Source organism: Sciurus vulgaris, assembly GCF_902686455.1.
Source record: "Sciurus vulgaris genome assembly, chromosome: 2".
NCBI lineage: Eukaryota > Metazoa > Chordata > Mammalia > Rodentia > Sciuridae > Sciurus > Sciurus vulgaris.
Genome location: NC_136462.1, coordinates 80,830,698 through 80,895,598, shown reverse-complemented (window position 1 = coordinate 80,895,598; position 64,901 = coordinate 80,830,698). Strand labels below are relative to the sequence as shown.

Genomic DNA, 64,901 nt, shown 5'->3' with positions numbered 1-64,901 from the left:
TGTAAAGAAGTGGAGACGTAAAATGAAGTAGGGCTAACTGAGAGTACGTCCCATTTCTGTCCCTTGGAAGAGATTCCCGGTTGACAAAACAACTGTCCGAAGCCTTCTGAATGGCTAACGTGGAATCGCTTCCCTGAAAATACAACCAGGCTTGGAAAAGAGACAAGTGTCCTGTTAGGGTGATAATGCTAGTACTATGTTATAAAGATGAGGGCCAGACAAATAGTAGCAGAGAAACAGGCTTCCCTCGTGTGAAACAGATCAGCTGTGTTCTGGAAAATATTATTGCTTTCCTTAGGGAGGTACCCTTGAGTCTCAGGTAACAACTGAGCTTTGGTTCAGAATTGGTGGCATTCTGTCTTCTCTATTAACTTGACACAGGAGGTACTGGAGTTCCCAGAGAGAGGGATCTTAACTCAGATCAAGTGGGGTTCTTGGCATACTTGATGGGAAAGAATTTCAGCGCAACCACTCAGAGACACAGGCAAAGGTTTATTTAGGGAAGCAGATGCACATTCAAAGGAGAATGTGGGCTGTCTCCAGAGTGAGAAGTTTGGGGAGCAAAACAAGGAAAACACATTCAAGGGAAAATGAAGGCCATCTGCAGAGGGAAAGACAGCAATCCCTTAGTGTGGGGTATTAATATTTATAGAGGAATGGTGGCCAGGATCGGTCTAGAGGTGAGTCAGTACGGTTACACGATTTTGTGCCAGTTTTCCCTGCACTTGTGTATTGCCCCATGTTACTTTGTACCGACAAGGTCATGTGTCAGTGGGGCTGGTAAAGGCTGTGGGCTGGGTTGCTCAGAAATTTGCAAAGGTTCATGACATTTCCTGCATTTCATTAGTTCATGGGCACTTCTCTTGGAGCTCTTCCTTTTTCTGTGTCCTCAAAGTCCTATCTCATACTTACCCTCCCACCTTCCTTCCTTAGAAACCTCCATTAAAATTCATCCAATCAGTTCATCATTCCCTTCAGTGGACTGCATTTTTATGCCCCCCACCCCCCCACTCCAAGTTTAAAGTTGAAACCTTAATCTCCATGTGATAGTATTTGGGTGGTGGGATCTTTGGAAAGCAATTAAGTCATAAGGGTGGGTCCCTCACAAATAGTACTAGTGGCCTCATAAGGACAGGCCAGAGAGGAAGCTTACTAGCTCTCTTTCTGCCAAATGAGGATACAATGAAAAGTCAACCATCTGCAACCTGGAAGATGGCTCTTGCCACACTGGCATCTGATCTCAGACTTCTAGCCTCCAGAACTATGAAAAATAAGTGTTTGCTATTTAAGCCATCCAGTCTATGGTAATTTGTTAGAGCAACCCATACTGAATCACTCCCCTTTATAATAAATATATAAAATTATTCCTATATTATTTTAAAATACAATTCATAAATAATATAATACATTCACAACCCAATTTTAAGAGTTAACAAAATGTGGGACTGGAGGTATAGTTCAGTGGTAAATTGTGCACTTAGCATGTGCAAGTCCCTGGGTTTGACCACCCAGAACCAAAATAATGATGATTAACAATAACAATAATGAAAAGTCCTAAAGAGATATACAGGAATATCAGAAGAAAGGTGATTTGTAAATAAATAGTACATATTTAGATATATAAATGTTTGGGCATAGTATTTAAGAGTGTTCAAATGTGGTAGTCAGATGCTTACATACTGTATAGAATTACCTTGAAAGTAAATACCACAAACGCAGAATGATATAAACATGCTATAATGGCGATACAATTGGATCCTAAATGTCCCCCAATGACTCATATGTGTGGTCACCAGTCTGTGGTGCTACCTGGGAGTTGATGGGACCTTTAGGATATAGGACCTAGTAGGTCACAGGGGCATTCCCTCTCAGGGGATACTGACACCCCAGCCCCTCCTCTCACTCTTTTCCAGCTGTCATGAGGTGATTAGTTTCCTTTGCTATGTGCTCCCCACCGTGATGTACTGCTATGCGACATGCCCAAAGGCAACAGGATGAAATTGCTATGGCCTGAAATCTCTGAAACCATAAGCCAAAATAAATCTTTCCCCCTTATAAGTTGATTATTTCAGGTATTTTGTCACAGCAGTGGAAAACTGACTAACACAAATGGTGATTCACATACCATGAACGGAGTTACTAATGTAGCATGGTTTTCCAAAATAATGAATAACTTTTGGCAGATTATTGAACCAGAAAATGCATGATCATCTCATGATTTTTAGGTTAATTGCATTCCTGAAAGTTTAATATCTATTAAAGCTATGCATAAAATGTCTTGAGTTTATATTTAAAATAAAGTTAAATCCAAATTACAATGAATTTCTACAACATGAATGACTGGATAGTCATTCCAGTTGGAGATGCAGGAATGTTCCCATTGTATGGGAGTATGCTGCACAATTGCTAAATGTCTAGCAATCTCAAGTCCTACTCATCAAATGCCAAAAATAATCTTAATTGTGAAAGTCAACAAATATGCCCAACTTTGCAATCCCACCCACATCAAGAACCACCATTGATTTTTTATGTCAGCGTCTGCATAAAAGGGATGCGAAGAAACTTCTTTGACCCTTCTACCATGTTAGGATGCATCAAGGTGCCATCTGGGAAGTAGAGAGCGAAGCCTCACCAGACTCTTGATCTTGAACTTTCCAGGCTCCAGAATTGTAAGCAATAAATTTCTGTTGTTTACAAATTAAAAGAAGGAGGAGAAGGAGGAGGAGGAGGAGAAGGAGGAGGAGGAGGAGGAGGAGGAGGAGGAGGAGGAGGAGAAGGAGGAGGAGGAGGAGGAGGAGGAGAAGGAGGAGGGGAAGAAGGGGAAGAGGAGGAAGCGGAAGAGGAGGAGGAGGAGGAGGAAGCGGAAGAGGGGGAGGAGGAGGAAGAGGAGGAGGAAGAGGAAGAGGAAGAAGAAGAAGAAGAAGAAGAAGAAGAAGAAGAAGAAGAAGAAGAAGAAGAAGAAGAAGAAGAAGAAGAAGAAGAAGAAGAAGAAGAAGAGGAGGAGGAGGAGGAAGAAGAAGAAGAGCTGGCACATGCCTAAAATCCCAGTTACCAAGGAAGCTAAGGCAAGAGGATCACGATTTCAAGGCTAGCCTAGGCAACTTAGTGTGACCCTGTCTCAAAAAGAAAAAGAATTGGAGGGCGACGTGCTCTGGGGGTAATTACGGTTTTGTGCGCCTGGGGTCGTTGGAATTGGGTGCCGGTAGCAGCGAGGGGAGAAGCCCTGGTTCACAGATCACAGCCTCCATGTCCATCTTCACCCCTAGCAATAAATAACGTGGCAGAGGTTGGCATGAAGCGTGCTGGCAAGCGCTTGGAGATAGCCTGCTACAACAACAAGGGGAAAAGACCTTGATGAAGTCCTACAAACCCACTGGGTTTGTAAATGTTTCTGAAGGTCAGGTTGCAAAGAACAAAGATCTCATCAGTGCATTTGGAACAGATAACCTAACAAATCTATAAGCAGATTTTGACTAAAGGAGAGGTTCAGGTATTAGATAAAGAAAGGAACACACAGCTGGAGCAGATGTTTAGGAATATTGCTACCATTGTGGCAGACAAATGTGTCAGCCCAGAAACAAAGAGACCATACAATGTTATCCTTATTGAGAGAGCCATGAAGGACATCCACTACTCAGTCAAACCCAACAAGAGTACAAAACAACAGACTTTGGAAGCAGTAAAGCAGCTGAAGGAGAAAATGAAGATTGAATGTGCTCACAACAGTCTTCGGGTTCATTCTACCAGTGAAGGAAGGAAAGAAGCTGAAGGACAAGCTCAAGCCATTGATTAAGGTTATAGAAAAGAAAGACTACAGCCTGCTGCTAGAAATTATGTGTCTGAATGACGCAGGGTGTTTCTGAGAAATTGATAAGCTAACGAAAGTAAACAAAAGGCAGTTTCTTTGGAAGTAGTCAATTTGAAAGATGTGGAAGAAGGAGATGAGAAATTTGCAGGACATCCATCAGTCTCTTCTGCTATAAAACACTAAAGCAGATGTTTTTGTTTCTGATGGCACTGTTTTATTTCTGTGATTTGCCAAAAAAAAAAAAAAAACTTGCTAAATTTGACTTTTCTGTCTTGTTAATGTGCACATAAAAAGACTTTTCCTACATGAATGTGGGAATGATTTTGTTTTAATTTTAAATTGGTGTTCTAAGCCAAAATGAAAACTCAGAGGTACCAAGTCCAGAGGTCATTTTGCTGCTGTCTCACGCCTTTATAGCTTTCCAAAATGAAACCTACTTGATACAACTCTTATGGCTAAAAAGTAAAATTTTGTACATCATATAAGTAAGATTATTTGGGGAATATGTCTTTATGACAAAAAGACATATTTTCTACTGGAAAAGAAAACTTGTCTTGTTTCTACATAATAACATCTCTAGGGCTAACTATCGTGTCAGTAAAGCTTGGAAGGTGACTTCCGGATTATCTGAAAATAGGTATGTGATGACTTAGGACTAAATAATTGTCATTGAACATGCTACTGTAACTTGGATTATTCTTGGTAAAACATAAAGTCATTTATTTCTAATTCTTAAAGTTGTAATACATATTAATACAGCTAAAATTTTATGTAATCAATAAAACTAACATTATTTTTATTAAAAAAAAAGAATCAGAGATGTAGCTGACTGATAGAACATGTGCCTAGCATGTGTGAGGCCCTGGATTCAAATCCCAGCATCACGAAAACATAAATAAATAAGTAAATCTTTTAAAAGGGCCAGGAAGGTAGTTCAGTGGTAAAGTATTCCTGGCTCAATCTCCAGTATTGAAAAAAAAAAAAAGGTGGGCAGTGGGCGGAGGGTGTGGGGTGTGACAGAGCATTCATTGTCTGTCTGTAGAGAAAGAAGGGTCACCATGAGATCTGGGAAACATGAAAAAAGAGACTGATCAGGGTGACTTGAGTGGAGCAGAGGCATATCAAGGAACAGGAATAAGAAGCAGGACCCACCTAGGACATTTCTTCTTTTAGGGGGTTGTGCAGGGGCAGTGCTGGTAATTGAACATAGGGTCTCAAGGCTAAGCAGTCATTCTGTGACTGAGCTACAACCCCAGCCCTTAGTTTGAAGATCTTAATTGTCTTTATTTGTGATTGTAGAATTGAGCAACACTTTCTTTCATAGAATGAAGTGAGTGTTCCTGTGGGTTGAGCAGAAGAGTTTGATTTTATCTGCAGAAAATCTTTTGTTTCTAAAGAAAGCAGAAACAAAAGAACAAAAAGCAGATTGGTCATTTCAAAGTTACTTTCCTCTAAACAGTGGGACAGGGAGGCAAAATCATATCAGGATATTTCAGGCTACTTCTTTTGTGTAAGGATTAAAGCAGAGAAATCGTCATTATCCTGCTAATTGAAACTGGCCTGTTGGGAACTTTGACACGTATTTTTCCAATCCTGATTTCTCAGACAATCATATAAACAGCTTAGTTATGGCTTGGTGATATGAAACTTTCATGTGAGTGACTCCATTTTTATCTGTAGCCTGTTCTGTTGGGGCCTAGTATAGAAGGTTAGTCCAAAATGATGGCCTCTCATAGTTTTTATTTAACAAGTTTAATAAGGAATGCACTTGCCACACCTGAATAGGATATATATAGATTAAAAATTTGAACCAATTCCCAGAGATTCTGTTCCAGTCAGACAGTGACTGATCCCTAAAGAATAGTTCACCTGGGTTTTGCGGGGAGCCAGATAAACTATCTTTGATTGAAACAGAGAAAAATCTTTCAACTTATAAGATGTCCACAAAGTTCAAATTCAGCTTTTCTTTCCCATGGACAGTGCCAATATTTGCTGTTTTGGGAGTTCTGTTTTCCTAAACTAGTCACTCCCTTGAATCAAAGCAATGTTTCTTCAGATTACAATCATTGATCAAATCAGGAGTTTTGCCAATCAAGAAACAATTCCAAAGCCAAGGAAACATTCCGCCATTTCCCACTGAATTGAATTCATTTAATTCTCACAGAATTATCTTATTTTCCTTATTTTTCAAGTTCTTAGAGGATCACTTACTTGTTCCTCCATATATGACCTACACCCCTAATTGCAGATCAGTGGTATTGAGATGCAATTGCCAACAGATGAGTGCAGTATCCAGAATGATGTTTCTGGGACCCAGGAGTGCTATCTCTTCAGTCTTTAGAGGCTCCTTAGGGAAGGGTCCCATGACCTATTAAAATTACTTCCGATCAGTTTTATGCACATTCATTGTCAAGCATCTGCTAAATACCTATCAAGTGCAGAAGATAGTACTAATACCTTTGTAAAATGTGTAAATGATGCCTTCTTTTCAAGGATCCATGGTCCCCAAGACAGACACATGAAGAAGTCACAGAAACACATGGGAGATAATGAGAAGTGCTATATTAGACTGAGGACCAGACTATAGGTGGTATATGGTTGTGGGGAGGAATCTCAAGACACTTCCTGGAGAAGACAAACTTGGAAATGGGAATAGCAGGCCTCTGATAAGAAGCTGAGAAAGGGGTGAGTCAGTGGGAAGTGGAAACATTGTTGGTTTTACCTTTCCCCCCTCCTTTTTGAATAACTACCATCTGATTCAGAGTATGTTTCTCTTTAATCAAATATGGGGATACAGAAAAGGAAAGGTAGACTGAGTCTCAAGAGAAGTTCTCATGACCCATGACTTTGCCTGCAAAAATTTAACATCAGGGCAATTCACAAGCACAAGAAAAGCTTGCATAAAATCATATAACTCTGCATTGATTCCACCTCTAGTTCAGTCCTAGTATTCATTCCTCTATAAATATTAACACCCCACACCAAGGGGTTGCTGTCTTTCCCTCTGGAGATGGCCTACATTCTCTCTTGAATGTGCCTGCTTCTCTAAACAACCCTTTGTCTGTGTCTCTCACTGGGCATGCTGAAATTCTTTTCCATCAAGTATACCAAGAACTCCATTGTCCTGAGTTGGGAACTCCTTGAGAGACATCCTTTCTTCAGAGACATCTCTTCTGTGACATCACCACCATCAACTTTAAAGCATCACAGAATTTGTGATATGTAGACAAGCACTTACTTGATAGCTCTTAGCACCCCGGATAAGCCCTTCTGGACCACCTGAAAGCAGCAGACACCAATCAGCAGATTACAAGAACCTCGGGATCATCTCCCTTCTGATTCCTCTGACAAAAATAAGCCTGCTTTTGGTCTCTGGACTGTTAACTTCTAACATAATCTTTCTTCATTTTCTTTTAAGGGACATTCCCCACTGACTAGACTCCTTTATCAGGTGTGGTAAATGAAAGGCAACCACATATTCTTTGCTTCTCCCTTTCACTGAGAAGTGAAGTCAGATTCCTTACTTCTTCAATCTGGGCTGACCTACTGACTTGCTTGACCAACATAACATGGCAGAAGTGACATTCCAGGACTTCAGGTTATATCCAAGTAAACTTCCACCTTCTACCCACTACTCTGAAATAGTTCCTTGGGAAGCCCTGAGTTGCCAAGAAGTCCAATTGCCTTGGGACTGTGATGTTAAAGATGTCACATACAGGTGCTTCTGTTAAGCCTCACCTGAGTTCAGTTTTCCAGCCACCCCCACCAAGACCCCAGACATGGGAACAAAGCTGTCTTGAGCCCTCTAGATCAGTCCACCTACCAGATGAAAGTCATCGTGTCATTTTTTTTGTCAGTGACACTTGAAATAGAAGTATTATCTGTGGTACACTGCCTAAATTTAGTGAAACAAATGACATAAAACTGTGAGATACACATCTGACTCCCTTTATCCATGGTTTCACTTTTCACGGTTTCGGTAACCCATGGTCAATAGTGGTCAGAAAATATCAGATAGATAATTTTAGAAACAAACAATTCATAACTTTTGTTACAGTCTATTGTTCTGTTTCAATATTAGTTATTAATCTCTTACTGTGCCTAATTTATAAATTAAACTGTACTTATTTCCTTATTTATTTGGCACTGGGGATTGAACCCAGGAGTGCTTTACCACTGAGATACGTCCCAGTTGTTTTTTACTTATTGGTTTTTGCTAGTTCCCAAAGCTGGCCTTGAACCTGTGATTCTCCTGCCTCAGCCTCCTTAGTTGCTGGAATTATAGGCATGCACCACCATGCCTGGCTATAAATTAAATTTTATTATAGGTATGTGTATATAAGAAAAACCATGGTATACATAGAATTTGGTCTGTCTGAGGTACCACACATTCACTGGTGGTCCTGGAATGTACAACCCACAGATTAGGGAGGACTATTGAAATAAAATGATTGTTTCAAGTCATTAAATTTAATTTTTTTGGTACTGGGGATTGAACCCAGGGACACTTTACCACTGAACTTCATCCCCAGTCCTTTTTGGTTTTTATTTTGAGACAGTCTTGCAAAGTTGCTTAGGCTGAACTTGAATTTGTGGTACTCCCGTCTCAGCCCCCTGAGTCATTGTGATTTACAGGCATGTGCCACCATACCCAGCTTAAGTCATTAAATTTTGAGCATTGGTACAGTTCAGGTAAGTGTCTCCCAAAGGCTAATGTGTTAAAGATATGGTCACCAGCCTGTGACACTACTGGGATATGGTAGTGTAATTGATTTTGACCCCAAACTGGAACCTGTTTTCCTCTCAGAATTGTGAAACCAGTAATCAGACCAAGTATCCATTAAGCAGTGGAGGAAGTTTTATTTATTTACTTTAAAAAAATTTTGGGGGGTACTGAAGATTGAACCCAGGGATGATTTACCACTAAATCACACCCCTAGCTCTTTTTTATTTTTTATTTTGAGACGGAGTCTCATTAAGTTGCTTAGGGTCTCACTAAATTATTGAGGCTAGCCTTAAACCTACAATCCTCCTTCTTCAGCCTCCAGAGTCACTGGGATTACAGGCATGCACCACCACACCCAGCTAAGGAAGGTCTATTTTTAACCAAGAATAAGAGAAACGAGGAAGGAGAAAGAGTCACAGATCACCTTCTCAACCCATTAGGGGTTAGGACATTCTAAATATTCTAAATACAGAGTAATATAAATGAGGGGAAGGACTGAGGATGTGGTTCAGTGGTGGAGAACTTGCCTGGCATGTGTGAGGCCATGGGTTCATCCCCAGTACTACACCAAAAATAACAACACGCCCCCCAAAAAAACAAAACACCTTGGTTGAGTGGATAGGCTAATGAAGGAGAGGAATTTTCATGTCTTTTCTGAAAACAGGTGAAGTTTTTTTGGGAATTCAGGCATTGCCTCTTTTTGATGCTTTTATGGTTCTTTCTGGGCATCATATGGCAATTATCAACTGTCATGGCATGGGGTGGCCGGGGGCGGTGGTGAGAGGAGTCTCATTTAGCATGCAGATGGATTATAATAGAATTGGAGGTTGTCTGGTGGTCATGCTGGCAGCTGCATAGATCCAACTGGTTTAAGGTAGCAGCACACCTAAAGAGGAACTACTGGCCTCCAGGCACCCCGTCCTCAAACGTAAGCAAGATTAGTAAGGCAGGACAAGATTGGCGCAGGGTAACCGTAGAACTTTTAAGAGGTGAGACTTAGTGAGAGGAAGTTGGGTCACCGGGGGGCGGGGTGTGCCCTTGAAGGAGATGTTGGGTCACTCCTCTTCCTTTCTCTCTTTTGCCTCCCTGCTGCCATGAGGTGAGCAGGTTAAGTAGCAGGTAGACATGAGCAGTGGAAACATGGAATTTAATGGGTTAATTTTGTAGACTGGCCTACGTGCTAACTCTCACCCTTTCTTTGCAGCAGTTCACACAAGGCCATTCTGACCCACCTGTGATTTTAAAAGATTGCAATGTGTTGCAACCTTTGAGTAACAAGCTCGTTACTTTCAGGGTTGTAAATAATTCTTAGGGATGAGGAATGCAGATCCAAAAATTCCTCCACTGATAGCAAACAAACAAAAAAACTGGAAAAACCAAGTTACCTGATCTGGCTAGACCGGAATGAAAGAGGGCCTTTGTGACCTTTACACAAACCAAAATGATCAAGAGCTGCTATAGTAGAAACATGCACAGTAGGGACTTTAAAAATCTGACTTTAAAAAAGTCGTACTATCAGTCAAAAGTTAAAAGGTAGTGCTTGGGCAGAATTGTCCAGAAACCTCCCCTCCTACCCCAGTAAAATTGAGCTCACAAAGAAGTGAGGAGTCACTCTCCTAAGAGAGTGGACCCGCTCTCTCCTTTGAGTGTCTTTCCCGCTTTTTTCTCTTCTAATAAACTTTGCTGTACTTATAGTAAGTCTTATGTCTTGCTTGAACTTCTCTCATGCAGGAGCATAAGAGCTGAGAATATAGTGGAGTCTCTGGTAAGATCTTACCTCAGGTATCATCCTATCTCCATTTTCAAGTGGCTTCCTATACCACATTATCACATGTTCCCACATGATGTACTGCCTCACCACAGGCCCTAGAGCCATGGGATTAAGTGACCAAGAACTGAAACCTCTGCAACCATAATCCAAAACAAACCTTTTGTCCTTATGAGGTTATTTACCTCAAGTTTCTATCTTTGTGTGTGTGTGTGTGTGTGTGTGTGTGTGTGTGTGTGTCTCGGTGCTGGGGATTAAACCCAGGGCCTTGAGCAAGTGTTCTACCACTATGCTATCCCCTGGTCTTTCTTAAAAAATTTCATTTTGACACAGGCACTGGTTAAATTGCCAGGCTCGGATTTGCGATCTTGCTGCCTTAGCCCCCAAATAGCTGTGATTACAGGTGTGTACCACAATGCCCACATAACTCATTTATTTGTTACAGGGACTGAGGATATAACTCAGTAACAGACGCTTGCCTAGCCTTCAGGAAGCCTGTGTTCCATCCCCAGTCCCACAAAAATAGAAATACAGAGAGAACAATCAGTTATTTGTTATGGAAATAAAAAGCTGACCAGTGCAGGCTGAAATAGATAAACAGAGCACTAGGCCTGCCAAGTGTAAGGCTAGTTTACATCAGGTTGCTCTGTGGTCATCCCACTCTGAAACCTTTATAATCACCTGTCAAAGGACAAATTACAACAGTTTAAAGATCTTAATTGGATTTATTTGTAATTCTGGAATTGGGGCAACACTTCATCCATAAAATAGAATATTCCAATAGGCAGTACTGGAGTTGAAATCAGAGCTTCGAACATGTTAGGCAAACATTTGTTTGTTTGTTTGTATGCTTATTTTTGGTTTTGTACTGGGGATAGAATCCAGAGGTGCTTTACCACTCTTACATCCCCAGCCCTATTTTATTTTTTATTTTGAGACAGGGTCTCACTAAGTTACTTAGGGCCTTGCTAAATTGCTGAGGCTGGCCTCAAATCTGCCTCAGCCTTCTGAGTCACTGGGCTTCCAGGCATACACCACCATGCCCCACCAGGAGGTTAGTCATATATACAGAAAATGGCTAACAAAAGCAGAAACAAAGAACAAAACGCAGATTGGTCATTTCAAAATTTTTTTCCTGCAAGGCAGGGGCTGGAAGACAGAACCATAGAAAAACAACTGATTGATTAGCACCAGATTACTTCAGGCTACCTTTTTTGGTGTAAGGATTAAAGCAGAGATCACTTCATTATCATGCCGGTTGAAACCGGCCAGTTTGGGAAATCTGGTTGTTATTTTGCTCTCCTGATTTCTTGAAAGCCAGATGACAACTTAGTTTCAGTCTGATAACATGAAACCTTAGTATGAGTGGCTTCATTTTAATTTTTAGTCTGGTCTGTCCCAGGCTAGTGCAGGAACTCAATCCAAAACAATGGCCTTCTGTAACTTTTTAACACCTCTAATGCCTAACACATTGGGCAGAAGTTACATTTAGTGGAATTGCTCATCTTGGGTGATAGATTAACTGTGGTACATGCTAATCCTTGTGGACTACCTCGACAAGGAGACTTATGTCCACGGTGTTTGTTATGTTCCCTCATCATTCATCCAACAAATATTTATTAGTTGGTATTTTCAAATTACTCAACATCCAAACCATGCCCTGAAATATACACAGTAATGTCACATTTCGCTAATAGCTGTACAGATCTAGAGTTGGGGTGAGCAAATCCAGGGAAACATTGTGGTGATCCATAAAGCTCAGCGGTTCTTCCCCTCCTCATGTAATCAGGGAAATGGTTATGTTTCTTGAGCTACAGAGGTACTAGAAGTGGTCTTGTTATAAGGCAATGAACAAATTTAACACATTATTCCCATATATACTTCTGCCTTTTGCATAAAAATTTAATAATCAACTTCCATACCATCATGGGACAGTTGTTTAGAAGATATACACACTAAACCCTTGCTGTCTAAACCGCAGTCAGTAAGTAACTTTAGGACTTGCTCTTTGCATTTTAACAAACACACATTTGAACAAGATAAAAAGTCAATGCCTATTTTGAGTAGCAATATTCTTTTTATTTATTTAGTGATGGGGATTGAACCCAGGACCTCATATATGCTATATACACTGAACCACTGAGCTACATCCTACCCTGAGTGCCAATATTCTAGATTTGTAGCCACAATAAAAACTTCCCCAGCTTAACCATAAAATCTGTTATGACCAGGCACTCTAGCTAGTCTCATTACCAGAACTTCGACCCCTACCTTCTCTTTCTTACGCGCACTCGAAGCTGTGGTTACACCTGCTGGAACTGTGCAGCCAGCTACATAATGAAGGATTGACATTGCTACTTTAGCTTTTGACAAATCCATGAAAAGAAAAAATGAAACCATCTGGTCTAGAGAGGAAAGACTAGAACACATATTACAATCAGATAATCCTTGAGCACTGTCTCTTGGGAGAACCTGGGAAGAGGAGTTCCATGCCATTCACTGACAATCCTAGAGATTGAGCAGAACCCAGACAATCCTACCTGCAGCTTGCCAGCCACATTTTAGCACTGATTATATTGCATGTACATTGGCTATAGGAGGAGTGAAATAACACAAAATGAGGGAAGTTTTGGGATAGGAGAGAACAGTCCACAAAGAGAGGTACTTGATGGAGAAGTACTTACTGCTTCTGGATTGGTTGGGGTTAACTGTCCAGAAAGTTCATATGCAAATATGGTAAGGGGTCCCTGGTGGTCTGCCATGAAGGCATTTAAGTCCAAAGCAGTCTTTTTGTTGGTTTAACTGTTAACTGTTAACTGATCAACTAACTTAGCTCTTAACTTCCCAAGCTCTTCCTCTCTTCATCCTTCCATCCTCTGACTCTTGTAATTTTAAGGATGGTGGTGTTGTTTTTCAGTGCTGGGGATGGAACCCAGGGCTTCATGCATGCCAGGCAAGCTCTCCACCACTGAGCTATAGTCCCAAGTATATTAAATTACATTTATGACATCTTAAACTTTTTCTTTAATCAGGTCTATCAGGAGAGGTCTGGAATACTTGTTATTGTGTTGGAATAATTCAAGATATGAGTGGAGACAATATAGTATATACTAAAACATGGTTATTTAAACATGCACTATGGAGTTCAACAGATCTGTGTTTAAATCCATCTCTGTTATTTATTAACATTGTGACTAAGGCTATAAAAGAAAATATGGTTAGGGGCTGGGGTATAGCTCAGAGATAGAGTGCATGCTTAGCATGTGCGTGGTCCTGAGTTTGATCCCCAGCACTGTATATGGAAAAGAAAAAAAGGTCTACAATCTCATGAACCCTTGGTGGGATTAGAGGCTGATTTATCTTTTTGGTAGGGTCTCACTAAGTTTCTGAGAGCTGGCCTCAAACTTGTGATCCTCCTGCTTCAGCCTCCTGAGTCACAAGTAAGTGTGCACTACCATGCCCCTCTGGAGGCTGGTCCTTGAGTCTGCAGTACGCAAAGCATGCTAATGTGGCAAAGATGCAAGGGTCCTTCTTTTAAAATCTCACCTGGTATATAATTCTCATAACAATACTTTTCCCAACATATCCTAATAAATAAAACAAACTGTTGGAAGGAAGCCCATTAATCTCTTGGTCTGCTTGAGCTTCCTTGAAATTTACAGTTACTATATATTATAGAAATTGGATGTTAGATTCCTCAAGACCATATCTCTAAGCCTCCAGTGCCACTTTTACTGGCTACTTGCTCCTACTTGTAGAGTTCAAATTTGAATTTCGCGAATAAAGACTGCCGCCCAGTGGAGATGGATCTGCATTAGAGAAATGGCAGAACAGAGAAAGCAGGCTCTCAAGTCCTTTTATCAGAGTTTAAACACCTACTCAACATTTACAGACTCTGAGGCTTCATGTGAGCTACTTAAGCCCTCTCATCTTAACTGTAAAATGAGGATAATAACAATACCCCTTTATGGGTCATGTCGGCATCAGTTATAAAAGCTGGGGAAGTAGCTCAGTTGCAGAGCACTTGCCCTACAGGCCTAAGTTCCCGAGTTTGATCCCCAGAACAACAAAAAGAAAAAAACTCAAACAAAAATAATTTAATCACTGTAAAACCTTTATTTAAACCTGGGTTTAAGTACAAATCACAAAGAAAATGTTTACAGAAGTTCACCCAACTCTTAGTTTCTCATCACCTCCAGTGTTCTGCCTCTTTTTTTTTCTTCAATTTCTTTTATTTTATATATCCTACTTGCCCTTCCTCATTTTCAACTATATTCCTTGTCTGTCTTTCTTTGTGGTACTGGGGATTGAATGGAGGGGTGCTTTCACTGAGTTATATCCCCAGTTATTTTAAAATATTAATCTATTATTATTATTATTATTATTATACCCCATGCTTAACCACTAAGTCACATTCGCAGGCTTTTTTACATTTTATTTTAAGACAGGGTCTCACTAAGTGGCTGAGGCTGGCCTAGAACTTAAAATCCTCCTGTCTCAGATTCCTGAGTTGCTGAGATTACAGGTGTGCGCAATCACACCTGGCTCGACTATCTTAAACAGAGATAGAGGGGAGAAAAAAAAAAAAAAAAAAAAAAACTTTAGTAAAATAATGAAATCACAAAAATAAATAAATGAATGAATAAACGCATGTTAAGAACTTCTGGGGATAGAATGAAGAAAGGTGCAAAGGAGCATGAAGATCTTAAACAATGATAATAGAAGACTGACCTACACAAGAACTGATTTTTCTTTGCCCTGAGCTATCCAGGAGGCAGAAATGAAAACACCGGAGAGGAAAGATTTAGGGGACCTGTGGAGGGAGGGAATATACGATTAAGTGAAAGGAACTGTTTTCAAAAAGGCTCCAGAGAAGAGGGTAAGCTAGAAACAGCAGAATTCTCTGAAGAATCTCTGGAATACCCACTTGCCCTTTGCTGTGGAGAAACAGGGCACAGAAGATCCTCCTTTCTTCACTTTTCTGTCTAAGATGCATTCCCCCTTCTCTATAATTTCTTTATTATTTTATTTCATTTCTTTGCAGTGCTGGGGATCAAACCTGGGACACTGTGCGTGCTAGGCAAGCACTCTACACCTGAGCTACACCCCCATCCTCAAATGGCAAGTTTCTAGGCAGCCTTCAAGATTCAGTTCGGCCAGGCACAGCGGCACACACCTATAATTCCAGACACTCCAGTGACTTGGGAGGCTGAGGCAGGAGGATTGCAAATTTGAGGTCAGCTTCAGCAACTTAACAAGTTCCTAAGCAATTTAGCAAGATTCTGTCTCAAAATAAAAACTGAAATAAAATAAAAAGGGCTGGGGGTGGAGCTTAATGGTAAAGCACCCTTAGGTTAAATGCCTAGTATAAAGAAAAAAATTCTATTTCAGACTACACCTATTTGGTGATGCCTTCCTTAATGGAAGCTTCTCTGAACAGAGCTCACACCTTGACCCTCTGGACTCTCACAGGACTTCGCTCAGACTTCCACGTCCACTATGACACTCATATTGGTTTACAAGTCTGTCCTATGATCAGGAGCTCTCTGAGTTATGTATCCTTGGTGTCTCATACAGTGCCTGGCATATAATAGGCAATTAATAACTGTGTGAGGGAGAAGGGAAAAAGAGGTCAAAAAGGAAAAGCAGGGCGGAGGAAGGGAGAAAGGAAACATCTGACTCAACCCTCCCTGAAATAAACTTAAAACAACTTGGGGCGGGAATTAAGGAGAAAAGGTTTTTCTATCTTGTCTGCCTTTCACTCTTCTTTCCACCATTTCCTCTCACGCCACAACTGTCCATTTGTACTCTGGTCCCTCACTTCACTCAAAGGGAAAGAAAGAAGCCAGACAGGCTTGGAATTTCTTTCATTCCATCCCTTCAGACCTCATCTCTTTTCCACTGTAGGCACCTCCTCCTGGGCCTCTGCCTCCTTCATCTCCCTGCACCACACACAATACTCCTATCTCATCACCTGGAGAGCTCATCAGGCATCTAGGTCACCTATGCTGTCCAGGTCCTGATTGGAGCTTCTGCCTCTTATGGAAACCAAAGGCTCTCAAGGAAAGCCTATAGTCTCTGGGCTGGGAAACACTAAACCTGGCTTATAGAAATTACCTGAGAAAGAATATCGTGAAGAGGGTTTAGGCATCCCAGGAATGGGACCGTAGAAAGGAGCAAGTGCTAGTAAAGAGAAGAGCTGAACAGTTCCTCCCACACTCCTCAAGCTCATGGATGACCTTTCCACATTTTTTTCCTTGATCCATGGATTAGAATCACTTTTCTAACTATCCTCCATGTATGTTTCCTGTGCTTTGCTACTGGAGTTTTTGTTTTGATTTGTTTTTGCTTTGCTTTATTTTGAGATAGGGTCTTGTTAAGTTGCACAGACTAGTCTCAAATTTAGGATTCTCCTACCTCAGCCTCCCAAGTAGCTGGGACTACAGGTGTGTGCCACTGCACCCAACCTGAATCTTTTCTTTTTCCTTTGGTGCTAGGGATGGAACCCAAGGCCTCGTGCATGCTAAGCAGGTGATATACCACTGAGCTACACCCAAGTCCCTATGGGAGCTTCTTAATGCTTCCCAACCAGATGCACTTCCCCCACTAAGAACCCCTAAGCCTTGTGGAATTGCTCCTGGGTTGTCTATCTTAATCAAGCATTCAGCTGCCTGACCTTCCCCAACACCCTTTCCTCAGTGGAGAGCATATATACAAAAGCAGTTTATGAGCTGTAAAACACAGTGAAAATAAATACTATCAAGAAGCCTTCTCTGCCTCTCCTGGTAACCTCTGTCCTTTTCTTAAGATATTTCTTATCCCTTCCTCCCCCCATACACTGCTGTTCCCCCTTCACCCGGCAGGTTTGGTTTGGTGCTGGGTGGGAACCAAAGCTATGTGCCGCACAGTGGGGAGTGTCAGGAGGCAGGCAGGCATCTCAGCCCGAGGCCTTGGCAGAGTTCCCAGGCAGAGCCACCGGCCCAGGCCAGGACAGTAGGCGTGGATAAGGTGGGAAAGGGCATAAGTACGGTGGCTGTAGCCTCCTAGCACCAGGAGCTCCCCCTGCAGCACAGCACCTGCAGCACCCACATGTGGGGAGGGCAGGGGTGCCAGGCGAGTCCAGCTATCAGTCCTTGGCTCATAGGCCTCAAAGCTCAGCAAGTCCCCAGTCTCACCCAGTCCACCTGCCACATACAGTCGTCCACCCAGAGCAGCCATGACATGGCCAGCCCGGGGTACTCCCATTGGGCTCAAAAATGTCCCTGGTTTCTCAAGTTTGGGGTCATAGTTCAGCAAAGAGGCCAGGTATTGACCAGTCCCATTACAGCCACCGCTCACATACAATCGGTCCTCCAAGATGGCAGCTGCATGGGCAAAGCAAGGTGCTGGAAGTGCAGGTGCTGGCCTAAGGGAGAGCAGGACACAAGATCAGGCAACCAGCATCTTCAGCTCTGCTCACACAGCAAATCTAATTTCTCCCTGATGGTCCCTGCCTGCTTACCTCCAGATATTGAGTTCAGGGTTATAGGTTTCCACTGAGTCGAGAGCAACACCATCATATCGTCCACCCAGGGCATAAAGTTGTCCATCCAATGCCACCAGGGGGAAAAAACTTCGAGCCTGGCACAAAGGTGCCACCTCTTCCCAGTCCTCTTGACTGGGGTCCCACCTGGGTACAGTGGGACAAGAGATGGAAAGAATGACTCTGGGAGCCTGTAGGTAGTTGGGTAAGCAATTTCTCTCACCTGCCCACCTTGGGACCTGCCACACCCTGCCCACTCTTAGAGGATCATACCTGAGAGTTGAAGCCAGAGTGTTGGAGTGACTGTAGAAATCCTGTCCCCCACACACATAGAGTTCACTTCCTGCCAAGCTTGCAGCCCCATGCCGGAAGCGCCCTGGGGCAGGTAGGGCTGGCAGCCGCCCCCACTCCACAGTTCGTACCAGTCCCATGCCACAGCGGAAGGCCCGGGCCCACCACACTTTTCGAGATGGCTGTCTTCGGGCCATATCAGGTCTGAGCTCGTCCCCACCAATCACCACCAGCGCCCGGTCGGGCTCCCTCCACCTCTCTTGACCTGGAACATCAGCCTCTACCAACAACTGATAGAGAAGGTCTGGAGGCAGGGGTGGGGGCAGCCCAGCTGCCCGCACCTTCCTCAGCTCTCTGGTAGACATGCGGCCAAAGCGGACACATTGCAGCAGGGCCTTGGCCTCTGACTCCTGGGTCTCGGGGTTGGCAGCTAGCCAACACCGAGCAGCCACAAAGGCCTCGAACTCTTCTTGCACATGGAGCTCATCGCTATCTAGGAGCTCAGCCAGGAAGGCAGCTGGTAAAGAAGGGAAAGCAGGGCACAAAGCCACAGCAGGCAGGTGGGTGAGGAGGTAGTGCCGGGCTTTGCTCCAGAGCCTCTCCAACCCGGGGGCTTCAGCCATGGGGAACAGGGCCAGGCATCGGGCAGGGCTGAGGTCTCGTGCCAAGGCTCTCTGACACAAAGCCAGACAAGAAGAGCTTTGGTACTGCAGAGCAGCCTGGGCAGCTCTCAGCAGTCCTAGCCATCTTGCCCGCACAATTCCAGAGTAGGCAAAAGAGACGAGGAGTCGCAGGTCTTGGCTAGAGATGGTACGCAGAGACACCTCCGTGCCCTGGGATTCCCTCATCCCACTCAGGAGCATAGCCCCAAAGAACTCACTGCCACAGGCCAGGGCTGCTCGGTGCACTGCAGGAAAGAAGAAGCAGAGGAAGACCCAGAGTGTTGCAAGGCACAATCCTGAGTTAGCACCCCAACACTGGGCCAACCACCCAAGGCCACAGGCCAAATTATGGCATGCACTGGAATACCGCAGAATGCCTGTTAAAATGCAGCTTTCAGGGCCTACCCTCAGGGATTCTGATTTAGTATATCTGGTCAGATTTATTTAGGAAAGCAGATACGTTTTCAAGGGAGAATGCAGGATATCTCAAGGAGACACAACTTTTGAAGAAAAGTAAGAAATACACATTCAATGGAAGATGCAAGCCATCTCCAGAGGGAGAGACAGACAAGAATTTGTATTTTAACATACACACGCCTGTAATTCCAGCTACTCAGGAAGCTGGGACAGGAAAATCATAAGTCCGTGGCCAGTCTCAGTAACTTAGCAAGACCCTGTCTCAAAATAAGAAAGTAAAAAGGTCTAGGGGTGTACCTCAGTGACAGAGCACCCCTGGGTTCAATCCCCAGTACAAACACACACACACACACACACACACGCACACACACACAGTTTTTGAGCACCCTACATGATTCTCATGCTTAGTGTGCCCTCAAGATGCTTTAGTTTTTTGGTTCCAGGTGAGTTAGAAAACAAGTCTTGATGGATCAAGTTATGAAGATGTCATAGACAGTATTTGCTATAAGGGGCCACAAAATAAACTGAATAGACCAAAGTGCAACTTAAATAAGTCTCTCTATAGTCACAGAATAAAGTTCTTTTCTTTTCAACTGCAAGAGTCACTGCCATCATCGATTCTATTAGATTTTGCTGGAAAAGTGGTACCAACTCAAGAATGGCTATAATTCAACCCCATCTGATTGCCATCTTTTCTTGCCTAACATTTAATGCTTAAGATTTTCCAGGGGTCCCAACTTTCCTCTGTACTGTCCTCTCCTTACCTTGTTATAGGCCATGAAATCACAATAATTGGAATATCAGTCTTCAAAATCATCTAATTCATTTACTCTTTTTAACAAAAGAAAACTGAGGGGCTTGGATTGTAGCTCAGTGGTAGAGCATGTGAAGTGCTTGGTTTGATCCTTAGCACCACATAAATAAACAAAGATATTATGTCCATCTACGACTAAAATCAAACAAATTTTTTTTTAAAAAAAGGAAACTGAGTCCTAGAGAAAGAATGTGATTTATTTTCTGTTTCCATGCAGTGGCTGGCTGGGTAGATTATCCACTGTCACTGATGTTAACCTGCAACAAACAAGCTTGTGTACTAGTACTTTGGTTATCAGCATAGCCTTCATGATTATGAAACTGTCCTATTAACAAACATTGTCAAATTAGACCTCATGGACTTCCTAAAGTAACTCAGTTTGAGGTTCTCAGCTTTACCTATTGAGTATTGCGGCCAAAATATTTAACCTGAATCTCATTAAGTCTTTAGCTCTAAAGTCAAGTTTGTAAGAAATTGAGAAACTAAAGTAACTAACAAAATAAAGCCACAGGGGAAAAACAATAAAAATCCAGGAAATAGAACATCTTATAGGATAACTAATCTTGCTTCTTCAATACACTAAGTCATAAAAATTTGGAGAGAACATTCAGCTAGATTAAAAGAAATTTAAGAGATGTAAAACTAAATACAGCATAATCCTGGATTTAATAAACTAGCTCTAAAACACATTTTTAGGACCTGGGAAAATATAAATGTGAACTAGATGATATTAAAGAATAATTGTTAATTTTGTTGGGCATGATAAAGATATTGTGGATATATGAAAAACAGCCTTGTTTTATGTGTGCTGGGGAATTGAACCTGGGTGTAGAACATGCTAGGCAATACTCTACCAGTGAGCCACATCTCAGCCCAAATGTCCTATTTTTTTTAAAGACACACACCCAACTATTTATGAAGGACATGTCATAAACTTCCTTTAAACTTTAGAAAAAATAAAGAGATGAAATGAATATAGTAAGGTGTTATTTGCTAAGTCTGGTGAAGAGTATTTGAGTTTTCATCTTAATATTCTCTTTGCTTTTCCATATGCTTGAGATGCTTTATAATAAAAAGGGGAAAGGCTGCTGGAAGTCCTCTCTGGCAAGTCACAGAGGGTCAAACTCTTAGTGATGTTTATGAGCTCCATGCCGTTTTGACCCAATGTGGCATATGTGCCTGTCTCAGAGGGCAACTGATGTTGATATAGTTTTCCATTGTCTTTTTAAGCAGTAGGTAAGGTCCTAGCACTTCCCAAGAACATCAGTGATAGCTTTTATATATTGTCAGAGAAAATCTACATTCTAAGCCATTTCAGCTTCCATATCCTCAATCAACCAGTAGCTCAGAGCCAACTATGGAAGGGCTTATAACCACTTGTATTTGTCACTGCCCCCCTAACATTTTAAGTGACGTTTTCCTAGACAGTGATATGAATATATTTAAATTTCAAACCCTCGTGAAATTTTTATAATCATGAAATTTTAAAGCCCCCTTTGATTGAGTGCTATCAGAAATGATAATAAAGGCTTTTGGGATAGTTTTCCTTCTGGGAGTTCCAGAAACACTTCAGTTCCCATTACTCTACCGAGCAGTAACCATGTGACTTTGGATATGTCTTGGGGTCTGATTTCTTTGTCAGTAAAGTACAAGAGCTAAACTAGATCATTTCTAAACTAATTCCTTGTAACTTTGAACTTATGTGCCACATCCATTTTCCAAGTCGTATGTATCTTGGTATAATTGCAGAGGAGGTAATGCAAGGCCTAGTGGAAGCCGACTGAACTAGTAAGTGTGGGCTTGTATTCTTGTTCTCATCAGTTAAGAACTCTGAATTTAATGTTCCTTATCTGCACCTAGGGACAGTGGTATCTATCTCACTAGCTTTCAGAGAGAATTAAAAAAAATGTCAAGTGTAAAAATTCCTGGTACTGTGTACCTTAGTATTAGCAGAATCTGAATAATATCAATTTATTCTACCCTACTTAGCTTTCCTGGTGCACTTAAATTCCAAGTGCTATGGCTTGGTGACCTTAAGATTGTGGAAAAAACAGTACCAGACCTTGTTCATTAACTGAAAAACCCATAAGTCTGCCACTTGTCAAGCACACTTTGGACATACTGTGTTATCTACCCAGTCCCTCTGCCTTTTCCTGTGTACTGAAGAGAAGATGCCAAGAAGGGCCTCTAGTTAATCTGTTTGAGTCAGTCACTTTCTGCTTGTTCTACTGCCACGAATTGTACCTTTAGATCTAGCCAGCTGGCTGAAAATTCCTTGTTACTGAGCAAGAAAAAACCCAGAGCCTGAAGGGTCATTTCACATCTGTCGGAGTGCCTAGGAAAAACAACTCTACTGCGCATGCGCAGTTCTTGATGACGCTGGCTGAGCACCAGGAGTCACCCTAGAGAAATTCTGACGGCAGTACCAAAACCGCTACGGTGGAGTTCAAACCACCTGCTGCTTGCACACCATTCCTGTGGCATATGCACCTGCAGTCATATAATGCCCCACAGGCCCTCACCCCGCAGCCGGTAGCCGTCTGCCTCCAGTTCCAGGTCACATCCGACGCCCTCTCGGTATAGAAGCTCTATGCTGCGCAGATTCTCCCTCAGCTCCTCGGCCTGGCTGAGCTTCTTTTCTTCTTCCCCGGAGTTTCCTGGCTCCTCGCATTTGCGCTGTGCCGCGGCCTTCACCCGGGGCGCCCCCAAGGCCTCGGCCGCAGCCAGCACATCCCCCAGTGAGGCGGGGCCCAGCACCCCCTCATAGGCAAAGGTCAGCACGGCCTCCCAGCCTCCCGGGGCCACATCGAGGCTGAAGCCTGACCGCGACCCACCGCCACTTAGCAGCCGGTCTCGGAAGAGGCTGCTGACTGCGGCCAAGATCACCCGATGCAGCCCATACACCCGCCCCGCGACTGTCACCTCTTCGTCTAATAAGAGCCTCTGTTCCCGCAGCCTCTGTGCTTCTGCGAAGAACTGGCTCGGGTGCTCCTCACTACGCAGTCCCTCGGGCTCGGCTGTGTCTCCTTCATCCTCCTCCTGTTCCTCCTCCTCAAGGGAAAAAGCCAGAGAGGGAAGGTACCCTGGGACCAGGGATCTGGGGCCAGGCTCTTCCAGAGGAAAGGAAAGTAAATCGGGATCCTCATCTGGGGAAGAAGGCCAGGAGGTTCTTTCAGTGGGCAAAGGAAGTCCAAGACCGTCCTTCTGGAGGGAAAGGGAGACGCGCTGCTGGTCGGAGGGATGTTGTGCCGTGTCCATGAGGCTCATGGCCTAGGTTTGCTGGATTGCTTCAGGTGAGCAGGCAAGAGAGAAAGTCATCTTAGTTGTATCCAGAGAGGCCAGAGGAACCATGTCTCCCGCTCATGGAACCGTCAGTCCCTCCCCTTGTCCCAACCTCCCACCCCCACCCTAAGGTCTAGAGTAGTGGGCTAACCACTGCCAAATATGGGGTTCACCCAGTGTAAGGAGCATGCAAGAAATGTAAAGATCCAGTTCCAGGGACCCAACCCCTCCCATCTTGCCCCCATCCTTTTAGTCCCTATTTGGAGACACCAGCCTTCTACTTGCTCTCTCACTTGAGCATTCTCTCTCCTTGGGACTGCTGTGTGCAGAGGGAACTCACCCTTATCCCAGTCAGTAGCCCCACCTGGCTAATTTTAGCTGGTGCAAGAGGGCTGAAGGCTGGGCTCTCCGTGCCCAAACTCTGACACCCAATCTCCTTGGTTCTGTCCTGGTATGACTCCCCCACTCTTCCACCTGTAAGTCACTAGGGGGTGCTGAGTGAGCGGAATTTGGAAGCCAAGGAGCATGTGGGTATCTGGAAGAGTGAGTCAAGTCAGAAGGGCTGTGTCTTCCCAGTGCGTTGTGGGGCAAGGAGGCTGAAGAGTCTGGACTACACTGAGTTGGACAAGAAGAGTGTTTTGAGTTAGTCCTGGGCTTTGACTGTTGATTCTTCAGTGCATGATAAAGTCGGGACCCTGGAGCGAACAATACTGATGTGAAATGCAAACAGCCTGACCCTGTCTGCACAGGGTTAGTGAAAGGGTTAGTGAAATGACAGAGGTCAGGGTTACATGACCTAGGAGACTCACCTGGGCAGAGCTTCTTCTGTATTCCAAGGTGAAATCCTGAAACCTAACACTGTGTCTTTGGAAGACTCTAACCTGGGCCACTGGGATGAGGACAAGACAAGGGGAATGTGTGGTGGACCAGTGTCTTGTGTTGGGTACACACAGGTATTCTCAGTGTTTGAGGTGGGACAGCAATAGCTACTCCCTTCTTTCTCACCCTGAGACTGAGTGCTTGGTTGAAGCCCCTAAAATGGGACATTCACTTTGCAAGGCAATTCTGGGTATCATCCTGGGGAAAGATTTTAGGAAGAGGGCAGCAATATACTTCCCCTTCCCTTTCCAGGGGAGGAAGGATGGGCCAATAAAAAGGGCAGATGCCCTGGCCTATAAAAGTCTGGTCTAGCCTGGATAGGTTGACCAGAGAAGCAGATTTATCAAGGGAATGAGACGATTCAGGTGAGTGAGCTCTTATGGGGTGGAGTGGGAAGGTGATTTTATCAGCACTGAATCCCCTCCAACTTCTGGAGTTGTTTCTGTTTCCCCATTTACAGCTCAGGCTACCCTGGTAACCAGAGGTAGCATTCCCTGGGTAAGCCTAGTCCTCAGGCCACACTCTCCAAAATGGTTTGACTGAGATGCAGCTCTTGGTAACCTAAGCTATGAAAGGGAAGATAATGACAAGTTTCTGTACCCTTTTCCCCAGATCAGACATTTCAGACTATCACATGGCTTTCCCTCAGCAAAACAATGTGGCCAACATCTTAAGTCATCATCAGTAAATGGAGGAAATACCTTTCAGAGACATACCTCTAGCTGACCTCTGCTTGCCACCTGCCTCCAAGGACAGGGACTTTGGACCCAACTATGAGTGGTATGAGAATTCCACAGTCCCAGGACAGCTGTGCCACAACCAATAATTCCTGGAGGTTCTGTGTGGCAGTGCCATGGTAAGAAAGACCCATGCCCCACAGGGAACTCTCAAAGGTAGGAAAAAAATCTGCCATCTGGGCTACCACTCACCTTCCATTAAAGCCTGGGACTGCCCTCCTCCCAAAAGTCCTTCAGGTCCTGTCACCATCCTCCTAGTTACAGGCACACTATTGTGGGGTCATGGCATTTCGGTCTGCCTAAACAATCTCAGCCAGGGGATAGCATGACTTCCACCTTTGCAGAAGAGCCCTGCACCAAACCACTCTCAAGAAGATGATCCAGAGAATTCCCTGGCCAGAACAGGCAAGGTTCCAGAACACATTGGCTGAGTCATGAGGGTCATGTTAAGACTGGAGCTCAAGATTCCCAAAGTAGGGGACGTAGGTAGATGAAAGACTTTGTTCCACAGAGCATGGAGGATACTTCTGAGGAAGGGAGAAGGGGGTTGGAGAATTAGTGTGCACTGGAACACCATCCGCCCTCACCCTCTGCTCCACAGATGTGCTACATGCTCAACATCTCTATCTGTGGCTGCCTTGGATGAGTGCTCAGGAAGGCATAGGTATGAGCTCAGAACTCTCTTGGGTAGTAGGAAGGGATCTGGGGAACAAGGCCTGAATGAATTAATTCTCATCCCCATCCAGGGCTCACAAGGCTCATAATCCTGCTCTTAGCCTCAGTCACTACAATTACCACTCTGTCCATCTCAGCCATCTCAATCAATGGTAAAGTGAAGGCTGGTGAGCCTGTTGTGACTATTACCTCTCAGAGTCCCCAGTCCTGTCAGGAATCCCTGAGATCACAGACCAGCTCTTCTTTTCTCTTCTCCTAGGTGGCACATATTTCCTCATCTCCAATAGCCTGGGTAAGCTTGGCAGTTCCATGGGGACCATCTTTACCTCTGCCAACACCATAGCTGTAGCCAGACACACTGTGGGCTTTGGGTAGTGCTGATCCCTTACCGCTTTATACATCTTCCTCAAGTTTGTTGATGTTGGAAGGTCTTGTCCTGTACCATGACTCCAGCTTGGGCAAATGTTTCAAATCACATCAACTCAGTCAATAAAGACTCTGTGATGTGTGTATTCTGCCTTTCCAGAAACATGGGGTACAACTGCTGAACATAGATCCAGAAGATGAGCTACTGGTGGTTGGTGTGGTGACCATGAATATTCTTCTGAGAGTGACACCGGCTTGTGTGCAATGGGAATCTAAGGCAGGTGCCAGAGAACTGTGGTGTGGTGAGGAGGCTGAGGAAATGGTGGTGAGAACTGGGTGCTAGGAGGGGCTAAGGAGCAATGGGGGAAGATATGGGATTGCATGTGGGGGCAAAAGCAACCGCAGTCAGAATAGGCCAAGCTAATATGGGGGAAGGAGCTGGTGAAGCAGATTCCCATGGACAGAGACCTGAAATTGGATGGTTTTGCTGGGAGAGACTCCATACCACAGCTCCTCAAGGGAAAAGAAAAAAGGCCTTATTCTGAGGATCTGTCAGGATGAGCATCAGACAAGCCTAGGGGTAGGGGAAGGACGGTAGATAAGATACTGTTCCCAGATAATTACAATTTTAAGATCCACTCCTGTGACATGGGGAGGGATAGTTTGCAGAAGAAATGAAGAGAAAGAAGAAAGAAAGAAAGAGAGAGAGAGACACAGAGAGAGAGAGAGAGAGAGAGAGAGAGAGAGAGAGAAAGGAAAGGAAGGAAGGAAGAGGAAAGAAAGAAAGAAAGAAAGAAAGAAAGAAAGAAAGAAAGAAAGAAAGAAAGAAAGAAAGAAAGAAAGAAAGAAAGAAAGAAAGAAAGAAAGGAAGGAAGGTAGGTGCCCATGTGGCCAGAACTCCTTTCTGGGAAGAGGTTGGTGGGAAAGAGAACTACAGGGTTGAGAGGAGCTTTAAGCTGGGATGTAGAAAGTGAGGAGGGGGAATAAATATCCCTCTCCTTCCATTCACACTTCTCCTGCCTTTCTTTTGTCAGGTCCAAATTATCTTCTTCCTGATCCTCCTCTCATTCATTAGCTACCTCCTAGAAACACTCCTCTGCTGGGACCCTGGTTAACAAGCCACTGGCTTCTTTGGGTAGCAGCGTGAGACAGTGGGAAGGTGGCTGAGAAATTTATTAAAGGGAATGAATTCTGGGCTCCCCTTGGAGCCCAGAAAAGTCTCAGATAAGAACCTTTGACTTCCAATTCTTTTTGTCACTTGCAAGTTGATAATCAGCCCAGTCAGAGTCATCTAAATCCTTAGATGGGCTAGTTTACAAAAGTGCCTCCTTTCCAGCCTAACCTAAGTCACTGACTCTAAACTGGGAGTAATAAGGATCCTAGTTGAGTGGAGTGGGGTCAGTAACTATCTCTCCTTGCTGCTCTTTCAAATAGGAAATATTTTCTTGGCAAATATGGTCCTACAATGGCATGGTTCAGAGGGCAGTTTTTCTTGTCATTTTTCTATATTCTTCCCGTCAGCTCCTAGAGTACTGGCTGGGGCCAGTACCTCTGGGAACCTCAAGGTGAGAAGGCTATCCAGGATTGGGGCACATTCCTTGTCATCCTTCTCTTCTATCCATGAATGGTCTAACTTTTGTAGGACCCTGCTACGATTATCCACAAGAGACTACTTCTTGCCATTTTGTGGACTGTACTATCCAATCTGGGCTTCTGTCACCATTAGTACAGCCTCCTACCTGTACAGAATGACCTAGAGCTGTGGTTTCTGCCTTCCCAGGGGACTAGGGTATAAGTGATTATGCACTCATCACACACATTAAAAGTAGTATACAGCTGGGCATTATGGCACAGGCCTGTGATCCCAGAAACTCAGGAGGCTGAAGCAGGAGAATCACAAATTTGAGACCAGTATCAGCAACTTAGGGAGATCTTGTCTCAAAATAATAAAAGAGCTGGAAAGATAGCTCAGTGGTAGAGTACCCTTGGGCATTACCATTACTGACCTACAAAGAAAAGAAAAGTGTACAGGCAGGTAACTCCCTGTCCCAACCCTTACCTCTTTCCCCATCACTTTGGTAGTGAATTATATGATGTTTTTTGATTATTAAATTTGCCCCCTCTACCCCTATGCAAATACTTCCATTCCCCCTTTTTATATTGGAGGTATCTGCCTAACCAGACCTACAGGTTAGGGGTAGAGTTTTCTTCCAATAAAGGAATGTCTAATCTCATCTCATTTTTCAAGCTTCTGTATGATTTGAGATGCTTCAGGAAGTAGGACTGACATGGGTGTGTGGAATAGGAGCTGCCTGGGGCTGGAGTGCCCACATGGCCAGGATTTCAGCAGTTGTCAACAGCAAGGTCCTGCCTCTCCCAGCACAGTGGCACATGCCTGTAATTCCAGTGGCTCAGAAGGCTAAGGCAGGAGAATCACAAGTTTAAAGCCAATCTCAGCTCTTTAACAGGGCCCTAAGTAACTCAGCGAGACCTTGTCTCTAAATAAAATATAAGAAAGGGCTGGGGATTTGGCTCAGTGGTTAAGTGCCCCAGTTCAATCCCTGGTACCCCCACCAAAACAATGAAGTCTTCAGCAATGAGGAAGGTGAGCAGATAGCTCCACAGAGGCTCCTGGTCCTTGCCATAGCTTTTCCCAAAAATGGCAACGACTAGGTATAGTTTATCCTGGAACAGCATGGACCCTGGGGAGGGTTGCAGGTAGAAGAATAAAAGCCCCGTACTCTAAAGAGGCAGGTGGGTAGAACCACAGGGAAGAGTTGAAGGAGCCTAGGAGTCTTTCTTTTTTTTGGGGGGGGGGTGCTGGGAACCGAACCCAGGGCCTTGTGCTTACAAGGCAAGCACTCTACTGACTGAGCTATCTCCCCAGTCCCCAGGAGTCTTAATAGGAAGGAATCATGTGTGCTAAGGCTCCTGGGAATGTGGGAAGGGAAAGGACAGTAGAGAGGCGCATAGAAGACTGGCTCCCTTTTCATACTTTGCCTTGATTTACAGGCAGACTTCGAATTTTGCTGTTTGAACTTGGATCATCTCTAGAACACCAGCCAGCCACTATCACCTCCATTTTCCTAAGTCACCATTTAACTCCTACGTACTGAGAAATGAGCCCACTTTTGCTCTTCTTCCCCACAAAATTATACTCTTGGGACGGACCCATCTATTACATTTTCTCCTTTCTCCGCTAAACCTCTTACCAAGATACCAACTAACCTGAAAGACTGTGGGGGCTGAAACAAAGCAGGAAAGGGCAGAGGACAGAGTGGCACTGAGGATTCCAGCTGACATTAGGAGGTTGAAGGCAGACACCATGCTCATGGCCTGAGAAAAAGGGCATAAAATCCATGCATTTCCTTTTTTTTTTTTTTTTGGTACTGGGGATTGAACCTTGGAGTGCTTAACCTCTGAACCACATCACCAGCCCTTTTTGTTTGTTTGTTTGTTTTGTTTTTTTATTTTGAGACAAGTTCTCACTGAGTTGCTTAGGGCCTCACCAAGTTGCTGAGGCTGGCTTTGAATTTGTGATCCTTCTGCCATAGCTTCCTGAGTTGCTGGGATTACAGCAGTATGCCACTGCACCCCACTCTAGGCTGCATTCTTTTTTGGGGGGGTTGGGGGGGTGGCGGTACCAGAATTGAACTCAGGGGCACTCAACCATTGAGCCACATCCTCAGCCCTGTTTTGTAGTTAATTTAGAGACAGGGTCTCACTAAGTTGCTTAGTACCTCCTTATTTGCTGTAGTTAGCTTTGAACTTGCAATCCTCCTGCCTCAGCCTTCCAAGTTGCTGGGATTACAGGCATGCACCACTATGCCTGGCTAGGCTTCATTCTTATTGGCAAGTGCTCCCCTCCTTGTAACCTGCTCCCAACTCCACTCTAGGCACTATTAATCACCTTTTCTCTCATGCCTTCCACAGACCTACCTCTAGCTTCTAGGGCCTAACTCTTAAGCCTCTTTTCTATTTCTCTAGTCATCAAAATAGATGAAACTGTCTCTTAACTTGGTGGTGGGTATTGGTATGTGTATGAGAGGGAATGAGGAATTGAGAACAGGGGAAGGGAAGCTGGAAGACGATGTCCCTGACTCTCTAGATCTCAATCCCATGACACTAACTTGGAGGCTGACCCCTGACCTTTCATCACTCCCAAAGCCTAGCTGAATGCCATTGCCCCCATCATCTCCAACTGTTTCCTCTGATCCTAGGCCCTTACCAACTTCAGCTGTTTTCAACCTCCCTTACTCAGTCACATGGTGAATATGGACAGGTGTTGGGGTCAGGTCCAGAGCTGGCAGGACTGATGAGCTAGGAGAGAATCCTCGGGTGTAAGAGTGGTGCTGTGGCTGGAGCAAGGGCTGGTGCCCTTCCTTCCACTGGTACAGTCCCTGGCTCTCTCTCCTGGACTCTGTGCTCTGCCTGCTCATCATGTTCCTCCTTACTTAGTGGGCCACACTCATTGTCATGCCTGCTTGTCCTTCTGCCACTGCTCCATGTGTTCTACAAGGAACCTGGTAAATGACTGGGCAAGTGGTAAGTGAGGAAGGGAGCTGACCCCCATAAGAAGGCCAGAGCTGTCACCAGCAAGTCTCCATTTCTGCTTCTACCTGCCGAAGTGATGCCTTACCTCTGATCCTTGTTTACCACTCCTTCCTCTGTGCAGACACAAACTGGAGCTCTTCAGTCCAGGTGGGCACCTATCACATGGAATTGTCCTATTCAGTGAACCTGACCAATGTTCAGGGCCATCTTAAGAACTTCTGGTAAGGGAATCTCTAGGGCAGTAGTTGAAAACTAACAGCCCGTGGATTGGATCTTGTCTGAAAATAAGATTTGTTCAGATTGCACAGCATTTACAATTTTTAAAGTATATTGCCAACATTTAAGATCCAGGCCAGATAATTCTGGACCTCCAACCCACATGACATACTTTGCTGGAACTGAGTAATTGTTGTCCCCGGAGACAAGGCACATACTTTTCAGTTTGCCACAGTTTCTACTTAATCCACTTTATTTTTTATTATATGACTGCTTCCTGTAGACTTTTGAGTTCCTAATTGCTGCTCTAGACATAAAGGAAATCAGTTCTCTAAAATCTGAGCAGGATAGGAGAAGAAAAGGAAGGAAACAGAACTCTAGAGGAGTAAAGGGGAGACGGAAGAGTTGAGTTCCCTGAAGAGAGGGTGATTCCACCACAAGGCAGAAGCCACAGGAGTGAATTCCCAGTTTCCCTCATCATTCTATGAGATGGAGAAGCATCTCTAACACTCTTCTTTTGCCCTAAAATTCTAAAATCCCTCAATGGGTGGGGAAGAGTCAAGCATTGTTCACAACATTATACTCTCCTTCCTTTCCATAGGCCACAGTGCCTGGGGCTAACCCATCCCCGGTGAATGTCTAGCATTGGTAAATTATGTGAGAACGTTCAACAAGAATATGAGTCCAAGGGGCTGGGGTTGTGGCTTAGTGGTAGAGTGCCTGCCTAGCATGTGTGATCGATCCTCAGCACTGCATACAAATAAATGAGTAAAATAAAGGTCCATTAAAAAAAAAAGAATATGAGTCCTATGATCTGTGGGAATGTGGTCTCTGTAGATTAGAGAAGCAAAAAAGGGGTGGAAAGAATGTCAGGTGAGTGAGCACAGAGAACATAAGAACAGTGAGAGGAAAGCAAAAGGGTACTTTAGAGGCAGTACAATCCTGACCACATTTCTATCTCCCCTTCTTAGAAGCCCCAAGCCATTCAAGAGTCTGAGAATCATGTCAACTGGCTGAATGTCTTCATTCCTGCTATACAGTCATATCCACCCCCAAGATTCATTCTGGGACCAGAGCCTCATGCAAGTCAGCCAGACAAACTGGTTCATTTTTTGTCCTTCCTTTCCCTATTTATCCCCCTTCTTTCCTCACTGCCCCTCCAGGTCTCAGGTAGACTGAAGTCCAACTTTCTGGTCTTGGGATGTAAGCATAATTGACGGAAGATGCCTGTATCTGCTGTGGAGGACTATGTAGGCATTCTACTGTAAGTGTGGGATGGAGAAGCAGAAGATGGGCATAGAAAGGATCAGGAATGAGAATGAAAAGACATGTAATCACGATGAGCCCCACTTCCTCCAGCTTCCCAGCAGTGCCTACATCCCCAGGAAAGGGACACCCACTTCAGCTCTTTCTCTTGTATCTGCTTTTATTTCACACACCTCCCCTATCAAAAGTGATACCTTTGACTACAACTATGTCATCTGTCTCTTAAGGGTGCTGGGAGGGTTAAGTTTACTGCCCAATATCAATCTCAAGGTGAGTTCCAAGAGATGGGCCTAAGAGAAAGATTAGGTGTGTGAGGCATAGAAACTGGCTCTCAAAAGCAGTCTGAGAGGACCAGGTGCAGTGGCACATACCTGTAATCCCAGCAACCTGGGAGGCAGGAGGCTTGCAAGTTCAAAGCCCGCCTCAGTAACTTAGTGAGTCCTTATCTCAAAATTTAAAAAGAGCTGGGGATATGGCTCAGTGGTTAAGCACCCTTGGTTTCCATCCCTGGTACAAAAACAAAAACAAAACAAAAAAACAAAAACGAAAAAAACAGTCTGGGAGGCAACTGAACCTATCTCAAGTTAATAAGACTGAAGAGAATTGGGAACCAGAATGTGAAAATGTGAAAGACATGAATTTTGCTTTGAAAAGCAACTAAACTGGTATGTTTAGTTCCCCTGAAACTTAAGAAGATGGGGAAAGTTTTAAAGGTTATCTAAATTAAGATGGGAGACATTTGGATCAAGAGATACAAAGTAGCAGGATAAACTGGAGTGGGGGTATCACCCAATTCTAGACCAGGGTTTCTGACAAAGTTCTGATCTAATAATACCACACATTTTATATTTGGGGTGTCCTCACTGAATGGGTGGGTTGAAGGAAAAATACCAAAAGATAATTTTCCTTTTTATTTTACCCCAAACTTTCCCAGTAAATTCAGGATGTTTGGATGTCATAGGAATAGACACTCAACAGGAACCCCTCCTAAAACAGGTTCTGCTTAGGGAAAACAAGAGTTGAAGAGTGGGGAAGAAAAGCAGGCACCTAGAAAAATAAATAGAAAAGAGAATGTCCTTCTGCCATGTGACATTTCTTTGGGAATAGCAACAATTCTAGCAAGGGAAGTATGATACTGAGTTAGAAGCACTTGTATAGCTGGATAAGAAAGTATTTTCATTCTTCTCCTCTCTTTGGGGGCAGCATCCCTATACCAGTAGCCTCAAACTACATTCTAGTTCAAGCAGGGTCAGTAGACAGAGGATGTGTCCTGGCTTAATGAGAGGAGGAGAGGGAGGTAGCTCCTGAAAAAGCACCAACTCCTCTCCAAGTTCCAGAGAACAGGAAAGGGAAGGTAGTTATTTAGAAAGAGGAGGAGGTGAACAAAAGCAAAAGAAAGCAGAAAGGACTAGAAAATAAACTCTGCATGGACAAAGTATACAATGCCCTCCTCCCACCTCTGAAGACTTCATGCTTTACTGTCTCTCAGCTTCAAGAAAAGGGGCATGCCTTAAATCCTAGAGCCTTGGGAGGCTGAGGCAGGAGGATCGCAAGTTCAAGGCCAGCCTCAGCAATTTAGCAAGGCTCTAAGCAACTTGGTGAGACCTTGTCTCAAAATAAAAAGTAAAAAGGGATTAGGGAATGTGACTCAGTGGTAAAACACTTCTCGGTTCAATCCCCAGGTATATATATACATTCATATTTACATACATACATAAGCAGGAGGGTGGCTCATCTCCTCTCTGATCTTCACAGGGCTGACTGATGGTCCCCTCTCTACTGACATACAAGAAGAAAATAGACTCAGTGTCCTTTAAGACTCTGTGAGCGGCCCCCTGAGCAAATGGAGAAGAAATGCAAATTGTGAGCTGAACTCAGAAACCCAAAGTTATGGCCAGGGACTTAAAGTGCCAAAGATAGCAAGAGGAGGGAAGAGTATTAGGATACTTGCTATGGATGAAAGTACAGGTAAGTATTGGGAAACTGTGCAAAATATCCTGTTCCTTAGCTAGGAATAAGAGTTCAGTGGTAGAGTGCCTGCTTAGCATGCACAAGAACCAGCACCTGAAAAAAAAGTAAAATTCCAGTTCCTGTCTTATCTTTGTCTAGGATATGTTCCTTCCTCAGCACTTGGGTTTGATCCCCAACACCTAAAAAATAAATAAAAGTCTAGCTCCTATCTTGACTTTGCCTAGGATATGTTCCTCAGAAAATCCCGACACATGGCTTCCAACATGTGTTGATACTGCCTGAGCTCACAGGCAAATCATAAAAAAAAAAAAAAAAAAGGTCATCATTGAGCTCCCTGCCCTGAATACTTCTCTTCCCCTCTTCCTCCTTTATGCCAAGAGCCTAAAGAAACAAGTGTCAGGTCAGACAAGTTATAACTTAATTGAATATGTTATAAGCAAGAAGGGAAGAGGGAGGAGCTGAAATCTGATGAAAGAGGACTATGCTGAGGATATGGCTGTGAGGAAACAGGACCATCAGTTTCCATGTGGATATGAATGGGTTTATGGTCACCAGTTTGGAAGAAATACAAGATTAGACAGTAAAATAGAGAAAAACCAAAGTGAAAAATCCTGTTGTTTCTAAATTCCCTAGGACAAGAAATTTGAGATGATAAATACTCTCTACTCCTTGCTGTATATGAGATTTCCTTTCTCTGCTGCCAAGTCATTTGAAAACTTAGTGACCTTACATCAGCTGCAGGCGTTACCACCAAAGGGGGACCTGAACCTATCTCTCTCAATACTACTTCAGGTTATATCTCAAAGCACGAACTGCAGAAGAATCAAACGAAGGTACACATGAACAGGGCCACAAGGGGGGGCCATTGTCCCACAGTGGAACCTGACAATGGCAGCCCTCCTTGTCCTTTGCTCATTCTTCCTAACCAAGTAGTTGGAGTGGAATATGTGTTCTCATGAAGTACTATGGACTATTCCCCAAATGCTACCCTCATAGTCATGTGAGTCTGGGAAAATTTCAAACTACAGGGGCAAAGATTCTAGGGACTGGTCTATTCCAAAGGCTGAACATACCGAGGGACAGGCTTCATTGCTCACACTGCCTTTTGTACCAGGAGCCTACCTGTGATTTCTTGGATAGCTAGTCCTGGGGGTCTAATACATGACCTGGCTGGAGATGCTATCCAGGGGTCTGGCATCCCCCATTAACTTCTTTCATGGAAACCAGCAAGACACTCTATCCTAAAAATCTCAAGAGAAGAACTGAGCCGGGAAGAGGACTCCCCAATTTTGGGCTCAAGGTGTAATGATTTGTTTCTTTTCCTTCCCTTCCTCCTTCCTTCTCCCCTCCTTTCGTGGTGCTGGGCATAGAACCCAGGGCTTCACGCATACCAGGCAAATGTTCTACCACTGAGCTACACCCCCAGCCTGATTTTATAGCTTCTTGGCTTCACAAATTGGAAAGAATTGAATGATATTGGCCAAATCATATTGTTATATTTTATGCATGTACAACTATATAACAAATCCCATCATTATGTGCAACTATAATGCACCAATAAAAAATTGGAAAGAACTCCTTAAGTAAACAATGTGAACTGGGGCTACAGTGCTGAAGAAGCTTCTCCTTTCAAGATCCATTCCACCTCATAAAATTAATAAAATTGGAAATACCTGAGGCCAATGTGTAGTAATGCAGCTGATGCACATTTATAAAGTTGACTTCCCATGCCTACAGAGATCACTCCTGTTCTTTTTTTTTTTTGTGGTGCTGGGGATCGAACCCAGGGGCCTTGTGTTTGCAAGGCAAGCACTTCACCGACTGAGCTATCTCCCCAGCCCCGCTCCTGTTCTTAAAGACGTTCAAGAAGACTTTAACTTCTATTTGTATTTCACTATTTTCCACCCCAGAGTTTCTGATTTAAATCTCTATTTCTTAATGCATTTTCAACCATATCTATTCCTTGTAAATGAAAAAGTACAGCCACTTTCTATCTAGATAGTAATTTACTTTCTCCAAGCTCATATGATTCTTTTTATCTTCTTTGTTTTGCAGTACTGGGGATTGAACCCTGGGCCTCACACATGCTGGGCAAGCACTTTCACACTGAGTTAAATTCCCAGTCCTTTTATCTCTTGGCCCATCTTTTGTAGTCCTCTGATCAACCCTTTGGTTTACTTTCCCATCAACTTATTCATTCAGCAAAATGAATAGCACTATGTGGTAGACCATATTCTAAGAGCTGGGAGATACAGCAATAAATAAAACAAGATTAAAATATTCCACAGCATTCCCAGTAGGGAACAGACAGACAGACACACACACACACACACACATACACACATAAAATGATTAAGATGGACATATTAGCCCATGCGTGCAATCCCAGTGACTCGGGAGGCTAAGGTAGGTGAATTTCAAGTTCAAAGTCAGCTTGGGCAATTTAATGAGACACCTTATCTCAACATAAATACAAAAAAGGCTGGGGCATGTAACCACAGGGTTCAATGCCCCACACCACAAAAAAGTAAAAAAAAAAGAGCCACATACAGTGGTAAACACTTGTAATCCCAGCAACTCAGGAGGCAGAGACAGGAGAACCATATATTCAAAGCCAGCCTGTCTCAGCAACTTAGGAAAGCCTTGCCTTAAAATAAAAAATAAAAAGGGCTGGGGATGTACCTCAGTGATAAAGTACCCCTGGGTTCAATCCCAAGTCCAAAAAGAAAGAAAGGAAAAAATGATTGTATAGAATGAAGAAAAGTAAAACAGGGAAGTGGGTTAGGAAGTGCTGAAGGAGAGCAATTTTAAGGAGGGTTGTTGGGAAGCTTTCACTGAAAAAAAAAAAAAAGCTAAGCAGACTTAAAGAATGTGATGAAGTGACCTTTATCTGGGAAGAATTTCTGGCAAGTGTGAAGGTCTTAAGAGTCAGCACACCTGTAGTGCCTAATGTACAACAAAAAAGACAGTGTTCCTGAGACAGAACATGGACTTGAGTAGCAGAAATCAAACTGGTAAGAAGGGAAGGGCAAGACAGCCATAAAGAGTCTTGCAGGCCTTCAAAAGGACTATTTTTTTCTTTTTCTTTTTTATTCTTACTTTTTGATTAGGACTGTTCCTCCTGATAAAGGAAAACACAAGAGGCTTTGCGCCTAACAGTGACATTGTCTAGCTTCCATGTTAACACTAGTCACACTGGCTACTGTGTTGAAAACTGTCTGTGGGCAATATCAGCTACTACAATAATCTTGAAGATTCAAGATTAATAATTCTGGCTTGGTTTATGGTGACAGAAGTAGAAATGAGGGTTAATGGGACTCTGGATATATTCTGAAGGTAATGCTAAGTGGATACAATGACTTGGAGATGAAAAAATGTGTCAAAGACAATATCAAGATGCTTTGACATGAACAAATAGAAGGATGGAGTTGCCATTAGCTGGGAAAAGGAAGACTGCAGGAAAAAATTGGCAGAGATGTTTACTTTTGAAATGTTAAATTTGAAATGCACACGAAGTGTCCAAGTGGAGATGCCAACGGACAACCAGATATATTCAGAAGAGAATTCCTCACTGAAACTACAAAACTGGGACTCACCCACATCAAAATGGTTTTAATGCACAAGATTGGATAAAATCAGAGCAGGTACTGTGAAAATAGAGCAGTCTGAGTATTGCATTCTGCAAAGTCAGCAGAATATGGCAAGAAACCAGCAAATGACATGGGGTGGTCAGCTAGGAAGCAAAGAATGGTCTAAAGCCAGGCACAGAAAATATTTCAAAGTAGTGTCAAATGCCACTGTTATTCTGTAAGATGAAGCAGACGCATGATTAGATTTAGCTATGACCAAGTCATCAGAAACCATGGTAAGAATAGTGCTGATACAAATTTAATAGGGAATTTCTGGAGAAGTAAAGAACACTCTTGCTGTGAAGTGGAATGGAAAAAGTGGAAGCAGAAGAGGAAATGGGGACAAGAGGGCATTCTCTGCAGAGTGAGAAGACTCAGGGGTGAAAGGGAAGTAACCAACAACAGAGAAGGGACAATTGCAAAACGTGCTCAAAAACTAGATAAGAGCTACTGCACAAGTCTATGGACAGGATCATGGAGTGTTTATAGCAGGGTTTCTCAACCCTGACACAAGCAATATTTTAGCACAAAGCTTCCTGTGCATTGTAGTATACCTGGCTTTTCTCCAGTAGCATCACCTCCTAGTTTTGACAACCAAATGTCCTATGAGGAACAAAATCAAGCATGGTTGAGAACCACTTGTTTATAACAGGAGTGAAAGCAAAGTATATGAGTACAGATGCTGGAAGGTGGTTAGATGTGGTGGTGGGAGCTTGTAAATATGCTCCTGTTACTTCTATTTTCTCACTGAAATAGGAACAAGTCCAGAGTGAGGCTATGGAAGGAGATGTTAGTTACGAGGGTCAGAAGGTATGCAAGTTATCAGAGAAGATGGCAAGTAAAACACCTAGGGAGATGGAATATGGCTGGATAAATAAAGAACCCACTTTAGTTTCCAGGTGATAAACTTAAGACCTGCAGCATGGCTGTTTTTTGCCCACCCTTTCAGCTGCATGGATCTAGATATAAAGTAGGTGATGAGTAAGAAAAAATAAAGTAATAGCAAAGGAGAGGAAGTTTATTCAATACTTACTACTGGAATTTAGCTTGAGAAGAGAAATGAAGATGTGGGGAATTGAGACAGTAGAAAGGAAATAAGACCAAAGGATTGTAGGTCCTGGTGAAGGGATGACTGCTGGATTCAGAATACTACAGGGAAAGATCTGGAAAGACAGGAGGTAATGGTATGAGAATGGGATGTTTGAGATAAGACATACAGAAGAGATATCATCAGTCTCGATTATGACTAGAGGAGGGATGACCTACATGCATACTGAAGTCATCAAGATTTTGACAAGAATGGTGTAGTGTGGTATAGTCTAAATGCTTCAAAGTGGTATTGGGTATGATGAAAAATGGTCCAAAAATAGTATGAGAAAGGAAGACACCTGAACCACCTCCAGGCTCAGTGGTACAATGAGTGCAGAAGAGAAATCAGCAGCACTACAATGGCAGTAGGAGACGCAGAGTCCTCACAAGAAATCAAGTCTTAAAAATGAAAAGAACTAGGGCTGTAGCTCAGTAATAGACCACCTCAGGCTTCAATTAGCGTTAAGGGTAGGGTGTGGCGGTCAGGGGTTGGGATGTGGGCCAGGTCTCAAAGCAAGAACGTAAAAGGAACAGAAGAGACTGGATATACGAACGTTTATAGAACATTTGTAAATGAGTGACTGTTAGTTCCAGAGAGCACAGAAGAGTTTCAGAAATTGGATGAGGGAGACAGATGGGACAAAAAAAATAAATAAATAAAAAGAGGGCAGAGAGATACAAGATTACTAGGGTGTTAAACATTAGGTGACCAAGATGGGATTAGTTCTGGTGGTTGTAGAAGAGAGAGGGGTCTATCTTGGCCCCCTTCAGGTCTGCCAGCGGAAGTGCGAGTAGATGAGAAAGTGTGAAGGAGAGGTAGTTTAACTCTTGATTTATAAATTAGACCTACAAATTAGACCAGGCCATTTTGAGGCAAAGTCCTGAGTTCCTACTCAAAGAAATTAAATGAAATGACTATAAGGCAGTCAGCACAGGGCCTAATACTAAAGTACTCTTACTTGTGATAATATTATTATTATTAAGAGGATGTTATGATAGTACCTATGATTTCCCCTCTTGCTTTGCTCTTGAGTGGTAGCCTCTAAGGCCAGCTGCAGTCAGCTAGGGTGCTACTCTGACCCTTGCATCCTTATCCACTGACCCCATCAGTAAGAATTTATCCAGTGTTAACTCTACATTGGTCCTAACAACACAAACCAAGACCAACATACAAAAACAAAAACGCTTTATTGCTGAGTCATCTGGAGGTTCCATATGGGACACCAAACCTCACATGTGAGTCCATAGGAAGGATAGGGAAGAGCAGAGTCCATAGCATTGCCAAGATTTCCACATCAGGAGAAAGATTAAGGGTCAGGGTCCTTTGAGTTATACTTAGGGAATTATCTACTTTGATCTTGTTAATCTTGTTAGTCCCTCCAGGTCACTTCTACTTCATCTGTACGATACCTGCAGGAAAATAAGGAAAACTTGGTGAGGTGCTATCCTTTAACATTTTCTATCTTATCTGCTACCCTCATGTTTCTGGATTTTCAGCCTACCTCCCTTATCTAATCCTATCTACTCCCTCAAGCAGTGAATCACTCACCTTTGTGTAATCCCAGAGTCACGGATGGGTGTCCTGTGTCCAGCCTGAAACATCTCCCAGCCAGCATGGGCTATCATAGCTCCATTGTCAATGCAGAATCTATAAAGGTGATACAAACTCGTGCTTAAGGGCAGAAAAACCACAATAGTAGGAGAAGAAAAGAAGAAGAAAGAGAAAGGATCTTTACCTCTCATCTGTGGCAAAAAGCTTAGCTCCACGTTCCTGGCACATTGTCTCCATCATCTCCTGCAGCCGCAGATTACCTATGAAAAGATAAGGTTCAGGGTGAACTAAGTTTTAGCCATTTCTCCATAATCCAGTCATACATTTCATGTGTACTTACTAGAATAAAGCAGGGGACTCAGGGCAAGGATTGGGAAACACAGGGCAAGAAATGAAAGTGATCATTTTCCCAAAACCTTAAGAGATTTAGAATATTAGGGGGAAGATACATAAGGCCAAAAATACAAAAGAGGAATACCATTCAATGATACATACACCCCACACCTCCCACAATGAGGGCTTCCTGGGAACCACAATGCGCCATGGCTCGCTCTGTGATCTCTACCAGCATTGCAAACACAGTTTCCTATGAAGGACAGAGAAATGAAAATGTCAGAGAGACATCCCAGCTCAGTTTCTGCTCTACTGGATAAAACCTCCTTTAGACTGGGTACAGTGGGGCATGCCTATAATCTCAGTTATTTGGGAGGCTGAGGTAGGAGGATTTCAAGTTGAGGCCAGCCTCAACAACTTAGCAAGACCCTGTGTCAAAATAAAAATAAAAAAGGACTAGGGATGTAGCTCAGTGGTAGAGTTCCCCTGGGTTAAATTCCTAGTACCACCTACCCCCTGACACTTTAAAAAAAAAAAAAAAAATCAACCTTTAGCCTCAACTTTTGTCCCACCTTTTCATTCCATTACCTGCAAGGAGAAACACAGATCCTCAGGAGTACACTCGCCTGTGGCCAGCATCCTTTGGGCTACATCCTACAAATAAAGAGAAAACAAAAGAATGAATAGTGGTTTTAGGATTTCAAGAGAGTAAAAATTAGCACAAAGGATCGTCATGGTTCATCACACTTCAAAGTACCAGTACATCCTGTAGCATACACTGCCCTTCACTGGCACCCAGCTATATGATGCGCACCGTTCATTTAAGATTCAGTAATTATTTCTTGAATGCCTGTCCTGGCATCTCCCACCTCCTACTATGCCTATTTTCTTGCCATAGTACTTATAATTATCTGAATATATTTTATTATTCCCCTCTTTCTTTTTGCTTATCTATCTCCCTCCATTAGGATCTGAGCTCCATGTTGGCAGGGATATTATTTTTTCTTTGCGGTGCTGGGGACTGAACCCAGGGCCTTGTGTATGCTAGGCCAGTTCTCTTACCACTGAACTACATCCTCAGCCCCTAGGCAGAGATTGTTGTTCTACTCCGTATGTTCCTATTATCTAAAACAGTGCTGGCACACCGTAGATATTCAATAAATATTTGCTAAATGAACATAACTGGCATCTGATATGGACCAGTGATATCTGTAGGAAATACACAGGTGAGTAGAATAGATATGTTCGTTAAAAAAGCATGAAAGTGCCTGCATCTCTTCTTACCTCTCACACTCACCTCAATGAAAGACAGAATCCCCGAGAATGAGACATCCATCCCCTTTACAGTATACGGCAGCTCAACAAGCTTCTTGCCTCTAGGTAGGAATGAGTAAAGGCACTAAGTGTACAGTAAGATGGCCGCTCACCCTCCCAAAATCTTCCCAAATCTCATTACTATATATGCAGAGACAAAAGCATATACAGTAATGGCCTCAATGCCAGACCTCTTCGACCTTATGTTCTCTTACCGCTTTGCCATCTGTTCAATGTTATAGCCTGGACTAGGATCATTTGAAATCTAGAAGGAAAAATAAAGTGAACGGGGCTGGGGCTGTGCCTCAGTGGTAGAGTGCTTGCCTAGCATGTGTGAGCACTGGGTTCAATTCTTGGCACCACATATGAATAAATAAAATAAAGGTCCATAGACAACTAAAAAAATATTTAAAAAATTAATAAAGTGAATACAAACAAACATGTTTACTATAAAATACAAAATTATATTCTTGTATATATACAGATGTTACTTGCCATTCTGGGGTGCTTCTCCATACCAAGCTGAAGAAAACCCATCACTATATATCTATATCTATATCTATATATACATATATAGATATGGAATTGTGCCCACACATAGGTACAAACTAATATATATTTGTAACAAAAAATAATATTTACCCATACAACATATGGTTATTATTAAACAACATAAGTACCTAATTATCCACCCATGTTAGGAAAAAAAAATAAAAGAAGTTAATGGAAGAGGATGAGGTCAGATATGCAGGAAGTATAAGAAGCTATTTATTTACTATTTTCTTCATTTCCACTGCTTTCCAGAAATATGCCCACATCTTATGTTGTCTGTAGATACTAACAGCTTACCTTCAGCACTCGAGCAAAACGATCCAGACAATTACCCACGGCAATATCGATGGTTTCCCCAAATATGCGGTAACGCCGTTCTGAGTAGGCAATCACCTAAGGGCGATGAGGATGTCCGTGAAACCTCAAGTCTGTAAAAAGGAGTATTTGGCTTTGGGGAAGAAAGCAGCAGAGTATCAACATGGCTGTTAGTTTCCAATAAGAAATGGGAAAAAAAGTGCTTTCCCAAACCTTGAATGAGTAATTTCTATATAGCTCTTCTCTGAGAAAAAGCCTAAAAACCCTCGGAATTCCTAAGGCAGATTCCTAATCTACAGAAGATGGCCTAGTAACCTATTGCAATAGTTTGAGTATATACAAATACATTTTCAATACATTTCAAATACATTTTTCCACCTTAGAGGTTCCTACTATGTTCCTCAAAAGCAGTCTTGACAGTTTGGAGTAGGAAATGTGCTTTCCTGCTTGGAGGCAGAAAATGGAAGTCATCTAGGTAAGTCATCAGTGTAATAGTATTTGGCACAAGATATAAATTGAAAAACTCAAAAATCTCATATGGGATTAGACACATGACCTACCCAATAAAGCAAAGGCAATTCACTTATGCCCACTCTTTATATGTGGCAAACTTTAATCATAAAGAATATCTACCACCTATTGACACAATGGCACATATGCTGACATTGAGGGATTCTTAGGGGCCACATGAAGTCCCTTTCCCTTCCTAGCACTGTTAGGGATTTCCTTCCTTTCTGATGTAGATCTTACTCTTCTGTCAAAAAGCTAGTGACAAAAGGGGAAGGAAAAAAATCCTGTATTTCTTTCTACTTCTGTTATCCTCTTCTTTACACCCAATCATTTCTGTTTTTCTGACAACCAAGCAAGCTTCAAAAGGAAAGAAGAAAACTATCACTGGTCCTCTTTATCAACTCCTTTTTTTTTTTTTGGCGGGGGTGGGGGTGTGCGGCGGTGTTGGAGACTGAACCCAGGGATGCTGTACACTGAGCTATATTCCCAACTTCTAAGTTTTTATTTTGAGAAAGGATCTAAGTTGCTGAGGTCTCATGAAGTTGCTAAGGCCGGCCTTGAACTTTACCCTGCCTCAGCCTCTTAAATCACTGGGATTACATACACTATTACATCCCGCTAGTCTTCTGGTCTTTGTGTAATTTTTTTTCCTTTTGGTAATATGAATTGAACCCAAAGTCTTTTGAATGACAAGCAAGCATTCTATCCCTGAGCACACTCCAGCCCCTACTCTTCATCAACTGTTATACAGCCTCATTGCTCCATTCCACCCAATTCCCTAACTTTGTATGTAATCCTTCAGGCCTTAACCAGCTATCCTCTATCTGCTGAAGGTCCCATATAAAGTTGGGCATGATGGCACATATCGGTAATACCAGGGACTAGGGCAGCTGAGGCAGGAGAATTCCAAGTTCAAGACCACCCTATCTCAAAATAAAATATAAAAAGGGCCAGGTGTGGTGGTGCACACCTGTAATCCCAGTGATTTGGGAGGCTGAAGCAGGAGGTTTCCAAGTTCAAAGTCAGCCTTAGAAAGTAAGTAAGTAACGAGTGAGGTTGCAAGCAACTTAGCAAAAGATCTTTTGTTTCAAAATAAAAGATAAATAAGACTGGAGATGTGGCTCAGGGTTAAGCAGTCCTGGGTCTAATACTAAGTACCAAAAAAATTTTTTAAAAAGGGCTGGGGATACAGCTTAGTAAAAGACTATACCTGGGTTCCATTCCTAGTACAAAAAAATAAAAAGAAAAAAGAAAAACATACAGCTTTCACAGAAATGTGTGCTTCATTCTATTCCCCCTCCCCCCGCACAACCTAAGTCCTTTAGAAAAAAAGGATTGAATTTAGGGACACTCAAAGACTGAGATACATCCCCAACCCTATTTTGTATTTTAATTAGAGACAGGGTTTCACTGAGTTACTTAGCGCCTCACTTTTGCTGAGGCTGGCTTTGAACTTGCCAGCCTTATAATCACATATACAAAAGTCATTTAATGTTCTAATTATCTTTCCCAGTTCTAGATCACGAACTGTTGTGAGTTTTCTACAACACATAGGGGTTCAGATAAGCCCAGCTTTGTTCTTACAGTTCCTACAATTCAGGTACAATGAGAAAGTTGTAGGTTGACGGCCTCAGAACATAAGACATAATAGATACGATATATACCTGTGTATTTCCTCCACTGACATACAACACAGTTGGGCTGGTAGCTCCAGTGATCAGACGGCCCATTTCAATGTGACCTATACAGTGGTTCACACCTAGCAATGGTTTATTCCACAGTTGGGCCACAGTACGGGCCACAATGGCTACAGAAACCAATGGAGCACCCATGCCAGGACCTAGGGGGACAGAAATGGGAGTTAGGATCCTAGAGATTAGAAAAAGCAGGTGAAAAAAGTAGATGTGAACTACATGGGGGAGGCATGGCAAAGGGTAGGCTGTTTAAACTATGCAGGATCCAGGTATTCTTCTCCACTGCTGACCATTCTCCCAGTCATACCTTTAGTGTACGCAATGCAATCGATATCGTGGGAGGTTAATCCAGCTTCTGTTAATGCCTCCCGCAGGAGGTCTAGGATAACAGCTCGGTGATGCCTGGCAGTATCACCTGGGAGGAACCCTAAGAGATGGACACAGATCAAAAATCATAGAGTTTTCCCATAGCAGATAGGTAGAAGTGAAAAATAAAACTGGAGGTTTTAGTAATGTAGGAAGAATTGTTTCATTCTACCAAATTTTCAGATAGTTTTTTTCCAACCTCTATACAATTTGTTTATCTTTCAGAACTGCCCTTCTTTGTATCCAATTTCTATTCAGCTTTTGGAATTCAATTCAAGTGATACTTTCTGGTGACCTTTTCTGTGATGGTACATATAATACATTGCTGTAGTTGACACACAACAAATATAGCATTATAATTATCTATAGTTTCCCCAGTTTAACCACAAGCATTTCAGAGCATTGTCGTTTTATTTATATTTCCAGTGCCCAAGTGCTTATAAGAGTTAGTGGCAAATATAAATATATATTTCTAAGTAATAATCTGTCACAACACCACTTGTTCCTAGATTTTTCAGGTACATGCAGGTCAACTGTCCTCTCCTGTGTGTGCAACTATTACAGGAGAGGGTAGGCAAGATGCAATATTTTATAAGTAATATTAGTTACAAGTTATAATTGTCTAGTACTTTCGTTTTGTATCCTCAAGGCCCAGAGATACAGGTATTACTTTTCCCACTTTAAGAGCAAAACACTGAACACGAATCTTCCAAATCCAGTGTGACACCTGTTCTATAAGACTTTCTGCTCTCCTCCCCCCCCCCCCCCAATTCTACAAAAATTTTGACACATTTGTGGTGTGATCTATTTACAAGTCCGAATCCACGGCAGGCTCGTAACTCCTATTTTTGAGAATACAGCACATAAAAGGCGCTGCATAAAACTGAACGAACCCAGAAGATACGGACTCAATTGCCCATGACTCTTCAACTCAACCGCCATGTAAAATTTGATTATAAAATAATCCCAACCAGACTCGTATCTAAAGCTGTACAAGTTGACAACCCGCACCAGGACCCACTTCACCAGTGTTTAGAAAGATGGCAAGTGATGCTGCGCAGAGAAGTCAGTGGCGACTAGAAAACCCGAACGACTCACCGGTGCCCGGAGGTGTGACGTAAGTTCGCCGCGGGTTCGCCAGCACCTTGCCATCACGCACCACTCCCACACCGATCTTGTTGGCGCTGCCTTCAAAACCCAGCACCGCCGGCATCGTGGAGCCGGAGAAAAAACGCCGGCAAGCTATTGGAAACCGTGGAGCTATGGAGGCCCTCACGCGTCGGTGCTGGGCAGCAGATTCCGGAGAGCGGAGGAAGAAGAGCCAATCACAAGTAGAAAGCTGATGGCACCTGAACGAGCACAGAACTACGCCAGAACTACGCCTGTGGGCGACGCGACAGCGCCGACCGCGCCGCAGTTGTTAAGGCCCCTCAGGACCTGTCTTCTTAAATGCCAGGGACGCTGGACCGGTCTCTGTGCCCTACATTCCTATCTGTTGCCCAGCCTCTTCCCTGCGGTCCAGCCCAGCCCTCTCCACTGATTTCTTCCCTCTTTGCATAGCGTTAGGATCTTCGATCAGGGTGAAGAATGAGTCATAAATCTGGCAAAACGATAAACAGAGCTAAAATGGAGCAGTGGGGCCTTCAAGCCCCTGGAGAGCCAGAGAAGGGCGGGCGCTTCTCCATCACGTGGTACCAAACAGACCAATCGACCGCATGCGTGGACCACGTGGTCACATCAGTCACCCACGTGGGCGCAAAGCGTGCACCGTTCTTTGTGTTCGGGTAAGGAGGTGCCACGCTCGGACCGAAGCAGGTCAGAAACGGGGTTGCTGTTCTACTAAACGCCCGGCCAGCCTGGTTAGGGACTCATAATTAAGATCATCAGTTGGCTAGAGGGCAGGTCTTGCGAGAAGCTTACGACGCATTTTGAAATGACCTAATGTGGGTGAGGGGCTCAAGGGCCTATGATGCACGAAGGCGGGGAAAGGATTCAGAGATAACGTAGTTCGAAAGGCGGGACCGGGTGTGCGGACGCCATAGGGAGGAGTCTTCATCCCAGGCTTACCTGATTCCACAATTTTTTTCCGAATCTAGGCAACACGGTAAAAGTACTGCTTCGGTGGGCTACGTGGTACGGGTGCCGAAGGGCGTTCGTTACAGGGATGCCAAAGCGTGGAAAAAAGGGAGCGGCGGCAGAAGATGGGGAAGAGCCCAAGACTGGTAAGAGAATGAAATAAAATAAGCCCTTTTCCCTACAAGGTGCACAACAGTGTTTACGATTTCCTCTATGAACCGTAAACAGGGACCGAATCATATTTTTACAGGAATTTGCGAAGAAGTCAAGGCAACTACTGATTCTCTGTGGGTCTGTAGTATATACTGTATTGAGGTTGCAAACCGCTAATTTTATTACCTGTTACTCATTTTGTAGAGCCAGAGGCCAAGAAGAGTAAGGTGGGAGCAAAGAAAAACGATAAAGAGGTAGCAGGAGAGGGTCCAGTCCTGTATGAAGACCCTCCAGATAAGAAAACCTCACCCAGTGGCAAATCTGCCACTCTCAAGATCTGCTCTTGGAATGTGGATGGACTTCGAGCCTGGATTAAGAAGAAAGGTTTAGATGTGAGTGGAATTCAGGGAGGGGAAGAGATATTCCATAATCTTGAGTGGTCTTGCAGTTTAATTACCTTTTCTCATGTTCTGCCCTAGGATGTGTAATTTTTCTCTTGCCTGCAGTTTTTCTTTCATTTTTTGGTACTGGGGAACCCATGGGTGCTTTTATCACTGAGCTACATCCCCAGTCTTTTTTTTTTTTTTTTTTTTTTTGAGATAGGGTCATGCTAACTTGCTGAGGGTCTCACTGAATTGCTAAGGGTGGCCTCAAACTTGATATCCTCCTGAGTTGCTGAAATTACAAGCTGTGTGCCATCACACCTGGCACTTGCCTGTAGTTTTCTTGTGGGAGAAGTATAACCAGGGCCTTCATCAAGTCTTGCCTAAATGTCCATTCCTTCAATTCCATTGCCATTTCTTGTTTCACATCCTTCCTTTTCCCCAGAATATTGTAAAAGCCTCTATGCTGGACTTCTTCTATTTTATGTCCAGCATATCCTCCATTCCAGTAACTGCTGCTTAAAAATATTAGCTGGCTATCCACTGCCTATACAAGAAAACACAGTCTTCTTAGTACAACATGTGAGACTTTACTATCCCCCATCATTAGTGGTCAAGTTACATAATTTTGTAATTGTCTAAATGTTATGTTGCTTGACTGTTGGAACTCTATGTACAGGGACTGTGTCTGACCTGTGTACAGTTAATATTTCTTGCATAGATTGTTCAGTAAATGTTTGTGGAGGGCTGGGGTTGCCTATCTTGTGAGGTTCTGGGTTCAGTCCCAAGTACTGCAAAATAAATGTCTGCTGAATTGACAATGTCTTCTCCACCTTTCTTTTTATTTACAGTGGGTAAAGGAAGAAGCCCCAGATATCCTGTGCCTCCAAGAGACCAAATGTTCAGAGAATAAACTACCAGCTGAACTTCAAGAGCTGCCTGGACTATCCCATCAGTACTGGTCAGCTCCTTCGGACAAGGAAGGGTACAGTGGTGTGGGTCTACTTTCCCGCCAGTGCCCCATCAAAGTCTCTTATGGCATCGGTGAGATCCTGTTGATTTCTAATGCCTGAGATGCTCCAACCAATTGTTAAAAATTCTTTCCCTAATGTTTTATTACTTTCTCTTATAGGCTTTTCATGCTCATTTTCATTTTTATAGGTGAGGAGGAACATGATCAGGAAGGCCGGGTAATTGTGGCCGAATTTGATACATTTGTGCTGGTAACAGCCTATGTACCTAATGCCGGCCGGGGTCTGGTAAGACTGGAGTACCGCCAGCGCTGGGATGAAGCCTTTCGCAAGTTCCTGAAGGGCTTGGCTTCCCGCAAGCCCCTTGTGCTATGTGGGGACCTCAATGTGGCTCATGAAGAAATTGACCTTCGTAACCCCAAAGGAAACAAAAAAAATGCTGGCTTCACTCCACAGGAGCGCCAAGGCTTTGGGGAATTGCTGCAGGCTGTGCCGTTGGCTGACAGTTTCCGGCACTTGTACCCCAACACTGCATATGCCTATACCTTTTGGACTTACATGATGAATGCTCGGTCCAAGAATGTTGGTTGGCGCCTTGATTACTTTTTGTTGTCCCACTCTCTTTTACCTGCATTGTGTGACAGCAAGATCCGCTCCAAAGCCCTTGGTAGTGATCACTGTCCAATCACCCTATACCTAGCACTGTGACACCCTCCCAGAATCATTTTGAGCCTTGAAAATAGCACCCCCATCCCCCCCCTGCATTCCTTCTTCAGTAGCTCTAGAGAAATCTGCATTTTATTTCTCTTCAGTAAGAATGCAAATCCTTCAACCAAACTACTGTTACAGGGGTTTATTTTAAGTCCAAGGTTTTTGTTGTGTCCACCACTTTTTTTTTTTTAAAGACTATCTGTAAAAATAAAAGGTCATAGTTTTGTCCTTGCTGTCTCTGTGTTTAATAACTTTCTGTGGGGCTGTAGAATCCCTTCATCTTTTCATACATACAAATTAACAAAGGTTAGAGTCATGACCTTATTTATTTACAAGCACAGGATGAATCCCTAACCTCTTCCAAGACAGCAACCCTACGCAGCCCAGTTAAACACTGCAACTGGGGAGGCAGGGAAGGTTGGAAGGAGGAATTAGGGAAATAACAGGACTGGGGGAACATACCCCACATTAAATAGTTATATACACATCAGTTCCTGTGGTTCTGTACAGAGCAGCAGCTGACCCCACCCCCACAGGACATGGAACGTGGGGAGAGGAGACTGAGGGTACTGAGGCCAGAGCCAGCCCCTGGTGAAGTGCAATAGCAGCAGCAAGGTCCTAATGGTGCATAAGAGGGAGGGGAACCCCCCAGGGCTACCCACCCCCACCCTGCCCTGGAATGTGTAAGGGACAGGAATGGCTCTCAGGGAGCACATAGGAAGGACAAGGCTAGAACCATCTTCAGGACCCAGGATTAGGGGCAATATTTTGCCTACTTCACCCTATACACAGCAACCCTTGGAGGAAAGCAGATAGCCAGCAGTGGTCTTATCCACCTCTCCAAACCTAAGTGAGGGCCTGGTTCCTTCCTACCTCTCCCCAGGGAAAAGGAAGGCAGCTGCTTGGCTTCCTTAATTGAAGCCCAGGGAACCTTTTACCCCGGCTCCATTTGTAGTGTCACTGTCCCCACCAGGGAGGGGCCAGGCACAGTCTGTGGATCATCCAGGGGCTCAGGAGAAGTTCTGGACAGGGTGGCTGACCTTCATACAGGCCCAATACAGGGCCCGGCCCAAACACAGCACAGCCAACAGGATGACAAAAGCCCAGGCTGCATAGATACCTCCATATCGCCGTGCATGCTTCCATGTACCAAACTGATGAAGAGGAGGAAAAAGAAAGATGAGGTTGCTGTTGGCCCTCCTACTTTCTAAAACCCCTGAGAACAGTAAGAATCCAAGTTGTGTGTGTAACCACCTTCAGGGAACCTCAAAGCCCACATTGTTAAGTTCCCTTTTCCCAGGCAGGAAAATACTCATCGTCCCAGCTCTCAGTATTTCTTGTATCTGACAATGGAGTCAGGCTTCCTAATAGTAACTCAAAACTACTTCTCTGTTGTCCTAACTCCTACACAGAAGATAGCTACTTTTTCACTTAAGACTTTTATCAGTTACCTTCAACTTCAGTTCACTTATACCTTAAAACAAGCCCCTCCCCCATTTCTTTCATCTTTTTCTAGGGCACCAATTTTCCAAAGCTTAGCTCATGATGAGGCTGAAAAATGAAGACTTGAGTCAAGGTTACTCACAGCAAGGCCAGTGGCAGTGACTGCCAAAAGTAAGCCAAGCAAAAAGCAGCAGATACATCTTTTCCTTGGATATCTGCGCCCAATAGAAGACCTGCGAGGAGGCAAATGAATAGATATTTAAAACAGCGCTGTTGTTTTAACTCCATATGTCACCCAATTACAAGCTCAACCCCTAATCACTTACACTTTCCTGCAGTGAGGGCAACGTGCCAAGGTTCGATCAGTGAACTCTGTCCACTATGGAGAAAGAAAAATAATTATAAAAGGAAGACAATCCTCAATGAGAATCTTGAGGCAGAAGGAGGCTGGAAATTGTGTCCCCACCACAAGACATCTTTTCAGGATTCACAGTCTTACTCAAGCTTTTTCCCCCAGGGCTTGCCAATATCCTTCCTTACCAGAAATGTATTCTTGCAATGTCCACAGATAACCCTGACACCCATTGGCTGTGGATCTGGACTTGAAGGTCCTGGATGAACAGGTCCCAAGTTGATGATTCTTTTGCTTTACAGGAGGAACAAAGACTGAGATTGAAAAGTTTTTAATCCTAAGAATTCTCACACTGTTCCTCCTTTGCATTATCCACTCCCTATCAAGTTCTTTGTACAAATCCTTCAACCCTTCCCCAGAGAATCCTTGAGGAATAACACTACTTAAAACTTTAGGTCTTCAATGCCTCTTTAGCCTCTAAATAATTCATCCAACCCCCAATACTCTCCATTCTCCTAAAGAACACCATTTCATCCCAATCTTTTTATTGAGAAAAGAGGAAGCTGGCTGTAATAGTCCTTTGGCACAATGCTCCATAGTGTTCTCTCTTTCTAAACAAACATGAAGCTTGCTCACTTTTTTCTCCTTATAAATACTTGTCCTTTTTGACTTTCCCTATTTATGCCCTTCTCCACCATGATAACTCTTACCAATAGGGCCGTGGGCAGGCAATCCGCTGGGAAGTCACTTTGCAGATAAGGAGACAGTTACAGGGGCATCGAACATATTTTTTCCCTGGGGGTGCATTCTTGATAGGCTAGAGAATAATGGGGACATCAGCAAGCAACCCAATCCCTTTGATTTCCCTCCAAAAACACTTTCTGAGATCAGATTGATAAGGTCCTAGCCGGGAAGGAGAAATGAAAGAGACACACATATCATGACATTTGCAAATGAAGTATTCCGGATAGGCGTGAAGATGAAGTACAGTGAACATTAGCTTTAGTATGTGGCTTCTGGGGAAAATGCGAAGTGATACTCGCGGAACTGAAACTGGGTTTTATGAAAAGCCCTTGGCCAACACCTAAGACTCAGGGTCTAATCAAGAGATCAGAAAAAGGATCCAGGAAGCAGGGCCCATTTTATAGATATATATAACTCACAGTGGCTTCATTGCAGACACCACATTTGACTACATGCTGATGCATCTTGCCTTCCACGTTGATGAGAGACTGGCAGACTCGGCAAGTGATCATGGGGGCACTCCCACTGTCTGGGCTGGTTAGGGGTGAGTAGGGGGGCGGGTCCTCCCCAGGTAACACGGCTGGATGCCCCTCAGGAAACGGGGGAAATGCTGAAGAGGAACCAGATAAAAAGAGGTGCTGGGATCGCTTGCAGCGCCCCCCCCCCCCAACTGATGCTCCACTGGGGTAGGGAACTTTTTCTGATCTTCGACCCTTCTGACCAAACTCCGAGGATTCCTCATAATCGGCGCTTCCATCACCTTCCTCAAAACCCAATTCAGTTCCCAGACTCTGGTCGAGATTGCAGAGGAAAGGGAGCCTCGCCCCGTTACAGCTGCAACAGTCCCGCACCTGGCGCTTGGGCCCCGCCTCCGCCCTCGGCCCCGCCCCTCCGCGTACCCTCGGGAACACCTCGGACCCGCCCCGGCTTACCCTGGGGCGGGGCATGTTTACCGGCTCCATACGGTGGTGCGGAGGGGGTCAGGCCTCCCCCGGGCCCAGCGCCACTTCCGCCCGGCCCCACTAAACCGTTGCCCCCGGCGCCGCCGTCAATGGGCTCGGACAGCAGTGGGGAACGCTCTCCATCTGCCGCCATGGCCGCCGCCGCCGCCTCCTGCCTGGGTCAGCGATCCAGCTCCCTTCGTCGCCGCCGTCGCCGCCGCTGCTACCGGGTCCCCAGGGCGCCTGCGCGCCGCGCGCCCAGCTCACCCCGCAGCCAGTGGCCTGTCCCGCCCCGGTCCCTCCGCCGCACGTGATAGGCTATCCCCGCCCCCGCCATGCTATCATTCGTGGAGATAAACCAATTCCCGGTCAGTGAAAGCAGCTCTCCTTTTCCACTGGGGAGAGTCGTTCCAACGTCACTGTCACATGACCTGCCGGGAGCGGCTGAGTTTGCAAAAACTGCACGTGACTAGAGGTTCTGCGAGCCATTGGAAGCGTGGCCCATCGCGCTACCTCCAGACCAGGAGGTGGGGCTGAGCTGCTTCTGCTCACCGGTCATGTGTTTCAGGAAACGCCCCACCCTCGGTTACGCACCCAGTCTGCTTCTCATTGGTGAAAGACACCACCAAAGACTTTTCTTCACATTATAATTGGCCTCTCATTGGCTGGTGGCTTCCTTTCCCTCGTCCTGTGATCCTTGAGACACAACTTTATTGGCCTAAACTTAGCGCCAGAACATTTGAGGCGTGGCTTAAGCATTTTAAGAGGAGGGGCAATAAATGAGTGAAAGTTTGGGCTTTTCTGAGCAGCGGATGGAAGAGTGGAAAACAGCAAAGGCAAAATTAACCACTGCTCCAAAAAAATACCTTTTAAAAGCCAAGGTAACAATCGAGTGCAGTGGCGCAGACCTGTAATCCCAGCTACTCCAGAGGCTGAGGCCGGAGGATGGCAAATTAGAGGCCAGCCTGGGCAATTTAACGAAACCCTGTCCCAAAATAAAAAGAACTAAGGGTGTAGCTCCGTAGGAAAGTGCTCACGTAGCACGCTGGAGATCATGAGCTCAAACCGCAGTACCCCGGGGGAAACGGAAAGAAAGAAAAAAGGCCAGAGTGACAATCTATCAGGAAGAAAATAATTTAAAAATTAAAGGTCATCATCCATTCCTTTCTTGCTGGAGTTACTTCTAGGACAGGACACGAGACAGGATTCTTCAGGAAGCTGTCCCTGCGGACTCCACCAACTCACCTTGCTAATGGAATTTATGGGTGGGGGACTGGGTATGTAATTCAGTGACAGAACGATTGTGTAGAATGTGCCAAAGCCTAAGGTTCGATCCCTAACACCGATAAGAAAAAAAAAAAAAAAAAAAAACTAAGATCATCTTTTTATGAGTACTCTATACTGAAATAAGAGCTCGTCATTGTACTCAATTTTTTAAATTTTGTGGTACCGGGGGTTGAACCCAGGAGCGCTTTACCACAGAGCTACATCCCCAGCCCTTTTAATGTTTATCTTGAGATGGTCTTGATAAGTTACTGAGGCTATCTCCGAACTTGTGATCCTCCTGCCTCAGTCTTCTGAATTGCTGGGATTGCAGGTGTCCGCTACCAAGCCCGGCCGTTTTACTCAATTTTATGACTAGCAATCCTTGGACATGTGCATAAATGTTGATTGTATTAACCAATAAAATCCAAGGATATTTTAGTCACCTTGTTTGGCCTGCCGTGACAGTCTTTAAATTTGTCTTAACTTTGCCCTTTGCTACGAGATTGCTAATGGAGGTTATTCTAATATTAAGTGTTGAAGATGACCTTGAACTTCAGACATCTAAGTACAGCCGACCCACCTACCCTCTCCTGTCCATCCAAATTTATCCAGCTCAACTTTCACAGTACAGAAGATAAGACCATTCCTTTTCAGATCTATGAAGCTGCTCACTAAATGTGCAGGGTTCCCCAACAGGGATTAATTGTAGTGGTTACCCCTAAACTAAAGGAAATGTGATTTCTTTTTGTTCCGACTTTGATGTTTTGGGGTAGAGTGGGGACTGATGTCAAGGTGAACAGCTCTTTGTTCTGAGAATGATTGAGGAAGTCTTCCTTAATTATGTAAGTGTAGGATGAGTAGTTACTGAAGTGATCTCTCTTAGTTAACCAAAAACAGGATGGGAAGGGCCATAGTTAGGAAAGAATACTGAGAAGTCAAAGAAAGATATTTTAGTTCTGAGTTCATGCTCTCGGGAAATGTCTGATTTCTAAGAAGGGCAATATTTTTTTTAACTCTATCAGACGGAAGGTCTCTGTGAGAATAATGCTTCGATGACCACCTTTTCCTGAAAAACCCCAGGTGGGGCTTCTGATTTCTCCCTTCTAGACACTGAAGCACAACCCTGAGGATCTATCAGTAATGGAAGAGAGAGTACCCTGCCAGTCCTCTTCCCCATCAGAAGTCTCATGTGGACCTTATGGGAGCCTGAATCACACCCAAGTCAGCTCAAATTGTAACTGAGAAGCAACACTGAGGACCACAACCAGTTTGTCTAAAGCCTCTCCTAACAGTGAAAGAAGTGCAACTAGTCCCAAATATTTAATAATAAAGGGACTGCTTTCCCAGCACTTGTGGGCTAGGTACTACAGGGACTAGACACTTCACCTAGGTTCTGATGCTTAAACAGAGTTTTGCCATGCCACCTTACATAGAAGCTAGTGTTCTTCCACCAGTTAGGTCCCCAGTAAAAACCACACATACCCCCCAATCCAACACACACTTAAAGAAATAAGGAACCTCTAGATGCAAAATTAGGAAGGGGTTGTAGCTCTGCAGGGGGACAGGCCGGTCTGCTTCTCTTTCTTCTATTTTTGGCACACAGAATCTCAAGCATTAGTGCTAAGTTTGGAGTAGGTTTCATTATTTGCACCCTAGTTGCATATACAATTCCCAAACTGTCCTTTATGATTCTCCCATCCTCACCAAGGTCATATTTCATGTTAATTTAAATCTGGTTCTGCTGAGTGTGGTGGCACCTGCCTGTAATCCTAGCAGCTCCTGAGGCTGAGGCAGGAGGATTGCAAATTCAAAGCCGGCCTCAGCAATTTAGTAAGGCCTTAAGCAACTTAGTGAGACCCAGTCCCAAAATAAAAAACAAAAAGGCCTGAAGATGTGACTCAGTGGTTAAGCACCCTTGGGGTCAATCCCTGACAATAAAAAGCAAAAATGTGGACAGTGAACTGGGGTCGTAGGTCAGTGGTAGAGTGCTTGCATAGCACATGCAAAGCACATGCAAGGCCCTGCATTCCTTCCCCAGCGCTGGAAAGAAGGAGAAGGAAGAAGGAAGAAGGAAGAAGGAAGAAAGAAGAAGAAAGCATTGGATACCATACAAAGGATATTTATTTACTTATTTTTAGTAGTTTAGGCTCTAAATGATGTATTTGTTATAGGTTAAATATAGGAATGTATGCCTAGGAATTGAAGTAAATGTTAAGCCATAGGAAGAATGTCTTCTGATGGGCTTGTGGCACTGAAGGAAAGGTATGATGGAACAATGCCTGAATATACCATGTTTTAGGTCCCTTTTACTCCTAGACTAACCTCTGCCCATACAGGTGTGGGTTAAGGGAAGTACACTGGCTCTCTAAATGCTTTCATGATAAAATTATGTTATAATAAATCCCTCTAGGTCTTAAGTTCCAAAACTCCCCAAGAAGGGACCAGTATTTATTCTATGAATGGACTAATCACCACCTACAGTTCTAGGCAGAGCACTTCAGGGGAATCTAAGATCAATAAATTTGGAGTTGCCCTCACACATTATGGTCTAGTAGTGGTCAGAAGATACATGCCCAGATAACAAGGTGATCTGTGGGAAGGGTCATAAAAGAGGTAGAGGAAATTGTTAACAGCTTAGAGATTACCTCTTCTGGTCCTTGGTTATCTACTGCTGTGTAATGAACATAGTGATATATTTTTTGCCTTATGACTCTGTGATGTTGACTGAGTGGGTTTTTTTTTTTTTTTTTTTTTTTTAACTAATCTCACTTGGATTCATTCACACACATGCAGTCAGAAGGGGGTTGGATACAATTCAATGGTCCAAGATGGCCTCACTCACGTTTGGGGTAGTTGTATGTGCTGGTTTGGCTGGCTTCTTTATTGCAAGGTGATCCTACAGGTTGATAGCCCAGGAGGAATAAAGGAGAGGCTGCCACCATGTTAGGCAGAGGCTTCAGCTCTATCACAACTTCTACCATATACTAGTCTAGGGATCATAGCAAATCAGTCCTGCTTATATTCAAGGTGTGGGGATCTAGAATTTACTTCTTGATAAGAGGAGCCACAAAATATTATGGCTTTCTTCCTTTCTTCCTTCCTTCCTTCCTTGTTTCCTTCCTTTCTTCCTCTTTCCATCTCCTTTCTTCCCTTTCTTCCTTCCATTTTTCTTCGCAGTGTTGGGGATAGATCCTCTGGCACTGTGTGTGCTACACAAGAACTCTAAGCTACACCCCCCAGCCTCAGTGGCCATGTTATCAATCTACCACAATTGAGGAGAAGCTTAGCAAACAAGTCAAATACAAATATTTGTTAAATATTTACTATTTGTGAAAGACATTCCTTGAGAAACTCACACTCAGGGTACAGAGAGATAATAATGTAAATGTTGACAGTATAAAATGTCAACATTAATAATCTTTTATTATGTCAAAAAGCTAGAAATTCATGTAGCATATGCTTCATAACAAATGAATTAAACAATATAATTCAAATTAAAGGAATGAAGAGATCACTTCTATCTAGCCAGAGTAGTCAGGGAAAACTATAAAAATATAAAAATTATTAGGGGCTGGGGAGATAGCTCAGTAGGTAGAGTGCTTGCCTTACAAGCACAAGGCCCTGGGTTAGATCCCCAGCACCCCCCAAAAAATTGTTATATTATTAGGCATGAATAATTCAGATTTGAGTTTTCTTGAGTAGGCCAATAGGCACAGAAATGCAAAAAATAATATTTCTAATTTGCTTATGGTTAGCACTTTCATATCTGTATTCATTTGATTTCAGAACCCTCTGTGAGATGAACAGGAAAGCTAAGACTGTCTTTATTTTACAGGTGTGGAAACCAAGACTCTGTAAACTAGTCATTTAAGTTAAGTGAGAGATTGAAATGGAACTAAAAGTACAAATCTTCTGGCTTTTATTTTTTCCCTATAAGTTTAAAAATTCTTTATTTATTTACACATGACAATAAGATGTGTTTTGACATATTATATATATATGTATATATATATGGAGTATAACTTCCCATTTTTGTGGTTGTACATGATGAGGAGTTACACTGGTTGTGATTTCATATATGACATTCATTCTACTGTCTTTCCCACTCCTATCCCCCCTTCCTTCCCCCACTTCCCCCCACACCCCGGCCTATCGTTAGTCAGCATCTGCATATCAGAGAGAACATTTCATCTTTGTTTTTTCGGGATTGGCTTATTTCACTCAGCATGATATTCTCCAGTTCCATTTACTAGCAAATGCCATAATTTTATTCTTCTTTATGGCTGAGTAATATTCCATTGTGTATATATACCACATTTCTTTATCCATTATCTGTTGAAGGGCACCTAGGCTCATTCCACAGTTTAGCTATTGTGAATTGAGCTGCTATAAACATTGATGTGGATGGGTCACTGCAGTATGCTGATTTTAAGTCCTTTGTATACAATCAAGGAGTGAGATAACTGGGTCAAATGGTGGTTCCATTCCAAGTCTTCTGAGGAATCTCCATACTGCTTTCCATAATGGTCGCACCAATTTGCATTCCTACCAGCAATGTATTAGTGTACCCTTTTCTCTACATCCTGGCCAATATTTATTGTTACTTGTATTCTTGATAATTGCCATCCTGACTGGAGTGAGTTGAAATCTCAGTATAGTTTTAATTCGCATATCTCTCATTGCTAGTGATGCTGAACATTTTTTCATATATTTGTTGACTGATTGTAGTTCTTCTGTGAAGTGTCTATTCAGTTCCTTTGCCCATTTTTTTATTGTGTTATTTGTTTGTTTTGGGTTTTTTTTGTTTGTTTGTTTTTGAGTTCTTTATATATCCTGGAGATTAATGCTTTATCTGAGGTGCAGGTGGCAAAGATTTTCTCCCATTGTGTAGGCTCTCTCTTCACATTCTTGATTGTTTCCTTTGCTGTGAAGATGCTTTTTAGTTTGATACCATTTCATTTATTGGTTCTTGTTTTTACTTCTTACACTTTAGGAGTCTTGTTGAGGAAATTGGTTCATAAGCCAACATGATGGAGATTTGGGCCCACTCTTTCTTTTAGTAAGCCACAGGGTCTCTCTAATGCCTATGTCCTTGATCCACTTTGAGTTGAGTTTTGTGCAGGGTGAGAGATAGGGATCAAATTTCATTTTGTTACATATGAATTTCCAGTTTTCCCAGCACCATTTGGAGAAGAGTCTATCTTTTCTCCAATATATGTTTATGGCACCTTTGTCTAGTATGCAATAACTGTATTTATGTGGGTTTGTCTTTGTGTCTTCTGTTCTGTACCATTGGTCTTCATGTCTCTTTTGGTGCCAATACCATGCTGTTTTTGTTACTATAGCTCTGTAGTATAATTTAAGGTCTGGTGTTGTGATGCCTCCTGCTTCACTTTTCTTGCTAAGGATTGCTTTGACTATTCTGGGTCTCTTATTTTTCCAAATGGATTTTCCCCATCAGTTTTGAAAAGCTATTTACAAAAAGTTTTATTCAACTACTTCTACTTTTAAATATATAAGGCACTTCTAAATATCTAGAAGGACTAGGTATGTCATATAAGAACTTGTCTGCAATGCATACAGCATTGATAAATAAAATCGCACATGTAGCAATAGTTATAATCTGAGGTAATTTCTAATATGATTTTTGTCCTTGAATCTTTCCCTTTTCACTTCCTTCTACTTTCAGTCCAGTGGACAAGTACAGGCATAGATAATGCTTAAAGATGTCTGAAAAAATTCATATCCAAAAGTCAATAACAGGGGACAAGCTTTCCTATGAATTTCAACACAAAAATGTATAAAATGTGCTAATTTTACTAACTACTTTGTCATATACTGACAACCTCTTGAGATCAGGTATTGCAAAATTGGGATTCATTTGTCCATAATATCCACTATATACACAGCAAAACAAAATGCACAAAACATACAGAAAAATGATGTCTGAAAATGTCTACACATCAATGCAGTAACATGTCACCTTTGCAATTGTTTCCCTTCCACTTCCTCCACATCACTGAAGTAGAGGATACTATACTGCTCACAGAGGTGGTTTAACAGTGCCATTCCCAAAGGACAATATTTGCTAAAGCAAAAAGATATTTACAAAGTGATATTTCACTACCTTTAGAGGTGGACACCTTCAAACATCTAGACAGACTTATGTTTCAAGTAAAGATCAATTTGGTCCACTGTGTGTACAATAGTCTTGAATAAACTGTGCACGTGTAACAATAGTTCTAATTTGAAAATGTCTTCAAAATATGAGCATTCTGGCTCTTCACCAATCCAGTGGGTCACAATGCTCAAATTTTCAGAAGACAATCTTTCCTAGGAATTTTAACACAAAACATGCAACATTTGCTTACTAATTCTACTTTTGTCGTACACTGGCCACCTCTTTTAACATCTAGAAAGACTAGATGTAGATTAGGATTCATCTGTCCTTTATATACACTGTATAGAGCAAAGTAAAACAAAAACATAGACACAGGAAGGATGGTTACTCTTGTTTCATTATGAGCACACTGGGCATGGTGCTCCAGAGAACCCCAGGGCACAATGTGTACTACCTAACAGGGGCTTGGCTACAAAACAACATTTCGCCCTACAAAACAACATTTCATAAGAATTTTAACAAAAATAAATTTATGAAATGTGTTACATTTTACTTTCTACTTTTAACATATCTGACACTTTAGAACATCTAACGAGACTAGCTATTTCAAAATAGCATTGTCAACTAAATAAATATGCTATTTCAAAATAGCATTGTCCAATAAAGAGAAATAAAATGCACACACAAAACAATGGTTACACATGGCACAGGACATTCTTTCCTTCCTTTTCACTGTCTTCTGCTCCCTACAGTGGACAAGCGTGGACTAGTGTCGCTCCTGGTGTTGCTTCTAGAGGTGGTCTAACAACTCCATTTCAAAGTCATTTCCAGAAGACATTTCTTTTATAATTTTTAAAAACCAATGTGCATTTATAAGATGCATTATTTTCTAATTCTAGTTTATCATCCTTGGGCAACCTTTCTATATCTAGAATGTCTGGATGTAGCTAAACTTTTCTTTGAAAAGGTTGTGGGGTGGTGAGAGCAGTTTTTTCATATCATACACACAGGACCTACAAACGGCTAGTAAATCTTCCCAGCGGATGGTGAACCCTTGCAGTTGGAGAGATGCGGGTGTGTTCCTGTACCATTTCTGCTTGGTAGGTCGAAGACCACCGCCTGATGCCTGCTGACCGATCCACCCACTGTGGTCAGGACTTGCTCACCTCCAGGGTGTTGTAAGGCCTTTGTTTGCCTTGTTGGGAGAGTGAGGTCTACTGGAACCCGAGTCGCCCCACGCCTAATGCGTGGCGGACCTCTGGGACATCTGCCGCTTCCTAGAACCCCAGAGTGTACCAGCCACCGCTAGGTCCTCTCCAGGGCGGGACAGGATTGGGCTGCAAGATCCACCAGCTCGCGGTGTCCCGGCTCCTTCGCAGTCTGAGCGGCCAGTGGGCAGCCACAGGCACTGCAGACTCTGGAGCTGGCCGGACTGGTTGCTCCCCACGCTGCATCTGTCTGCTGGAACTTCCTTCTGGCTTTGTATTTTTTTTTTTTTTTTTTGCTTTGTTTGCTTGTTTGCAGTACTGGGGATTGAACCCAGGCATTCTTATTTATAGACAGGATTTTGCTAAATTGAGGCTGGCCTTGAACTTACTATCCTCTTGACTTAGCCTCCTGAGTAACTGGGAATACAATCAAGGGCCACCATACCCCCTGCCTTATTTATGGTTTAATGTTTCACACTCACATAATCTGCTAGCAGATTGAAAAGGGTAGAAGCTGATTGTGATAATGAACACCTGCTGTTCCAGGTACTTGGAAGTGGAGGCAAGAGGTTGCTTGAGCCAAAAGTTTTGGGTCTAGCCTGGGGAAAACATGAACACCCTGTCTCTAAGAAGATAGAAAGAGGAGGCCTTATTCTCACATACAGTCAGTCATACTGGGGCGGGATTCAATATATACATTTTGGGGAAAACACAATTCAGTCCATAATGGGAAGACATAAAGAAACTGCCAGGTGTATGGCACTTACCTGTAATCCCAGCGACTTGGGTGGCTGAGAGAGAATTCCAAGTTTGAGGCCAGCCTCAGTCAATTAGCCAGGCCCCAAGCAACTTAACCTGTCTCAAATAAATAAATAAATAAATAAGGGCTGAGGATGTGGCTTTGTGGTTAAGTCCTGGGTTAAATTCCCCCCTCCCCCTAGTACCAAAAAAAGAAAAAAAGAAAAGTAAGAAAGAAACTAGGTTTATAAGCATTTTTTCTTCAGGTTTGCAACCAAGTAGTAACTAGCTTGCATGGAGAGTGGAGTGGAGGAACATCCGACTGGCTTCTGTGACCCAAAGTGTCCCAATCTGATTTCTCTTTTTCCATGTATTCCATATACCCTATTTCTTTTTTCTCTTCTCTGAGTTGGTAGTTGACCACCTGTGTGAAAACAACGCAAACCTTTACTCCATATCCAGGGCAAGGAGTTTTCGGATAGTATGCAGAATGAGCCATAATGTGGAGGGTTGGATAGGGTGGGGTAGGGTGTGCTCTGTTTTAAGGGATTATTTTATGTTAATTTTACTGGGCCTTTGCTTTGTCTTATAGTGTAGAGAGAATGAGAGATCTCAGTTGAGGGAATTAAACAGGCTCCCCACCTAAAGAATCCTGAGATTCTTCCATAAAAATTCTTATAGCATTATAGAAGCCGAGCCTGCTCCTATAATTGTTGATGTGGGGAGACACTGCCCCATTCTCCAAGGTAATAGCCAGTGACTTCCACCTGTCCCTGCCACTTTTTCAGACTTTTTCTGTTTTATGTTTTTCAGACTTCTTGATCTTGAGGGTGGAAGATGGGTGTGTTACTCAATATGTACTAGACACAGGGTTCCCTCTAAAGATAAAAAGGGTGATAAGAAGGCAGAAGAAAGAGTAATAGGCCGTCATAAACTATAATTACCCTAAGGTCAATGATTGTTTAATTCCTGACTATAGAAATTCTAAAAGTACTTATACTTTACCATTAAAGTAAAAAACGAAACACAGTTACAGCTTCTGTATGTGGATGCAGGGTAGCAGTGACTAAAACAGATAAAGGGAGTGCAGTAGGACTTTCTGTGGGGATAGAAATGTTTCTATGCTATGCAATGTGGTAGGCACTAGCCAGATGTGGCCACTGAGCAGTTGAAACGCAGTTAGTTATGATTAGAAATTAGAATTTATTTTTATGTAATCTTAATTTTATTGTTTAAATCGTTTAGTAGCTATTTAAGCTTAATAACTTTTGTTAAGTAGAGCTGCTATTTGAACAGTGTGATACTCCATTTGGTGTTGGTGGGATTAATGTACCTCGTTTTATTTTTTTTAAATCCAATTTATGGTTAGGAGTGTCTAGAAAGATCAAATAGAAAAAGACAATGGGGAATAATAAGCGTAGCCAACATTTACTGTTTGTTACAATGCCAGGCATTTTCTAAATACTTAAAAGGTATTTTATATGGTCCTTGCAACAACAGTAAGTACTATTATTATAAGTACTATTATTATTGCTATTTTACAGAGGAGAAAACTGAGGCATAGAATTTTTACTTGTTTCATTTACACCACATGGATTCAAGAATGAGGTAGCAATGGAGTCTCTGGGGCCATGGTTTCCAAACTCTGTACCAAGGTGCAAACTTGCAGGGGCACTACAGGATATTATTTTGTCAAGACCAGGATCTTGCTATGTTGCCTAGGCTGGTATCAAACTCCTGGGCTCAAGTGATCTTCCCACCTCAGCCTCCTGAGTAGCTGGAACTACAGACCTACAAACCACACCTAAGTACGTGTGTGTGTGTGTGTGTGTGTGTGTGTGTGTGTTAGAGAGAGAGAGAGACAGAGACGACAGAGAGACAGAGAGAGAGAGGAGGGACAGAGAGAAGGTATTGTAAATTATATAGGCTGGGCTCGAACTTGCAATCCTCCTGCCTCAGCCTCCTGAGTTGCTGGTATTACAGGAGTGCACCATTGTGTCAAGCTATTTGGTAGTTCTTGTACACTGAATTATTAGCTTGAGGTCATTCATAGTTTGAATATTAGATTGTGCTACATTGCTTTTGGTGACAAAATATCTTTGCAAAGTTAGTTTTAGGAGATCCCTCTGGTTAAAAAAAAATAAGTAAATACTGTTCAAAAACAACATGAAATAGAAAATGAAGGGAGCGTGTGGGAATTTAAGATTTGAGAAGTTGCACAGTACCCAACAGGTGCACACATCCTACTAGTAAATATTTGTGGTTATTTTAGAAAAAAATAAAAATATTATTTCTTTCAATTTGTACTGTTTTTCAAATGGCAACCAAATTGTTATGCACCAACTACTCAAAACCAAAGCTAGATAGAAGGGAAAAAAGGCATAGAACAATATTAGGTATTTCTTTTGATCTACAGGTACTGTGAAAAAGTTGTCGAGATATTAAGTGTGCTGTGAACTGAGAAATTGGAAACTCTGGACTTAAGT

General features: G+C 43.2%; 4 protein-coding genes, 2 long non-coding RNA genes and 1 pseudogene across 18 annotated transcripts; 4 read left to right on the top strand and 3 right to left on the bottom strand.

Annotated features, from left to right (window-relative positions):
- Positions 1 to 3,292: 3,292 nt before the first annotated feature.
- LOC306655256 (ribosome maturation protein SBDS-like) lies at positions 3,293 to 4,043 on the top strand (annotated as a pseudogene). The gene has a single exon. The product of its transcript is annotated as a ribosome maturation protein SBDS-like (transcript).
- Positions 4,044 to 14,401: 10,358 nt separating this feature from the next.
- KLHL33 (kelch like family member 33) lies at positions 14,402 to 23,275 on the bottom strand (the record flags this gene model as incomplete). 2 transcript variants are annotated; one of them, XM_079126357.1, is made up of 4 exons in its annotated part: positions 14,402 to 17,707; positions 17,804 to 17,971; positions 18,098 to 19,022; positions 22,531 to 23,275. In XM_079126357.1, 4 exons carry the CDS (start codon positions 23,273 to 23,275, stop codon positions 17,155 to 17,157), a joined length of 2,391 nt encoding a protein of 796 aa, XP_078982483.1. In that variant the 3' UTR covers positions 14,402 to 17,154. The 2 variants fall into 2 exon arrangements, with proteins under 2 accessions (XP_078982483.1, XP_078982484.1); XM_079126358.1 differs by having other exon boundaries at positions 22,931 to 23,062.
- LOC306653428 lies at positions 23,184 to 35,624 on the top strand. 6 transcript variants are annotated; one of them, XR_013761716.1, is made up of 6 exons: positions 23,245 to 23,378; positions 24,782 to 26,272; positions 30,623 to 30,722; positions 31,689 to 31,981; positions 33,739 to 33,846; positions 34,093 to 35,624. It is a non-coding gene; the product is annotated as an uncharacterized lncRNA (long non-coding RNA). The 6 variants fall into 6 exon arrangements; XR_013761713.1 differs by having other exon boundaries at positions 24,782 to 25,062; positions 25,171 to 26,272; positions 31,689 to 35,624; XR_013761714.1 differs by having other exon boundaries at positions 24,782 to 25,570; positions 25,653 to 26,272; positions 31,689 to 35,624.
- Positions 35,625 to 39,841: 4,217 nt separating this feature from the next.
- OSGEP (O-sialoglycoprotein endopeptidase) lies at positions 39,842 to 46,826 on the bottom strand. The gene is made up of 11 exons (XM_079129315.1): positions 46,407 to 46,826; positions 45,250 to 45,369; positions 44,913 to 45,088; positions 42,721 to 42,816; positions 42,087 to 42,136; positions 41,855 to 41,933; positions 41,146 to 41,211; positions 40,720 to 40,810; positions 40,409 to 40,484; positions 40,222 to 40,320; positions 39,842 to 40,082 (listed from the first exon to the last, which is right to left on the bottom strand). Exons 1-11 carry the CDS (start codon positions 46,519 to 46,521, stop codon positions 40,043 to 40,045), a joined length of 1,008 nt encoding a protein of 335 aa, XP_078985441.1. The 5' UTR covers positions 46,522 to 46,826; the 3' UTR covers positions 39,842 to 40,042.
- Positions 46,827 to 46,975: 149 nt separating this feature from the next.
- On the top strand, positions 46,976 to 49,827 carry APEX1 (apurinic/apyrimidinic endodeoxyribonuclease 1). 3 transcript variants are annotated; one of them, XM_079129314.1, is made up of 5 exons: positions 46,976 to 47,092; positions 47,405 to 47,530; positions 47,742 to 47,929; positions 48,772 to 48,964; positions 49,082 to 49,827. In XM_079129314.1, the coding sequence occupies exons 2-5, from the start codon at positions 47,473 to 47,475 to the stop codon at positions 49,597 to 49,599; spliced, it is 957 nt and encodes a 318-aa protein (XP_078985440.1). In that variant the 5' UTR covers positions 46,976 to 47,092; positions 47,405 to 47,472; the 3' UTR covers positions 49,600 to 49,827. The 3 variants fall into 3 exon arrangements, with proteins under 3 accessions (XP_078985440.1, XP_078985438.1, XP_078985439.1); XM_079129312.1 differs by having other exon boundaries at positions 46,979 to 47,123; XM_079129313.1 differs by lacking the exon at positions 46,976 to 47,092 and adding an exon at positions 47,115 to 47,251.
- Positions 49,828 to 49,909: 82 nt separating this feature from the next.
- PIP4P1 (phosphatidylinositol-4,5-bisphosphate 4-phosphatase 1) lies at positions 49,910 to 53,380 on the bottom strand. 4 transcript variants are annotated; one of them, XM_079129316.1, is made up of 7 exons: positions 53,074 to 53,375; positions 52,561 to 52,751; positions 52,108 to 52,214; positions 51,586 to 51,691; positions 51,372 to 51,424; positions 51,188 to 51,278; positions 49,910 to 50,756 (listed from the first exon to the last, which is right to left on the bottom strand). In XM_079129316.1, exons 1-7 carry the CDS (start codon positions 53,234 to 53,236, stop codon positions 50,613 to 50,615), a joined length of 855 nt encoding a protein of 284 aa, XP_078985442.1. In that variant the 5' UTR covers positions 53,237 to 53,375; the 3' UTR covers positions 49,910 to 50,612. The 4 variants fall into 4 exon arrangements, with proteins under 4 accessions (XP_078985442.1, XP_078985443.1, XP_078985444.1 ...); XM_079129317.1 differs by having other exon boundaries at positions 53,095 to 53,372; XM_079129318.1 differs by lacking the exon at positions 51,586 to 51,691 and having other exon boundaries at positions 53,074 to 53,380.
- A 3,155-nt stretch (positions 53,381 to 56,535) lies between these two features.
- LOC306653474 lies at positions 56,536 to 63,565 on the top strand. The gene is made up of 3 exons (XR_013761728.1): positions 56,536 to 56,610; positions 61,574 to 61,778; positions 63,229 to 63,565. It is a non-coding gene; the product is annotated as an uncharacterized lncRNA (long non-coding RNA).
- Positions 63,566 to 64,901: the final 1,336 nt, after the last annotated feature.

Coding starts and splice junctions, on each gene's coding strand:
- OSGEP (XM_079129315.1), bottom strand. CDS start 46,521: ATGCCGGCGGTGCTGGGTTTTGAAGGCAGCGCCAACAAGATCGGTGTG. Junction 45,370..46,406: donor CGTCACACCTCCGGGCACCG/GTGAGTCGTTCG, acceptor TCCATCTCTTAG/GGTTCCTCCCAGGTGATACT. Junction 40,811..41,145: donor ATCTGTGTTTCTCCTTGCAG/GTAATGGAATGA, acceptor TGTCCTTCATAG/GAAACTGTGTTTGCAATGCT.
- APEX1 (XM_079129312.1), top strand. CDS start 47,024: ATGCGTGGACCACGTGGTCACATCAGTCACCCACGTGGGCGCAAAGCG. Junction 47,124..47,404: donor CCACGCTCGGACCGAAGCAG/GTCAGAAACGGG, acceptor TTCCGAATCTAG/GCAACACGGTAAAAGTACTG. Junction 47,531..47,741: donor TGGGGAAGAGCCCAAGACTG/GTAAGAGAATGA, acceptor CTCATTTTGTAG/AGCCAGAGGCCAAGAAGAGT.
- PIP4P1 (XM_079129316.1), bottom strand. CDS start 53,236: ATGGCGGCAGATGGAGAGCGTTCCCCACTGCTGTCCGAGCCCATTGAC. Junction 51,692..52,107: donor GCCTGCCCACGGCCCTATTG/GTAAGAGTTATC, acceptor CCTCCTGTAAAG/CAAAAGAATCATCAACTTGG. Junction 51,279..51,371: donor TGCCCTCACTGCAGGAAAGT/GTAAGTGATTAG, acceptor GCCTCCTCGCAG/GTCTTCTATTGGGCGCAGAT.